The 72,089-nt window shown below is 38.1% G+C and overlaps 1 protein-coding gene across 3 annotated transcripts; it reads right to left on the reverse strand.

Annotated features, from left to right (window-relative positions):
* Positions 1-13,512: 13,512 nt before the first annotated feature.
* LOC145101759 (uncharacterized) lies at positions 13,513-19,507 on the reverse strand. Of its 3 annotated transcripts, XM_079039036.1 has the most exons (4): positions 18,939-19,471; positions 16,789-17,118; positions 15,830-16,137; positions 14,955-15,743 (listed from the first exon to the last, which is right to left on the reverse strand). In XM_079039036.1, the coding sequence occupies exons 3-4, from the start codon at positions 16,133-16,135 to the stop codon at positions 15,096-15,098; spliced, it is 954 nt and encodes a 317-aa protein (XP_078895162.1). In that variant the 5' UTR covers positions 16,136-16,137; positions 16,789-17,118; positions 18,939-19,471; the 3' UTR covers positions 14,955-15,095. The 3 variants fall into 3 exon arrangements, with proteins under 3 accessions (XP_078895164.1, XP_078895163.1, XP_078895162.1); XM_079039038.1 differs by lacking the exons at positions 14,955-15,743; positions 15,830-16,137; positions 16,789-17,118 and adding exons at positions 13,513-14,031; positions 14,112-14,824 and having other exon boundaries at positions 18,939-19,507; XM_079039037.1 differs by lacking the exons at positions 14,955-15,743; positions 15,830-16,137 and adding exons at positions 13,513-14,031; positions 14,112-14,824 and having other exon boundaries at positions 16,789-19,498.
* Between the last annotated feature and the right edge of the window lie 52,582 nt (positions 19,508-72,089).

Genomic DNA, 72,089 nt, shown 5'->3' on the forward strand with positions numbered 1-72,089 from the left:
GCTTATTAGAATCAGCTTATTTTTACCACAATAAACTGATTTTTTAAGCATCATATACAAACACTTCAACTCAGCTTACTGTGGTGAGAATAAGCAATAAGCAGCCACTTTTTTGCCTATCCAAACACCCTCTTAATAAAGATCCTATTTTGTTGCTAGAAATACAATGGAACGTCGTTGACGATATATATGTATATATAATTAAAAGTGGGTATATAAATGGGAAATATTTTGTAATGTTTAGGTAAAACTACGTCGTTTTGATGGTTCCACACCTAAGTTTGGATATATAATAGCCTCATATTCACTATCCCCAAAATATATTACAATATGTACCAAAATATATGCTTTATTGAAGTTTATGTTTATTGAATTTTATGTGTTCATTGTCATACTTAAAACATCATACATTTCGTTTAAAAACATAACATAACAACAAAAATAAATATGGAAAACTAGATACCTTAATTTATATAACAAATTACAATACACATGAAACCATAAACCACAAACCTAGGGCTGTTCAGTATTCGGATAAAACCGAATTATCCAATTGGACAATTTGGATTGGACTATTTGGTTCGGATATTTGGATTTTTGGATTGGTTTTCAACAAAACCGAATTATTATTTTGGATTTCGGATTGGTTTTGGTTTATAAAATGGGAACCGAATAGTCCAAACAAACCGAATAAACATTTATCATTTATCTATTTATAACATATATCTATAGTTACTTATTAACTTTGTAATTTATTTTTTCAAATATGTTCAAAACGTTTCATCCAATAAAAAAACATTAATATGCATTTTCTCTCAAAAGTTTTCTATCTATAAAATATTTAACTATAATATATTTTCTAATTAGTTGTTTATAAATTTCAAATCAGAACTAAATAATTTGTTTTTGCTTCTTGTGTAAAATTAGGTAATATTATAATTATAAGTCGTTTTAAAATGTTTCGGTTTTTGCTTCTTATTGGATCGGATCGGATCGGATTTGAATTTAGTTTGGACTATTTGGATCCATGTTTGGAAAACCAAAATCAGTTTGGATTCACTTGATTGGATCGGATCAAACCGATTCATCCAAAGTAACACCCCTACACAAAGCATAATGCAATACACTACACTCTAAAACATAAACCCTAAATCCTTAACTAGGATTAACAAATAAGCAAAAAAAATGCGTTGTTACTCCCTTTATCGAAAAACATTTTATCCTAAATACCAGTGGCTCCTGTAGAATTTTTTGCTACGCCCACTAGGTGTAAAATACAAGGAATTTTAAGATGCGCCATTAGCATGACGACTTCTAGATTATTTGTTAGTAAACGTCAACTTTTTTAGATTTCTTCTTCGACTGCCACTACAAGAAATTAGAGTATTATCGGCGACGTGCGTCGCCGTTAAAGGTCGAAAATGTCGCCGCTAATACCTTTATCGGCGACACGTCGCCGCTAAAAGGTCGTTGCTATTGGTTCGTCGCTAATGCTTCTTTGGTCGCCGCTATTGCCTCATGTCGCCACTAAAGACGCGTCGCTGCTAATACTATATGTCGTCACTAAAGGTGTCGCCGCTATTTATATGTATTTGTATACATATAAATACACATACATAATACACATACAAAATATACATATACATATAAATGATCATACAAAAACACATATACATACATAAAAATACACTCAAAATACACATATACATACAAATGCAAATGCAAATACAAATACATATCCACATTTACAAACACAAAATACACATACAAATACACATCTAAAATATCAAATTTTCTTGTAGTGTGCTACTTACCTAAATCAACACACAAATATGTGAGCTAAAATGTAGAAATTTCAACTCCAAAATACGAAACCCAAATAACATATTCGAAACACACACACACACATACATATATATATATATATATATATATATATATATATATATATATATATATATATATATATATATATATATATATATGAAATGGTACACCTCGAGAGCATACAACTAACCATGATGCACTACGACAACCATATAGACATATATGGTATTATTTTAGAGTACTGGAAATGTTGACAAGATGCATCCCGCACTCCAACATCTAAAGAAAATATCTGAAAACATTGTCTGAGATGTTACACTTCGGGGGCAATTGCTATACATGGACCTTTAATTTGTTAAACTCGATACAATATAACAAACATATATATAAACGAAAATGATAGTTATTTAATAGTAAAACTTTGAAACAAAACATTTTAGACTACGAAATCTGAAAGATTTCCGACATGCGGAGATGACATTACCAAAACATACTAAATACGCAATACTTTATGATATACAAACATAAAACGTTTTAATTTTGTTGAAAAACCGGTGATAATAAACACTTTTAAGACAATAGTAAGAATGATTTTTTAAAGAGTAATATACAAATAAATAAATAAATAAATAAAACCCATATTATATAGCGTCTGAAATCTAAAATGTCATAAATAATTTCTATAAATAGCAAAAGAGTACCTCTTATATATATAATATTCAAATAGTCATTTTTTATTATTATTCCTGTTATCCAACTAAACAACATTGTGTTTTGAAGACTCAAATTAATGACACCTTTGTTTCAGCCAAATAATATGAATCAATCAACTACTTGGCCTGACTCAAATCTTAATGAAACAAAAACAATCTTAATATAATATATCTAACCAAATCAGATATCTGTGGCATTAGGTGTTATAGTACATGATTTTATGAAGAAAAAGCACAAATGACACCAAATTATTTTCTCCTCACTAATTCTCGTTATGAACATAAGGGTTGACATGTAGACATCCTCTTAGACATTTGTTGTATTTAATATTTATTATTTATTATGTGCATGTTCAACATGTAATTTTTAGGAGTTTGTAGCTTTTAAGTTTTAAGAAAACATCTAAAAAAATCATTCGGAACTAGAAATTTCTATTTTGTAGTTAAAACAGAAAATTTCAAATTTAAAAACTATTTCAAGTAACATTTAACAAAAAAAAAATTATAATTTTTCAAATTTGTTAGTGATTTATATTATTAACTAATTGTGAGACCCATGTATTACCTGGGTTAATTTAAAAGAAAAAAAGTTAGATATAAAAGTCTAAATATTTGAGAACTTAAAATTTATAAGAAAAAAATGAATTATTAAAATTGAAATGTTTTTTTTATATATTTTAAATTTAAACAAATAATTTAAATAAATAAACAAAAAAATTAATAAACTTTAATATAGAAAATATAAAATTAAAGGTAAGTCCATTAATGAAATTGATATTTATTTATTACTATATTTATTGTAATTATCATATTAAAATATTGTATAGAATTTAATAAAATAAAATAAAACTTATAAAATTGCATGTGAAAAAAATTTATTCAAAATAACCAAAAAATGACATTTAACAAATTGAATAAGAATGTGACATGTGATAAAAAAAAATATTCATTTATTAGAGTAGATGTGTATTTAAGTACAATAGATTCTTTTGTTGACCAAATACAATCTTGATAAACATTTAAAAAATAAGAAAGATGAGGAATGCACATTTGTTTGAGCTTAATCAAAATTTAAAATACACTGCATTTAGGGGCAGAGCCCCTAAACGAACGGGGTCCAGTGGCATCTCCCCTAGAACCCATTTTTTGACTTTGTCTTCACTTGTATTGACAACCCGATTTTTGTAATTGTTTGTGACTGTTGGAAACTATCTTGTGACAGTTTGGACAACTCTTAGACAAAGAAAACTACTTCATGATAGTTTTCATACATTGAAGTTTATAACATACATTGACGTTTATAACCAATTTTTGGTCAATTTTAGTACACATGAAAATCATAACAAAAACACTATTTGTTATTGCATCTCATTTCTATGTTTTATCCAATTGTTGATTTCGAAAGTACCAACGAAATATTTAAATTTGAAAGTGTCATCATGATTCTCAAAATTCCAAATACTCTCATACCCAAATTTTTGACAAACTTTACTTAATTATTTTTTTTTAAGATCAATGACATGTTTTAGATAAGTCATTTTATGTAATCTTATATGTTTTAAAAGCTTCAAATTTTTTTTTATCAAAAATTTCTATATAAATAAAAGCTACAACTGTGAGTTAGTTTTTGTCTACATAAATATGTTACATAAATATGATGTATGACATTATCACAAAACATCTAGTATTAGTTTTTGCTCATGACATAACTGATACCTTTTGATAAGATTGATTTAATACATAAGACTTTCTTTTTAGAACGGCTACATAATAAATAAGACTTACAACTTGTGTTTTACACGTCTGATACGAATCATATTAGATGTTATTTCTTTAGGGACAACCCTGCCGATCAAGGTGTGTTGTTCAACTCATACAAAGTGAGTATTCTGTATACCAATAATTATAATAAAAACATGATTAAAAAAGTTCATTGATTATAGGGACCTTAATTATATTAAGACCTCTTGTCCTTTTCAAGGAGATAAAGAAGGAAAAACCCAACCTAACATGCCTAATTTTCGGTGGTGATTAGATATGAATATAACAATACAAATCAAAGCTAAGCCTTATCAAATCCAAGAGATTATTATTCGATCATTTTAAATTATTTATACTATATTTATTATTCAAATCCCAAAAATTCAAATTATATCGATATATAGATATAATCTTTAAAGAATTCGTTTTATCATTCAAAAATATTTAACCGTCCAACTTGTTGTATTTTTGCTTTCTTATTCATTATATTATGATCGCTAAATATTTATAATATAATATTCTTCATTAAAAAAAATACCAACCTGAAATATAGAATAGATAATATATTTCATATACCATATATGTTGTATCATACGAAATCTAACATTATTAATATACAACATAGAAATAAATAAAATACGTAATGAGCACTAGTTTTTGTCCTCTAAAAATGAAAAAAATAAAACATCGAGAAACTAAAAGAAATAGTCTACTTTATCGGTATTTCCATTTCCATTTTTTATTTATGCACAACAAAATTTGTTGATATTTAATCAAGACAAAACTTCAAAAATGGTCCCTGTGTTTTTCGAAAATATCAAGTTTAGTCTCTAAGTTTAAAAAACCTCACAGATGGTTCCTGTGGTTTCAAAACTTTTAACAAATGGTCCTTTTCGCTAACTCCGTTAGCATTTGGCCGTTAAGTAAGAGGTTTTTTTGTCATTTCACTACCAGGGACTATTTTTGAAGATTTGCTCTATTTAAAAAAAAAAGAAACAAAAATATAATTAGTTAATATTAATGGGTCTCTCTCTCTCTCTCTCTCTCTCTCTCTCTCTCTCTCTCTCTCTCTCTCTCTCTCTCTCTCAACCGATGATGGGAAAAGAATCCAGCAGTACCTCATGCAATAGCAGCTTATACCCTTTGTATATGTTGATTTGGTGGTGAAAGCGTCTCTTCATGTCAACCCACCATTGTTGTTCATGAAAGCTCACACAAGCATCTCTTGATTTACGTTTACACATATGCTCATTGTCGCTTTTTTCATCTTCTACATGGATCTGATGGGAATACACACAAGGGGACTACAGAAGATGACACACACAAGCCGTTGCTAGTTTATTCTAGAAGGGGAATAAGGGCAAAAAAGGAAAGTGGCAGGTCGGACCAATGATGGGGTTTGATAGTCAATGGAACAATAAAAATAGGGAAAGAACGATGGAATCAACAATATAGAAGGTAAATGATTAAAAATGGAAGACGATGGAATTGATTAACAATCAAATGATTGTCCAGGGAGTGGTCCCTCTCTCACTGAAATCGAATTTCAGGAGCCCAAACAGAATACCAAAAAGATTACATCATGAAAACATCTTATCACATGCTCCCTCTATTTATTCTCTAATGATAGCATAACTAACTCCTCAGCCACTTTCCTTTTTTGCCCTTATTCCCCTTCTAGAATAAACTAGCAACGGCTTGTGTGTGTCATCTTCTGTAGTCCCCTTGTGTGTATTCCCATCATTACCCGCTCCTTCAAAAGGAGTCTTGTCCTCAAGACTTAATTGCGGAAATTGTGCTTTAATAATAGAGGCGTCTTCCCAGGTGGCATTCTCCTCGTCCTGGTCCTCCCACTGAATCAACCATTGCACGATTTCTTCTTGTTGTTCTGTAATAAGTCGTGTTGCCAAAACGGCCTTAGGACGAAGGATCTCATCTTGTCCCATCTCTAACTCTGGTGGAAAGACGGTTTCGGCGGGGGCTTGAACGGCTTTTTTTAAAGGGATACATGAAACATCGGATGGATTTTGGAGGTGGCCGGTAGAGTGAGCTTGTAAGCAACTGGACCCACCTTGGCCTCTACTTGAAAAGGACCAAAAAACTTTGCAGCTAATTTTTGGTGAATGCGTCTAGCCACGGATGCTTGGCGGTAAGGCTTCAACTTAACATACACCCATTCACCTACCAAGAACTGTACGTCGCGACGTTTCCTGTCAGCTACAGCTTTCATGCCTTCTTGAGCGTGAGCCAGATGTTGACGTAGTTGTCGTAAAGCCTCATCACGATCCTGTAACTCCAAAGCGACTGCTTGAACACGAACTTCACCCGGAACAAATTGGATAACACTTGGAGGTTTGTGTTGGATAAGGTGTCTAAGTTCATAACTATTTCGGGCTTGTACTTGACCCGACCCGGCATGGTCCATTTGGGTTGCATGGCACCATGCAATTGGATAGACTAAATGAGAGAAATAACACTTGGAGATTATTAATATATTATAAGTTCTAATATATTAATAATATTATTTGATTAGTTGATCAAAGAATTAATTTGGAATTAATTAAGTGATCAAAGGATAACTAATTAAATATATGGGTTGATTATGTAAATCATTCATATCTTGTATAGTGGGCTAAGAGGCTCCATGGATTATCAAGTTGGGTTCTACCCATAGGATGCTCCATGGATGCTTCATGGGAGTTACAAACCCATGGGTCATGGAAATGAAGAGTCATGACACATTAGGGTTTACATGGTGTAACCCTAGATGTGTCAACACTATATAAGAGTCCCATTCTCCACAAAATTGGTGACACAAGTTGAACACTAAGAAACTAGAGGGCTTGGCCGATTTTGAGAAGTGTGTGTTATCTCAAGAGTCTTTCCAAGAGCATTTGGTGTTGTGTGAAGCATTTGAGGCATCACACTTGGGGTGCTAGGCTCACAAGGTTTCAAGGAACTCAAGCAACAACAAGGTAAGTTATTCTATCTATGATTCAAGTTAAAATTGTTCCTCATGTATGCTAGATAGGAATATAACCTTGGAATTCAACTTTGCATGATAATTAGACAAACATAGATCCAAGGTTATTAGGGTTGCATGTACACTTAGGAAGTGTTAGAATGCTCAAAACTCATCAGTTTGTGACCATAGACTACCTCAAATGGGGTCGAACCAGTTGAAACATGAAATGTAGAGTTATACCAAAACTCTGCCCAAGGAACCCATATGGCCCAGGAACGAGGCTGATCGACTGCAAAACAACGTAAATAAGCTTCAAGACATCGATTGATCACCTCAGTTTGGCCATCTGTCTCTGGGTGATATGCTGAGCTCATATGCAATTTGGTGCCCTGAAGCTTGAAAATTTCCTTCCAAAAGTTGCTGATAAAAAGACGGTCTCTATCGCTTACTATGGACTTGGGAATACCATGGAGACGAATTACTTCACGAACAAACAATTCAGCAACAGATTTTGCTGTGTATGGATGTTTAAGCAGGAGAAAATGGCTGTATTTTGACAAACGGTCCACCACCACTAAAATAGTATCAAACCCTTTGGATTTCGGTAAGCCTGTTATGAAGTCCATAGATAAATCTTCCCAGATGGCGGTTGGAATATTTAATGGTTGTAAAAGTCCTCCAGGGACCAGGGAACTTGCTTTGCAACGTTGACACACATCACAAGCCCTTACAAATTCTTTCACCCGTCTAATCATCCCCGGCCAATATAGATTGCTAGCAAGACGGCGATATGTACGATAATATCCCGAGTGACCCCCAGAAGCTGAAGTATGAAACTCATGTAATAACTCAGGAATAAAGCAAGAGTTGCGAGCTATGACTAGTCGATTTTTGTAATAAAGAATACCATGGTTAACTGCAAAACCTGGGTGTCGTGATGGATTCTCTTCACAGGCTTGAATGAGTCGTTGAACCTCAGGATCGTTCTTAGCCTCTTGGATCAAATTTTCCCCTTGAGCCCATACCGGAACCGATACTAACTGTCCGAAAGTTCCTTCTTCGTCACGTCGGGATAGAGCATCTGCTGCTCTATTCTCACGCCCTGGTTTGTACTGAATTTCGAAGTTAAAACCCAACAATTTTGCCACCCAATTCTGCTGGTCTGGGGTTGTGATTCGCTGTTGAAGTAAAAATTTAAGGCTCTTTTGGTCGGTATAAACCACAAAGGTAGTACCCAACAAATAAGTACGCCAATGTTGTACCGCAAGAACTAACGCCATGATCTCCCTTTCATAAGCAGACTTTGTGAGATTCCGATCACTCAAAGCTTTACTGAAGTACGCGATGGGACGATTGTGCTGCATAAGGACCGCTCCAATTCCTCTGCCCGACGCATCACATTCCACCACAAATGGTGTAGAGAAATCCGGAAGAGCCAAAACAGGCGCCGTGGCAAGGGCGTGTTTGAGGGAATCAAAGGCGGTTTGCGCGTCGGGATGCCAACGAAAAGCATCCTTTTTCGTCAAGTCGGTTAAAGGGCGCGCAATGCTACCATAATTCTTTACAAACTTTCGATAGTATCCCGTGAGTCCCAGAAACCCACGTAACCCTTTTATGGTCATAGGAACAGGCCAATCGACTACAACTTCCACCTTACTCGGATCCATGGCAACTCCTTGGCCATCAATAATGTGTCCCAAATACTCAACAGAAGATTGCGCAAAAGAGCATTTCTTGCGATTTACCCTTAATGTATTTGTTAACAAGATATCGAGCACAGTAGCTACATCCTGTAAGTGATCCCCCCACGTAGCACTATAAACCAAAATATCGTCAAAAAAAATGACCACTTTCTTTCGTAATAGAGGACGAAAGATCTCGTTCATGACCGACTGAAAAGTAGATGGAGCGTTCATTAACCCAAAGGGCATAACCAAATACTCATAATGGCCATCATGTGTTCGAAAAGCGGTCTTGTCGATACTATCTTCATGCATGCGAATTTGATTGTAACCTGACTTCAAATCCAATTTGGAAAAAAATTTAGCACCATGCAATTCATCCAACAATTCCTCCACCACTGGAATCGGGAACTTGTCAGGGATGGTTGCTTTGTTAAGGGCCCTGTAATCCACACACATACGCCATGAATCATCCTTCTTACGGACCAGAATCACCGGACTTGCATAGACGCTTTTACTAGGACGTATCATTCCTAAAGATAACAATTCAGAGACTTGTTTTTCAATTTCATCTTTTTGGGTATGTGGGTATCGATAGGGTCGAACACAAATTGGGGTGTGATGTTGTGTTAAATGAATGCAATGGTCATGTGGACGCGGCGGTGGGAGACCTGTTGGTTCTTGAAAAACCAGAGCAAATGGTTCCAAAATGCGATTGAACTCTGTTTGTTTATCCGCCTCCATGAATACCGACAGCAGACCTTTGGTATTCGACAACTGGTTTGGCAACTGAGGGTCATGAGAAGCAAGCCAGTTGTGAAGAGAAGTGTGTGATCGTTGTCCATTAGGTAAGCCTTGTAGAGTAATTTCCCTTCCTCCCCAAACGAACTTCATCCAAGCAGCGTTCCAATTATGAATAACTTCTCCTAGGGAATTCAACCAGGGCATTCCCAGAATCAGGTCCGTATTTCCTGTATCAAATACCAGAGCATTGACCAAAAATGCACAAGACCCCATTTGAATTTGGAGGTCCAAGCATTGCTCTGTCACCCGCACCATGAACCCATCACCCAATTTGATATTAATACCTGAAAAACTGACCGTCGTGAGATTGAGAGCGACCACCAGTTGACGGGAGACGAAGTTATGAGTCGCGCCACTATCGACCAAAAGGATTGTTGGAATGCCCCCAATAAAGCCCTCAAACTTAAGAGTTTTACCACCGAGAGTGGTCTTAGAACCCCCCGTAAACTCCAAAGCAGAACATGTGCCTTCAGGAACCAGTTCCCCTGTTTGTTCGTCAGGGAAACCGTAATCCATCATCCGAAGTTGATCATCTGTATCCCCCATCTCTTCATCGTCCCCCAACAATAAGACACGAAGCTTGGCTTCAGCACATTTATGAGATGGCCCATATTGTAACCCACACCGAAAACATAATCCCTTCTTTCGTCGTTCTTCCCATTCCGTGCGTGTCAATGAACGTACCCCGCGATCTCGATTCACTGGCGGCCCTGAATCTGGTGGAGAAGGGAAAAGCGATTTGGAAAACGAGGAGGTCCTATGGACGTCCTTGCGACCACTCAAAAGTTTGTCTCCCAATTTAGGGATTGTGGCCCGATTACAATCCGAACGGCCCAACAACTGACCGGGCTCCGGAAAAGACCCATTAGATACCCCAAAACGGTTCAAATAACGAAACCGGGTCTGAGAAATGTTACCGGTCGTCGGGCGGAGGAGGTCGTCAACATCCTTAGCGGCATACATCACCTCTAAAGTAGTTTGAGGACGCTGTAAACGGACCCATCGTCTAACCTCATCCTGTAAGCCGGCCACAAAATACCCCAAAACTTGTCGATCCGGTAAAGGGCCCACGAGAGATAACAAATACTCAAAATCATCGATGTACTCCAGAGTAGAATCCGTCTGCTGGATCATCGCCAACTGTTCAAAGGGGTTTTGCACTTCTAAACCACTGAAGCGTTGTAACAATTCCGTCTGAAAACCCTCCCATGTCAATTGAGGATGGAGTTGGCTCACAATTGTGAACCAATGTTGGGCAACCCCAACCATACTCAACTGTGCCAAGCGTAATCGAAAGTGAGGAGGTGTACCATTGATTTCGAAGAAGAGGGTGGCCTTTTGAATCCAACCTTGAGGATCGAACCCATTAAACTCCGGTAGTGTAATCTTCTTCACCGTCCAGGGCAGGCCCACAGGGGGAGGCGCAACCACGTCCTGAGGCAGGGGGTTTCCATCCACCGGTGGAGGAGTCGATCCTGACGGACGTGGAGGGGTGTGGGAAGAGAAAATGCCAGAGCCAGATGCACCAGATCCCCCGGTAGCATGTTGTTTCTCTTGATTTTGCATCCACGTTAGCATCGTCTTACGGAAGGTAGCGTTCTCCTGTTGCTCTTTCTGGATATTGATGTTCATAGCATCCATGTGGATCTTGACTTCCCCCATTTCGACTTGCAACTGGGATAACAAGGCATCGTGATCTTCTAAGCGTTGGCTGGTGGAACGAGTAGTCGTCATAGGCACAGTTCCGGCAGGTCGATGGCAGGTCGGACCAATGATGGGGTTTGATAGTCAATGGAACAATAAAAATAGGGAAAGAACGATGGAATCAACAATATAGAAGGTAAATGATTAAAAATGGAAGACGATGGAATTGATTGTTAATCAATTCCATCGTCTTCCATTTTTAATCATTTACCTTCTATATTGTTGATTCCATCGTTCTTTCCCTATTTTTATTGTTCCATTGACTATCAAACCCCATCAGGCTCCTTAAACCCTCTAATCATCCTAGTGGTTGTCTGCTCATATAGAGAATAATTTAAAAACCCACACACACACACACAAACACACAAAATGGTACCTTGATCTTCATATGGTGTTTTTTTAGAATTATTTGCTTATGGGTTTTTGATATTCTTTTGGGTATTTGATATTCTTCTGGGTTTTTACAATGTCTTAGATTAGGCATGATTTTCTTTTAGGTTTCTACAACGATCTCCACGAGATCAAGAACACTTTGACATTAAACGCCATCAATTTGAACCCAGAAATTGAAGTTTCTTCATTCCACGAAGTGTGCGTATGTGTGTATGTGTGTGTATTTTGCTACAATGAGTGTTTGTGTAGGTTTTTATTTTTTGGATCATTCATTCTCAGATCAGGTATAATTGATTACAGTTTACCTTCAATCTATGTGAAATGACCAACCGGTTTAGTTAATAGTTAATATAGGGCAGTGGAACACATGTGAGCTTTGGAATTGATTATTCTTGAATGTTTTTGATGGCATCGAGAGGGAGAAGAAGATGACAATTTGTTTAGCGAATCAGGTAATATAGGAGGATTTAGTTCGTGATCCGAATTTAGGAACTAATCAAATCAATTTCAGCAAACCCATTTCCGATTATGTTGTAAATCAATCTCATTCTTCCGGGAATCCAATGTTTGTAACTGAATGCAGTCCTTTTTCGGGTTTCAACAGATTCTGCCTCCTCGAGCTGAGAATTTGTTCGCTTAATCGCATTTCAATCGGAATGTGTTAAATTTTCGATACCCTGTAGCATACAAAAGAACTTTTATGAAAACAGGGAATGAAGAGTGAATCAGATTCATGTTGTGATTTTAAAAGAAAATAACCATTTAGAATCTGCTTTTGGAAACAAAAACCCTGGATAAACTCAAAGAAAAAACAAATTACTTTGCAAGCAGAGAAGGAAGCAGACTCGTTTCAAGAAGCAAAAAATCTAACCTTCATGTAGGTGTCTTTGAAGGTAGCAGCGATTTAGCAAAACAAAAACCACACCAGGTTGTACTGCAGCAGCAGTTAAGAGAGAGAGAGAGAGAGAGAGAGACCCGTTGCATATTAATTTTTATTATTTATTTAAAAAAAGTAATAAAAACCTCAAAAATAGTCTCTGGGTAGTGAAATGACAAAAATACCCCCTACTTAACGGCTAAATGGTAACAGAGTGAGCCGGAAGGACCAAATGTTAAAAGTTTTGAAACCACAGGGACCATCTGTGAGGTTTTTTGAACTTAAGGATTAAACTTGATATTTTCGAAAATCACAGGGACCATTTTTGAAGTTTTGTCTTCAATCAAATTTATGTTGTATGTATTTGAGTAAATTACATGGACAGTCCTTGTGGTTTGGGGTAATTTACATGTCTGGTCCCTAGCTTTTTATTTTAACTCTCGGACGATCCCTAGAATATTATTTTGTTGTGCATTGGCTCCCTCGTAGACATAAAAAGACTAAATTGCCTTTCTTTTTCAAATGGCTTAGGTGCTGTTTGTTTTTCCGAAGTGAAACTGTCTGAAGTCTGCGGACCACCTCTGCGGTCCTCTGCAGCAGAAGAGGTGGACCAAAGTGCTGCAGACTGTAATGAGAAGCATGTTTGTTTTTTTAACATCTGCAGACTGCTGCAGATATTAAAAAATTTAAAATAAACTAATTTAATAAACCGAAGATAGTTTTTTAATACCAAAAATTTAATAATAGTAGTTTTAAAACATTGAAATAAAATTCAAACAACCAAATTAGTCTTATAATAACATTTTTAAATAAAATTCATAGAACCAAACTTTAATAATTTTCATTCCATATTTTGCATCAATTGCTCGGCAATTTCATCCCGTAACTGGGTCATATATTCACGGTCCGCTGCAGTACCATGTGTTGGAATCTCATCTTCATCATTATCAACGACTGCATTGTTATTCCGAACCGAGACATTTGGTTCATCATATCGTGCAAAAAACTCATCACGTAGTCCCTCTCTTCTTATAAAATTATGAAGCGCAAAACATGCTAGGGTTATGTTTCATTGTGTAACCAACGAGAATGGTGCCATCCTCTTCAATATAGGGAATCGTGCTTTCAAGACACCAAAAGCCCGCTCAATGACATTCCGAAGTTTTGCATGTGCATGGTTAAATTTTTCTTTATTCGTTAATGCACGTCTTCGACGGAAATCTCCAAGCCAATACCTTACATTACGGTACGGTGCCATAAAACCTCGAATGTTTGCATAGGCGGCATCACAAAGATAATATTTATCTGTAAAAAAGCAAAAAAAAAAAAAAAAGTCATTTATTTTTCAAGCTAAGATAAAACTATTTAAATAACCATAAATTTACCTGGTGGTGGGAGCGGGAATGGTGCATGTGGATTTGCTAATGCTTCTGATAAAATTCTAGAATCGTGTGCTATCCCTTCCCAACCGGCCACAACAAACGTAAACATCATGTTGAAGTCACATATTGCCAATACGTTTTGGTAACAATCGCCTTTTCCCCTACTTCTATATAAATCCCGTTTGTTTGCAGGGACAACAGCATGTATCAAAGTGCCATCAAGTGCACCAACTGCTCCCTTGAACACCCGTCGTAGCCTCCTATTATGTCCCGGAATATTTGGATTCGGATTAAAAGAAGTTGGCACTATAATGTCATGTGCGAAAAGCAACATTTTGTCCAACACTTCATGAAAAAACTTATGAATTGTTTGCTTTGAGTGTTGAAATCTCCGCTTGATAATCACATAACGTTGGTTATGACCGATCATCATCAAAAACATAGCCATCTTCTCCTCAACCGACACATGTTTGCTATCCTTTAACGCGTAGTGTACTCTAAAATGAGCACATAGCCGAACAAATGATTCACGGGACATACGTAGCACTTCAAGACATTGTAGAGGATTACGGTGAAGTAACTCTAACGTAAATTCATGTCCCGTCATTTCCGAATCGTTGTCCCGCACTCGTTTGACACCTCTCTTCCAAAAGTAGCGGACGTACAAGTACATAAGAATTATGAGTAATATCTTTTTGTCGTGATCCATTACAAACCTATTAATCAACAAAACATAACATAACATAAGATAAAAACATAACATAAATCTCAAGTACAAAAAAATATAAAATAAATTTCAAGTGCCAAAAAACATAACATAAATTTCAAGTACCAAAAAACATAACATAAATTTCAAGTACCAAAAAACATAACATAAATTTCAAGTACCAAATACTAAAAATAACATTCAAGTAGAAATAACCAAAAAACATAACCATATAGTTCCAAAACATGCAATTAAAACCTAAACAACTCAAACATATAAAGTCAACGAACGATCTTTCCATCCTTTAAAACTCCCAAACTTGTAGCTGTCATCTCGATCCATCCTCTTAATATTCGTGGATCATTAGGCAAATTTACCCACATCTCTCTCATACTAATGGTCCCTCCAAAAATGTGATACGCAGCAAATCGTAGAGGGTCTATTGGGTCTAACTCGAGCAACTCAAGCTTCTCTAAACATTGGGGAATTGTTGGCCCTTGAGTCAAATGACGCAGAGCTTTTTGCATCTCCAATGCTAAATCATCAGCAGTAATAGAAGCTTTAGGCGAGGCAGAAGAAGGTGGATCAGGTGAGGCACTAGGAGCTCTAGGTCTAGGAGTTGAGGGTTTGGCCCTTTTGTTGGTGTTACCAGAAGGTGAAGCAGCAGAAGGTGAAGCAGCAGAAGGTGAATGCTGAGTAAAATGCTCACTAGTATGATTGGAAAAGAAATCATCCTCATCTATGTTAATAGAAGGGGCGTCCATAAGATGTAGTGGTGCGACATGGAAAGAAGATGATCCATGTCCCGATGGTGTTTGGGATGTGGCATAACTGAGATTACCAGATGCACTGTTTCCATCAAAGAGTTCTGCACAAAGCTCTGGAAACAATAATGGGACGGTTTTCAAAGAAGCGGCTTTCGGATGTCCCTAAACGCAATCAATGTAACAAAAGTAATATAAGAATTGGCAACTATATAAACAAAATACATATAAATATGTGTGTGTATATATACCTTTTTAAAGTCCTCCCACTCCTCATTTGTTAAATTAAAAGTATTTGTTTGGGGATTGTAAAGGTTTCCAGTTTTATTTTTTAAGTACAACCATCCTGTGTATTTGGCTTTAAGGTTATCATAGGCGTTTTTTAATTGTCGTTGACTCAAATCCACGCCATATTTTTCCTTAATGGTTGTTCCTAACTTGTACCATGATTGTTTGTGCAAATTCAAACCTTTTCTACCCACGGTTTGCACTTCTTCAATACAAGTGAGCAATAAGCATTTTGTTTGCTCATTGGTCCATGTATGTTTATCTCCCATCGCTAATAACAAAAAAAATATAAAATACATACTTTAGCAAAAAAGATTAATCATATTTCAACATAATCAACAAATACGTTTAGCATATTCAACAATTTAAGCACAAACTTGAAAAGAAGCATAAACTTGATCTCCATTCAAGAAATACAAGTGATAACAATTCAACAAATAAGTTTAAAAAAACCATTTGAGCTAATGATTTCAGCATATAAACTAATATACGAGTTTATGATTTCACAATATAAGTATATGATTTCAGCAAGGATTATGATTGTACCCAACATTCATAACAATTCAACACAAAAATTCATGAACCTAAACATAAATCATGGCTCTAATTAAAGAACAAAACACAAACTCCTAGAATTATAACAAAGCACTAAATCAGAATTTTAACTCAATTTATGCTTGCAATATCTCTAACTGCTAGAATTATAACAAAACAAAAACTTCTCTCTATGGTGGATCTGTAAAAAAAGGTCAATTATGCCCTTATGAAACCATTAAAATCATGAGATTATCATCTTATTTCACAGCTTCAAAGCTTATTTCACAGCTTCTTTCTTCAATCATATTTCACAGCTTCAATTTTATTTCACACTTTCAAAGTCAATTAAGAAATCTGGACAAAAAAAAAAAAAAAAAAAACAAACCTGTGTGATGTGATGTTGAAGACGAAGGCAGATGGAGGATGGGCAGTGAAATCGGCGACCACCAGCAGCAGGGAGCGGCGAGCAGCAGCAGCAGCAACGGCGACCAGCAGCAGCAGCGACGGCGATGGTCTTCAACACGTTCGATGCCAAGAAAGAATGAACGACTTGCGGCTGTGGTTTTGTCCGTTTCTTTTTTTTTTGTTATTAGGTTTAGAAGTGTTGAGAAGAGGTAAGCCCAATGCTGCGTGGGGAAGAGGACGGAAAGAGGTTTTTAAGCCCGAAGCCTTCTAAAAATCAAACTGCTGCGAATTTAAAAGTGCTGCGCGTGTGCTGCGCCGCGCAGCACTAAGAGGTTAGAAGAGGATTTTTTAAAAAAACAAACACAACCTTAGACTTGGAGACGATGAGGTATGTCACTTTGAGCGGGTGGCCTGGATAAGAATAGAGGGACTCCCTCTCAAAATGTGGTGTAAATCAAATTTCATCGCCATCATTGGGAGTTTGGGCAAAATTATGGCTCCCTTTGATGGAATTAGAGATCAAGTAGACTTTTCTTGCATCAAAATTGGTTTACTCACTAGTATCAAGAAGAAATTAAACGAAGAAGTCCAAGTTATCATAGATGGAAAAACCGTCTCGGTGGGGGTGGTAGAATACGAAGATGAACCCTGGTTCTCGTTTAAGTTCGATTCTGATGAACAACCTTTCGAATCTGACATAGAAGTCATGGAGATGAATAACACAGAAGATGGTAAATATGGTGGAGAGGACCATGTCTCCGACACCTGGATAAATGATGTCGAAGATGGAGAAATTATAGAGGTAAATGAGAAAAACATCTCTTCGTCCAAACACAATCAAGCAAACAACCACTTTCCAGCGGAGGACGGAATAACTCCGACAATCGGAACTACAGAACCTCAAGGGACGATGGGGATGCCCAAGGCGGTGGCAGGGGAATCGTCACCATTAATAAAAAAAAAAAATTTAACGGTTTCGGAACTAATGATCTTGACAAAGAGAATATTAACCATGCCGACAAAGAGAGGTTACGTTTCAATAAAAATCCGGAGGATTCAAACAATATGGAGCATCAAAATAGAGCCACTACTAATCTCAAACCCTTACCATCTGAATTGTCCCATTGGGGGTGTTTTGGGCCTTTTCCCTCCACTGTCGTAAATGCACAGAATGAAAACCCAAAATTTATTGATTTAAACCAAACAAATAAGTCTGGATGCTCTTCAGTAAAGCAGCGTCGACTGCTAAATTCCTCACTCGATATTCCTAGGATGACTCCCCTCATAGATGAAACTACATCTACTACAAAAGATGATTGTGAAATTAATCATGACTCGTATTCCTTGCAATTCTCCTTACGTATAGTGGTTGCTCATCCGCCCCGTCCATGGATCTTAATCTCAACACTCTGCCTCGCTCTTCCAATACTCTTGAGGTTTCCGTTTCCGAATCTTCCTCTTCGATAAACGAAATTGATGCAACAGTAGAAGTTGGGTCCATGCTTGGTTTTGAAATGGAAGCTAGCAATCCTTTGCTAGCTGAGATTCTTGGAGAATACGGTGAGAAAAAATATCCTCAATGAATTTCTTAACCCTAAATGTTTGAGGAATTGGAGAGAATCATAAAATAGAGTGGGTAAGACGACCAAAATTAAAGCACAAAATTACATTCCTCGCCGTTCAAGAAACTCCACTATTAGATGCAGACCTAATCGACGTAGCTGAATGTTGGGGATCTAACGATTTTGGGGAAAACAGGGTAAATTCAACTGGAAGGTCTGGCGGCCTGATAAGTGTTTGGGATAACAAGATGTTTAGCTCAACTGAGGTTATTTCCTTCGGACATTATTTGATTAATATTGGCACATGGATTGGCGTTAATTGTCCGTTAATTTTCGTTAATATTTATGCAACACAATCTACAACTGATAAAGCTGCACTATAGGGCGAACTTATGAGCATCAAATTAGCGAAATATGGTATCTGGATCATGTTGGGAGACTTTAATGTCGTTCAAAGGCCAGATGAAAGATTTAACTCCATCTTTTTCACTAGAACAGCTAGAGATTTCAATCACTTCATCCTGGAGACAGGACTTACATATTTGAAAATAGGGGATCACCATTTTACCTGCTTTAGGAATGAAAATCTTAAACTCAGCAAACTAGATCGGTTTCATGTTTGCCCATGCCTCCTTGATATTATTCCCTCGGTGTCAGTTACTACCTTGCCGAGGGAGCTCTCTGATCATTGTCCAGTTCTCCTCTCTTCCTCTGAATGATATTTTGGTCCCTCACCTTTCAGACTTTTCAACTCATGGATGATACGAGATGGTTTTAAAAAGGTTTTCATCACAGCCTGGAACAGCTTTTGCAGGTTATGGTACCCCTGATTGCTACTTGGCAGCCATGCCTGGAATAGCTTTGCAGGTTATGGTACCCCAATAGAAGAAATGGAATCAAAAAATCTCATAGATCTGATGGTTCATTTGGACTCTAAAGGTGAAATCAGATTGTTGAATCAAGATGAAATCGAGACAAGACGAAATGGTTATCAAAGAATTGTTGAACTTGAAAAATGAGTTGTTCTTGATGTGAAACAAAAAGCAATAATTAAATGGGTCATCGATAGGGATGAAAACTCTAGATACTTTTATGGGTTTGTCAATAACAACAACCGAAAGAATAGAACTAATGGTCTTATGGTCAATGGAGAGTGGTGTACCAATCCATCAAGAATTAAAAAAGAGGTGCTCAGATTTTTGAAAATAAAGTCAAAGAGTTCGGGCCATCAAGGCCAAAATTATGTAACCCATATTTTAAAAAAATCAACCAAGATGATGCTCACGCATTAGAGTCTCCCATCTCTCTTGAATAAATAAAAACAAAATTTTAGGTTTGCAGGAATGAAAATGCCCCTTGACCAGATGGGTTCACATTCAAGTTCATAAGAAAATGTTGGGACGTACTATTCGGTGATTTCGCAGCCGTTGTCAAACATTTTGAACATTACGGGTTTAACACCCCGAGTTCAGAAGTGCAAGTTCAGGGTTCTTAGTGTAAATAAGAAAGTCCGACTCGGCAAGTCGATGGATAGACTTGGCGAGTCGAGTCGCGATTCTGGTCACACGTTAAGCGACCAACTCGGCGAGTCGGAGGCTGGACTCAGCGAGTTGGTGCTGAAGAGAGAAGACCCTAATCCCGGGGGTAGTGCCCTATATAAAGAACATAACACCTCTTCCCTAGCCTCTTTACCTTCCCTTTGAGTTCCAGAAACCCTAGATTTGTGTGAGCTTTCCTTTGTGAGAGATTAGAGCCTTGGTTTGAGTGAATTGGAGTAACACTCGTGTGAATCCAGTCTCAAATCAAGGAGAGTTTTCAAAAGAGAATTTAAAATGGTTTTCAAAATGAGTAAAGGAGGACGCGAATGTACGATCAGCTGGAGCCAGTAAGTAACCCCAAAATACCATCCAAGTTATTTGATTATGTGATATGTTAGAACAACATGCTAGTGTTAGGCTAGGGATCTTCAGGAAGTGCATGATAGAGTTGCCTGATTGTGATGCCTGCTAGCCTAGGGTCTCCTTTTACGAGAATTTCAGTGTTCCTCTAGGGGTGAGGGTAGATTGCTCGTTAGATATATTCATCTTTAGGGTGTTATGGTGATACTTGATGTAAATATGGGTAGGTGTGGAAGGTAGTATGGGCCCGTACTACTGAAAGCACAGGACCCATACGCGCATCAAGGAAGTCACAACCCCTAGGGTTGGGTTGGGGGTTGGTTCCCGGGTTAGTGGGAAGTATCTGATGTTTTGCGGTGTTTGTCAGTATGGTGGTTACGAGACATGCTAGGAGTGGATCCGGGTCGGGATCGGGAGTAGGATAGGGCGGTCAGGGTGGATCGGTGCCACCCGAGGTCATCGGTCAGATGAGTACGGATGAGTTGGACGCTAGGATTCGTGAGATCCTGCTTGATGAGGTTGCTGCTACGTTCCGGGCCGAGCTGCCGGAACTGTTTGGGTCGATCAAGACCGCCATGGTCGAGTATTTTGATGAGCGCTATGCAGCTCTTACAGAGGTGGTTGCCGTGGCGGCTACAACGGCTGTAGCAGCGGCAGGGGGAGGATCCGGTAGAGGTTTTCAGTATCGGGACTTTGATAATACGAAGCCCCCTACTTTTGATGGAGTTCAGGATCCGATTGTTGCTATGCGATGGTTGTCAGACGTGGAGGAATGTTTCTTCACATGTTCATGCCCTGCTGATCAGAGAGTGAGGTGTGCTCTGAACCTGTTAAGGCTCGGGGTGAAGGATTGGTAGAGATTGACCACGGGATCATATTCGGATGCACAGCGGGCTGCGGTTACTTGGGATTAGTTCCGAGACATGTTCAGTACTCGTTATGTCCCGCGGGTGGAGCGGGAAAGGTTGGCTCAGGAGTTTTTGGAGCTGAAGCAGGATACAGAGTCGGTGACGGAGATCACCAGGATGTTTACTGAGAGGGCGATGTTTTGCCCAGAGTTTGCTTCAGAGTAGGCTCAGCTGTCCCGATATCTGACTATGCTCAAGAGGGATATCAGGCAGTTTGTGTCTACGTAGAGGTGCAAGACCTTGTTGGAGTTGCAGGAGGCCGCTCGACGGCGTGAGTTGGAGATTGAGTTGCAGTTGTGAGAGCAGAGGCAGACCCTGGTGTAGTCGCAGCCGGCTCCGAAACGGTCCAAGACCGTTGATTCTAGGTTGGGAGATCAGAGCAGCCGCACTTGTGGGAAGTGCGGGAAGGGTCACACCGGAGTTTGTAGGTCCGGTGGTGCGTGCCGCAAGTGCGGGAGAAAGGGGCATTATGTGAGGGATTGCCATCAGTCAGCCCTAGTTCAGGATATGAGGATTTGTTATCAGTGCCATCAGGTTGGTCACATGAGGGATGGCCAGCTGTCCACAACTTACTGCAGGACCGGTGCAGGCTTCAGCACCAGCCACATTGAGGATTACAGGTGGAGGTCAGAGTGGAGCAGAGCCCTCGAGGGCTCAGGGGCGTGCTTTTCAGATTATGGCAGAGGAGGTCAGGGCAGAGCCGGATGCGGTTGCGGGTATGTTTTCGTTTTGTTGTTGTCTGATTATCTTGTTATTTTGTGGTGTTGTATTTTTATTCGCCGTGCTGCGTGTTTCATGGGTTGGTTGAAAGGGATACTAGTAAGGAGCTGTAATGGTTAGCATCCAAGGGATTGATGGTCAGAATTTGGTTGTATGGTTTTGTTGCCGGCTATTAGGTGCATTTTGTGCACCTTTTTTGCACGCCTTTTAGTCCCATTTCATGCATCTATTTAGCATAATTGTCCTTCATTTGTCTTGCATTTCATCATATTTCATGTTAGTCTCTAGAACAACCTTATTTGCACATTTTCATGTCTTTTTCAGGTAAACCGGAGGTTGGAACGCACTTTGGGAAGTGTCGGGAAGCATTGGTGAAGATTTTGGGATGATCGGGCGAAGAACGTAAAAGTGGGAAAAATCAAGTTTGGATTCGGAGTCAGAGGGTACACAGGCCGTGTTGGATTTACACTATAAAACCAACACGGGCCGTGTTGACCAAAAAGAGGAGCTGTTGACCATGCTGAACACGGGCCGTGTCAGATTTACTCTATGTTCAACACGGGCCGTGTTCGACTTAGAAACCAACTTTTGGCAGTTTTTCCTATCTTTCATATTACGGGTTAAGGGCCATTTTTTGACACACACAACATATCAGAGCACATTGGGAGGAGGATTTTCAAAGGTTTTTGCAAGGGTTTGATTAGCAATCATTTGGAAACATTATTTATAGTATTTGTAAGTTGTAATTGCACTTTAATTCCATCTTTTATTCCTGTGATCTTGTTCTAGCCATGTGTGGCTAGAACCCTAACTTCTCCAATTTCATGTTTTGACTTTTTGGTTGTGAATCAAATCATATGACCTGATGTTTGTGTTTAATTTCTATCTAGTGAAATTGATTTTACTTCAATCGAATGTTTGATTCTAATAATGATTCTTATTGGCCATTTGAATTAGCGTTAGATCATTCAAGTTATTCATTTTGCAAAATCCGTAATTGTTTTGTGAATTGAACCAAGTAACAAGCATTAAATTGATTTCTTATGAATGAATTTAGTGTAAATCTTTTCACACATTCTTACGCTCCCGAGCTTGTGGGGAGTATTGGGTGTTGTTGGGAACATTCACAATAAGCTTAATGCAATCTTTTAATCTACTTCTAAGAGCTTGTTTAGATTAGGTTAGTAAGGTTAGGATTAATCAAAGAACTTGTTTTGATTGATTAATGTGGTGAATGGAAAGTGTTAGAGCTTGTTAACACTTTTATGTACCAACTTAGATAGAATGAAACAAATGTCTTGTCATCTTTGATTCACCCTGCTGGATTGTCATACATGGAGTTGGAGTCCTTACAAAATCTGAACTTAATTCATTAGTTTAGTTGTTTACTCGTGTTTTATATTGGTTTGCTACATCATTACACTCTACTCCCCTCCCCCTATTTATTCTTTTGTGAACAAATACCTTATGCAAAGAGGTATATACTAATTATCCCGTGTCTCTGTGGATCGACCTTACTTGCCCTGTACTACCTTTCTAGTGCAATAGAGTAGTGTACTTGGAGTCATTTGTACCCCTTTATTTGTTGGGTTTGACATGCCTAACAAATTGGCGCCATTGTCGGGGACACGGTGTTACTAATTGTTTTATGCCAAGATCTTTTCGTACAGGTACACCATTACCACTTGATTCGGAGATAGAGAAGACGGCAAGGAGAATACAAAGGCAAGCCAAGCTTCGTAAGAGGAAAACGGCTTCCTGTACTTCTTCGCCATCTACTCCCCCGGTCATCAGCATTTGGGAGGACATACCCCTCTCAAGTGTATACGCATCAGAAACAGAAAGCCCATCACCCTCACTACAACCATCATCACCCATAAATACCACTCCACCCTCTTCACCTAATCATCATATCCCAAACACTACACCCACAGAAACATCAACTACTACTCATACCATGGGAGATAACCACAGAGGGAATCCACCTCCAAACCCACCACCCGAACAAACCCTCCGCCAATGGTCAAGACAAGAGGTTACTCAACAACCTCTTTGTATCACGTATCCAGCTGCCACAAACCTTGAACTAAAATTCGGGCTTATCCACTTACTCCCAACTTTTAGAGGTTTGGAGAATGAACATCCTCACAAGTTCCTCACTGAGTTCCATGTAGTATGTGTAGGTATGAAACCACATAATGTCACAGAGGACCACATCAAGCTTAGGGCATTCCGCTTTGTGGTGCAAGATGCAGCCAAAGACTGACTTTATGACCTCCCACCGGGGACGGTTACTACTTGGGTAGATCTTGCAAGGTTGTTTTTGGATAAGTACTTTCCCGAGATGAAAGCTTCATCCCTACAGAGGGAAATCATTGGAATCAAGCAGCACAAGAGAGAAGCTTTTCACACATATTGGGAGTGATTCAAGAAACTTTGTGCTCGATGCCCAAAGCATGGAAGTACCGAATATCAGCTTCTCCAATATTTCATTGAAGGAATGACTCCAATGGAAAGAAGGCTTCTTAATTCCTCCAGTGGCGGATCTTTACCCGACAAGACTCCTACTGAAATCTGCAATCTAATCAAGAACATGGCTGAAGATTCCAAACATTCAAGCCATGATGAAGAATGGTACACGGATGCACCTCGAGGTGTAAAGGAGGTCCAAACTCCTCAAATTGAAGCTCAATTGTCCGAGCTTACGAAAGTGGTTATGATGCTAGCCAAAGACAAAGGTGTGCAACCCACACCCCGCCCATGCTGTATTTGTACTCAAGTGGGGCATCCAACCGACATGTGCCCTCAACTTCAAGAGGAAGATTATGAAGAAGCAAAAGCCATGGGATGTTTTCTTGGGTCTAATCAAAGGGGATATGAGCAGCCACAGGGTGATCAAAGATGGAGTAACAATCAAGGTTGGGGAGGAAATCAACCAGGAAATTATCAACCAAGTAAACCACATCAATACCAACAAAGACCACCTTTTCCATCACAAAACTTACAGCCAAGGCAACCACAACACCCTCCTCAACAATCAGGTTCATCAAGTATGTCCTTAGAGGACATAGTGAAGAGTTTGGCTACTAGTACACAAGCTTTCCAACAAGAGACAAATGCAAGCATAAAGAACTTAGAGAAACAAGTTTCACAGCTTGCTAATTCCGTAAGCAAATTATAATCTCAAGGAAAGTTACCTGCACAAACTGAAACAAACCCAAGGCACAATGTGTGTGCCATCACATTGAGAGGCGGAAAGAGCTATGATGGTCCAAAAGTGTCAGTTGATCAAAAGGAAGAAGAAATAGTGGTCGAAGAGGCAACCGAAGAAGAGAAGAAGGAAAAGAAAACAATTGAAAAGAAGCCCTTCGTCACTGAGTCTAAAGCCACACCTGCTCCATTTCCCGAAAGATGAAAGAGCATGAAGAAAGAACGGGAGGAGAATAAGATCATGGAAATGTTCAAGAGAGTTCAAATCAACATTCCACTCCTCGAGGCGATCAAGCAGGTACCTAGATATGCAAGGTTCCTTAAGGATTTTTGTGTATCTAAAAAGAAATTAAAAGGAAATCAAGTCGTAACAGTTGGGGAACATGTATCCGCAGTTTTGCAAAAGAGGATGCCCTCGAAGTGCAAGGATCCCGGTGTCTTTACCGTACCTTGCAAATTGGGGAATCTTCATGTACCCCGAGCCATGCTCGATCTAGGTGCATCCGTAAATGTCCTACCATATTCTCTTTTCAAATCAATTGGTGTAGGAACATTGAGCAAAACCAGTGTGATCATCCAACTTGCCGACCGGTCTTTGGTACACCCAAGGGTGTACTAGAGGACGTGTTAGTGCAAGTCGATGAATTTATCTTCCCAACTGATTTTTATGTCTTAGATATGGGAGATGATGACTCTCCAAGTTCAAGTTCCATACTTTTAGGTAGACCTTTTTCTTAAAACTTCCAAAACAAAAATTGATGTCTACAATGGAACTTTAAGTATGGAATTTGATGGTCAAGTTATCAACTTCAATGTTCATGAAGCAAAAAAGGTTCCTTCCGAGGTTCAATCCGTCAATTTTGTGAATTTGATCGAGCCCTCAACTAAAAAGGGTTTAAGTTTGTCTAACAATGAATTTCTAGAGTTAGTTTTGCAAGGAAAACTAGACAGGGACAAAGCCAAAGAGCTTGCAAAGGAGGTCGATATGGACAATGAGGTGTTGGAGAGTTTGGAGTTTATTGATGACAAGGAGCATGTGAGGAGTGATGATATAAAACCTAAACCATCCACCAAAGTCAAAATCCTTCCACCGGTGGAACAAGCACTAGATCCGGGAGCAAAAATTCCATCGGACCCTTTAAAGCTAATACATGTCAAGAAGGAGAGTACTCAACCGGTCATCAACTCAAATAAACTATCGAAGAAGGAAGAGAGTGAGTTGACAACCATGCTGAACAAATACCAAAAAAAGGATTGAGTGGACAATCTCTGATAATAAAGGGTTAAGTCCTTTTTGGTTTGTTGGCAAAAAGAAATCCAAAGGAAGGTTGAAGGTTCAGTTGAAGGAGGTGGCAAGAAGATTGATGTGTTGGAGAGGCCCACATACTTAGAACGAAGCATATATGGGGGCGAAGTCAAGCCAACGACTTAAAACAAGGGCAGCTTACCGGGAGGCAACCTGGGGGTATTTTTGTTATTTCTTAAAAAAAAACAATTTCCATTTCTTTGAAGTTTTTGGTTTTTAATGTTCTAAATGCAGTTAAGCATGTTTTTAAATCACCAAACGGACCTCGGGATGCAAAACCATTTCATTTGAATGAGAGGGATTTTTTGGGTTCAAAAAGTGGGAAGTGGCAAACAGATTCGTACATGGCCCGTGTTCATTTTTGCCTTATATTGAACACGGGTCGTGTTCAAACGAGGCAAACATTTTCGCAGTCAGAGGGGTACACGACCCGTGTCATTTTTCCCTTATGCCCAACACGGGCCGTGTTAAGCCATTTTCAAAATTTTAAACCCCCTACACGGGCCATGTGTTTTTACACTAAAAGAACACGGGTCGTGTTCGTGTTGCAGACCAAATGTGTTTTAAGTATAAAAGTCGGTTTTTATCACCCCCATTCACCCATAACTCACCCCCAAAACAATTTCTCTCTTCCAAGAACCCCTAGGTCCGAAATTTTCACAATTTGTTTTGTGCTTTTGGGTTTGATACTTTATGTAGGCAAGCTTAGGGAGGTTGAAGAGGAGGTTCTCACCACCAACTGCAAGGCTCCAAGAACGATTCGGTAAATTCTTTCCATATCTTTAATCGTTCATATTTTGCTTTAAAATTCAATATGTGTGCACTTATAACTGTTTTGGACCTTACCCGACCCGACTACCATCCCGCACCACCTTCCGATGATTAGGTTGTTCCACCCTCTTCGAGCATCGGGGACGATGCTTATCTTTAAGCTTGGGGAGGGGTAGAGTTGTACATTATGTTTATCCATGCATTTCATGTTCATATTCATGCAAAAAAAAAAAGAAAAAAAAACTTTTTCATTCATTGTTTCCAAAAAAACAAAAAAAAAATACGAGATGAATACTATCTTTACATACAAGTGCTCTATGAAGTGGGAAAACGAAAAATCAAAATGAAAAAAAAATAATACCGAAGCAACCAGATTGTTACCGGAAGTGTAAAATCAGCTGTCATAACTAGGGGACCCAAACACCGTAATTCGAGACCCTAGCCTTAGATAATAAAAAGAAATTATATTGAAATGTTTTTGGGCGGTAATAACAGCTTTAGGATGATTTGCTTCTGAATGTTTAAAAAGAATCTTTATCGGCAACTATGGACCCACAGAACACGGACCTATTTGTTGACACGCGTCACCCCCGCGGTGACAGAGAGCTTAAGTTTCAGATCCACACAGTCAAGAAAGAAGGAAGGGTACAACTGTCATATCTAGTACCCAAATCAGAATTTCAAGTGCCAAAACGAAGAAATCTCAAGAAATTCCAAAAATGAAGATTGAAGAATCCAAAATCAAAACGAAGTACAAATCAAAGTTCAATCAAATCAAAAGCCAATTCAAAGTGAAATCTGGCGATCAAAGAACTGTGTGATATGATACTTGTGGCTCTCGAAAAAGTGAAAACATAGGAGTTGGGCCCCTTCGGGTGGGCTCACTGTTTCAGCGAAAGCTGATTCGCCGTGACGGGTTCTTAAGGATGCATCGATTCTGATTCTTGGCCATCTAGTCTTAAGGACATGAGATCCGGACTATGTTATTTTCACCCATAAATCTTAGCAAGGTATAAAGTTTTAATAAAACTAGGGTTGGATTATTGGGTTACACCGTTTCGGGTCTTCCTCACTTTGGGAGTCTGTGATATATGGAAGGAAGCAAGATGGTTGCCTAGGTACTAATGATTGGAGCAATATTGATGTAAAGTCTGATCGTACTTGTATAGATTATTTAATTGCGCCTTAAATTTCTTTTTGATACATTTTGTTTCTTTAGTGCTTTTGTACATAATTTTTCTTTTCCTTTTTCATTGTTTGCATTGCATGCATTCATCCCTAGTCCTTAGAACCTTCCCGTCCCCTTTTGTTCTAAGTTTCTTTCTGTCATCTAGAAATCGTCCTGTTTTGTCTGTTTCTTGTTCTTTCTTGAGGACAATAAAGGTCTAAGCTTGGGGAGATTTGTTAGGTGCATTTTGTGCACCTTTTTTGCACACCTTTTAGTCCCATTTCATGCATCTATTTAGCATAATTGTCCTTCATTTGTCGTGCATTTCATCATATTTTATGTTAGTCTCTAGAACAACCTTATTTGCACATTTTCATGTCTTTTCAGGTAAACCGGAGGTTGGAACGCACTTTGGGGAGTGTCGGGAAGCATTGGTGAAGATTTCGAGATGATCGGGCGAAGAACGAAAAAGTTGGAAAAATCAAGTTTGGATTCGGAGTCAGAGGGGTACACGGGCCATGTTGGATTTACACTGCAAAACCAACACGGGCCGTGTTGACCAAAAAGAGGAGTTGTTGACCATGCTGAACACGGGCCGTGATCGACCCAGAAACCAACTTTTGGCAGTTTTTCCTATCTTTCATATTACAGGTTAAGGGCCATTTTTTGATACACACAACATATCAGAGCACATTGGGTGGAGGATTTTCAAAGGTTTTTGCAAGGGTTTGATTAGCAATCATTTGGAAACATTATTTATAGTATTTGTAAGTTGTAATTGCACTTTAATTCCATCTTTTATTCTTGTGATCTTGTTCTAGCCATGTGTGGCTAGAACCCTAACTTCTCCAATTTCATGTTTTGACTTTTTGGTTGTGAATCAAATCATATGATCTGATGTTTGTGTTTAATTTCTATCTAGTGAAATTGATTTTACTTCAATCGAATGTTTGATTCTAATAATGATTCTTATTGGCCATTTGAATTAGGGTTAGATCATTCAAGTTATTCATTTTGCAAAATCCGTAATTGTTTTGTGAATTGAACCAAGTAACAAGCATTAAATTGATTTCTTATGAATGAATTTAGTGTAAATATTTTCACACATTCTTACGCTCCCGAGCTTGTGAGGAATATTGGGTGTTGTTGGGAACTTTCACAATAAGCTTAATGCAGTCTTTTAATCTACTTCTAAGAGCTTGTTTAGATTAGGTTAGTAAGGTTAGGATTAATCAAAGAGCTTGTTTTGATTGATTAATGTGGTGAATGGAAAGTGTTAGAGCTTGTTAACACTTTCAAGTACCAACTTAGATAGAATGAAACAAATGTCTTGACATCTTTGATTCACCCTGCTGGATTGCCATACATGGAGTTGGAGTCCTTACAAAATCTGAACTTAATTCATTAGTTTAGTTGTTTACTCGTGTTTTATATTGGTTTGCTACATCATTACACTCTACCCCCTATTTAATCTTTTGTGAACAAATACCTTACGCAAAGAGGTATATACTAATTATCCCGTGTCTCTGTGGATCGACCCTACTTGCCTTGTACTACCTTTCGAGTGCAATAGAGTAGTGTACTTGGAGTCATTTGTACCCATTTATTTGTTGGGTTTGACATGTCTAACACCGGCTATAGCAATTAAGAATTCAGAAGTGTTCAACGGGGTGTCGAACTCCCTTAGAGTTCGAGATGCACGATGTCGGAGCGTGGTTTTGTGGAGGTTGCTCGTTTAGAATCAGTTCAAGTATAAGAGAATTTGTTGAGTAAGAATGTTTAAGTGATGCCGGTTGGGTCACCGGTGGTTAGTAGTCAGTGCTCAAAGCGGGGAGAGTTGGAAAATTCTCAAGAGGATCGACAAGTATTTGAGGTTGATTAGCATTTTGGGAGTCAACAGTGTTTCAGTCAGCCAAGAGTGTGGGCTGGTATGAGTAAGTGGTAGACTAGTGGGGGCAGGGAGCAGACCATGGATTCATGAAAGATAGTGTTTGATGTTAGGCCTGGGTTTAGGCCATGGAAAGGATTCTGGGATCGGAACGAGAGTTCGGAACCCCAAAGGGGCTAGAACAGTATGAATGGGAAGGATTCCCTAGAAGGGTAGTCGGAATGATGTATGATAGTTGAGCAGACCGGGAAGACTGAAGGTTGGAGGGCGTACCAGTCAGGTCGAAGGCTCGGTAGAATGGTCCAGACAGGCTGAAGGCCCAGAGAGGCGGTCCAGACATGCTGAAAGTTCTGAGAATGGTCCAGACAGGCTGAAGGCCCAAGAGGGCGATCCAGACATGCTGAAGGTTCCGAGAGTGGTCCAGATAGGCTGAAGGCCTGGAAGGGCGGTCCAGTCATGCTGAAGACTCTGTATGTGTTAGTGGATCGGTATGAGGAGAATGAGGAAACGCGTCGCCAGGGAATGATGATTGATATGGTCTGGCCCCAGGTATTGATCATGTTAGTGGAAAGCAGTGCATGGACCTGGGAGTCCTTGCGAGCAGATTCAGAGTATATGGAAGTGCAAGGATAGCAGTTACTCTACATGGATAATGTAGAGTGAAGTATAGCTCAGTGGCACGTGTAGGTGCAGTAAGGGTTGTTGAGTGGATTTCCTGAAAAGGAAAGGCATGTAGCTCCGGAAGGAGCGTGGGTACTCCAGCAGAGGAGGAAGTGGAGTAAGTGGATTATCGGCAGTACTTTAGCTATCTGTAGTAAGTACTGGGATGGTAATAGTGGTAGGGGGAATGCATCCGGGTTGGGTATCTGTTGGGGTTGCGGAAGGATTTCCGGTAGTGAAGAACCATAAGAGTTCAGAGGGGATACAAGGATGGAGCCTTGGATTTTCTGTATGTATGTGATCAGGAGGTGATGTATGTTTGGTAATTTATCCTGGGGATGCTTGGAGGTATCGTCAGTGTGTCGGGTTTTCCAGCCCGAGGATGTTAGATCAGGTTCAACATGTGTATGTGATTGCAGAGGAGAGCTCATGAGAGTTGCTCAGGAGTTGAAGGATGTATCATCCTGTCAGCGCGGAAAGAAAAGATTTGGATTCGGAATGGAAGCGGGATGAGTCCCAGAAGTGAATTCGATAAAGGTTATGCTAGTCAAGGAAAGGGATAGCAGTTTGGTACCGAGTCAGGACCCGGTGGTCCAGGGTGATGTCTAGTTGTGTAAGGGTCAAGCGATTGTTGTGATTTGGGGCGATGGAAGTATCATCGAGCGATCATTGGTTAATGAGGGTTGTATCAGAGAAAGAAGCCGATGGACGGCTTGAATCAGTTGTCGAAACTCTGGGAGAGAAGAGTTGGACTTTATAGAGGTCCGATAGCAATGTTCGGAGGAACCTGGGTCGGTTGAGACTAGGAGCTGTATTGAGGGAGTGTCATCTGGGATGTGTTGCTGTAACCTTCGAGGACGAAGCCTAATTTAAGTGGGGGAGAATTGTAACACCCCGAGTTCAGAAGTGCAAGTTCAGGGTTCTTACTATAAATAAGAAAGGTCGACTCGGCGAGTCGAGTCGCGATTCTGGTCACACGTTAAGTGACCAACTCGGCGAGTCGGAGGCTGGACTCGGCGAGTTGGTGCTGAAGAGAGAAGACCCTAATCCCGGGGGTTGTGCTCTATATAAAGAACATAACACCTCTTCCCCAGCCTCTTTACCTTCCCTTTGAGTTCCAGAAAACCTAGATTCGTGTGAGCTTTCCTTTGTGAGAGATTAGAGCCTTTGAGGATGGAATCTTGGAGTGGAATTGAAGAGCAAGAAGATTGGAGCAAGGGGCTTTGCAGAGATTTAGCTTACTCTTCAGTTGGAGCTTTCATTGAGGTAATAATCTGTTGTTTGAGCTTTTATGCATCTAGATTTATCATTTGTGGGTTCTTGGGGCATAGTTAAGGTCTATCTTGAGTTAGAGTTAGATTTGAGGATGCTACCTCAGATCTAAGATTGTAATGATCCAGGAAGCCATAAAGTTCATGCCCAAGAGTGATTGGTGAAGCCCCTTTGTCTCAAAGCCTAATCCTAGAGTGTTTTAGGCTTGGATCTCCATGGATTCACGTAAAGTTTGCCACTTTACGTAAGGGAAAGATTGTAGAGGAGTGGATCTATGGTTTGGAGCCCCTGCATGGCTTGGAAAGCCTCTGTATGGAATGAGAACTTAAGAGACTCGGCAAGTTCCATGGGTGAACTCGGCGAATTGGATGAATATAGGCAGAAACTCGACGAGTGGGAAGAACAACTTGGCGAGTTCGTTGAAGATTGCCTTGGACTCGGCGAGTCTGTTCTTGGACTCGGCGAGTATGGTTATGGAACCCCAACCTCTTTTGGTTAAGTCGCGAATCGGTGAGTCAAGGGACGACTCGGTGTGTTGAACAGGAAAGGACTCGAAGATCCTTGAACTTGGCGAGTCTTGGGGCGACTTGGCGAGTTGGGTCGTGATATGGGAGTTTTCAGAGCATGGGGACTCGACGAGTTAGCGGGCTGACTCGGCGAGTAGAATCAGTCATGAAGTTTGACTTTGACTGAGGACTTTGACTTTGACCAAGAGTTGACCAGTTGACTTCCAGGGGTATTTTGGTAATTATTGGTATTTATTGAGTTCAGTCTTTTGGTATTGATCAGCGGTGGAGTTCGTATCGGAGTTAGGAGCAGCGTGACCTTATCTTTTCAGTCAGCAGTTGCGAGGTGAGTTATCCTCACTATATCGACAGGGTCTAAGGTACCAAGGCCGGCCTTTTATCGGATGGAAATCCGGGTGGTTGTTATGTTATTTCTTTGCTATATGTTTGCATCCTGGTAGTTAGGATGGTATATGTTAGAGACCTGGTTAAGGTCGGAATCCTGGAATATAGGATGATGCTATGTTAGTGACCGGTTAGGTCGGTATCCTGGTTAGAGTATGCTATGTATGTGATCTGCTAGATCGGTTGATTGGTGATTAATTGTTATATGATTATATGTTTATGTGCACATGGTTGGTTGACTGGGGTTGGGTTTGAGGCGGGTCCTGCTTTGTGCTATAGGCCAACATACCCAGGGCGGACCGGATATTCCGAAGGCCCAACGAGTGGTCCGGATAGGTTGTAGGCCCCACGAGGGCGGACCAGACGTGCCGAGGCTCGGAGAGTGGACCAGGCCGACTGAAGGCCCAGTGCGGGCGGACCAGTTATACTGTAGACTCAGAGAGTGGACCTAGTGGGTTGAAGGCCCGGTATGGGCGGACCAACCACACTGCAGACTCGATGTATATGGCTAGACTCGAAGGGTGGACTAGGTGGACTGAAGGCCCGGTGCGGCGGACCAATCACATAGTAGACCCGAAGTGCATGGTTGTTCTGTTATGATATGACATGTTATGTGTATGGTATATGTGGTTAGAATTTTGGGGGTATCTCACTAAGCTTTCAGGCTTACAGTTGTGGTTTAATGTTTCAGGTACTTCAGGAGACCGTGGAAAGGCAAAGGCATGATCGTACCGCTCCTCATGTTTTATGTGTTTATGATGTGGTTCTGAGAAATACTCTGATAATAGACGTATTGAAAACCTTTTTGTAATAACTTAATGAAATTAAGTTGTTTTTGAAAAGTTTAAATTGGTTGAAATTTTTGGATGTTACAACGGGAGGTTGGATAAATCTTTCAGTTCATCCTTTATTTCTTTAATTCCAAAAATAAGTTAGTCGATTATCTCCCAATTAGTCTGATTGGGTGCATCTATAAGATCATCGCCAAGATCCTTGCCCTGAGAATCAAAAAAAGTTATGGGTCACTGCATTGATGAAGCGCAATCTGCGTATGTGGAGGGGAGGAACATTTTGGGCGGCCCCTTAATGATAAATGAAATATGTTCATGGGCAAAAAATTCAAAAAAGAAAGTTTTGTTGTTTAAAGCTGACTTTGACAAAGCCTTCGACTCCGTAAACTGGGAATTTTTTGACTCAAACCTTATGCAGATGGGTTTTGGTGAAAAATGGTGTACGTGGATCAAATGTTGTCTCGAGTCCTCAAAAGCTTCAGTCCTTGTTAACGGGAATCCCATGAAAGAGTTTCCAATATCCAAAGGTGTACGACAAGGTGACCCGCTTTTACTGTTTTTATTCATCATCGCTATGGAAGGTTTAAGTGTAGTTATGCGATCCGCTTGTGAAATAGGATTATTCCATGGTCTTCAATTACCACATGGAGGCCCTTTGATCTCGCATCTACTATATGCAGATGATGCTTTATTCGTTGGAGAATGGTCAAAATGGAATATTAAAAATTTGGCAAGAACTCTTCAATGTTTTTACGTCTCATCGGGCCTTAAAGTTGCTTTTAATAAATCTAAAGTATTCGATGTGGGAGTAACTCACCAAGAGATTTCCAGATGGGCCGAACCTCTAGAGTTTGAACCTTCTTCCCTTCCGTTTAACTATCTTGGCATCCCCATTGGTGCTAACATGAAACTAGTGAAGAACTGGAAGCCTATTATAAATAAATTCATATCCAAACTCACAGTATGGAAGTCCAAGTCTCTCTCGTTTGGCGGGAGGCTAACATTGTTGAAATCAGTTTTATGGAATCTCTCCACTTACTATCTCTCTTTATTTGTGGCACCTGTGAGCGTCATAGAAGCAATGGAAAAAATCAGAAGACACTTTTTGTGGGGAGGAGGGGAGGAATCGAACATAAAAATCCATTGGACTTCATGGGAGAAAGTTACAACACCTAAAAAATTAGGTGGGCTAAGAGTGATCACTCTCAAATCGTTCAACATCTCTCTAATAGTGAAATGGTGGTGGAGTCTCAGGCAAAGCCCTACCTCACTTTAGGCTAATGTGATTACTGAAATTCACAGGTTAAGTGTTAGAGCTGAAAATTGTCTTTCTAATAAAGCATTACCCGGGGTGTGAAACAACATTGCAAACGTGAGTAAAGAGTTAATAAAGCATGACATTTCAGTAAATCAAGTCCTCACCAGAAAATAGACACCTTACGGGTCTTCATGGATCTTTGAACTAACTTCAGACGGGCGTTATGCAACCTGTGTTCACAGGAACAGATTGGAGAACCATCAACCTTTTGACTCAGGCAAGTTTACTTAGGTTAAAGATATCCCCATTAAAATTGCATGTTTCATCTGGTGAGCGAAAATGGGTCGCATCCCTTCGGCGGAGGCGCTATCCAATCTTGGAATGACCATAGACTCAAAATGTTGTAAGTATTGTGGACTGGCGGACGAAAGTGTGGATCACATGCTAGTAAGTTGCTCATTCGCCAAATCAGTTCTAGATTGTATCTTAAGGTGGTGTAACATTCCAATGATGCATTTTCAAACGGTCCATTTCATGCTTGACTTTGCTTCGAGCAGGGGAAACTATCCCAAGAAAAAGAACCGGATGTTAGGAATCTAATGGAACCCTCTGATGCATTTGGAGATCAAGGAACGATCGACTATTCATCAATAAAAAGGTGACCCCAGCGGAGGTAGCTGACACAATCAAGTCCTTGACATTCATTTGGGTTAAGCACAGGAGTGGTATTGGAGATCTAAAATGGATTGAGTGGCGTGTTCACCCGTTTATTCAATTGTAATTTGTTCAAATTTTGTTGTTTGTTGTCTTGTACTTTACATTCATCTAGCTTTTTGTTAGACGGGGTGCATTTTTTTTCTTTTGTTTCAATATATTTTATTTTCCGCGCTCCAAAAATAAATTATTTATTTATCATATATTTATTAAAAATCTAGTTAATAAATAAGGCGGGTCCCCCCACCTTAACCTACACCCTCCCATCATCTTCATTCCTCTTAACACACCCGCCATCATCACACAAAACAACACCGGTCAGCCGAACTATAATCTCCTTTAACCATCTTAGCTTCCTTGTTCCACATATTCACCATCCAACCACCATGGCACCATAACCACAAAATCACCACCACGAACCCACCATCTTACCCCATACCCAACTGTAATCATAAACGCAGACAAGCAAGAGGTGAGAGTTGGATCAATCGGGGGGGGGGGGGTTGTTGAAGCCATTTCCCGCCGCCCCTTTCTGTCTGGCCATCTTCTTCTTCACTAACCCCTTCTGTACTTGAAAGCTCATTGACGACTTCCCAACCCTATCTCGTATCCCTACATTGGACCCGCTAGATCTTGTCACCGTTCCATAGAGTGTAACCACCAGCGATCCTCCTTCTGTTAAATCATGGGTGGCAGTCTAAATCCATGACAGTCCTGAAAGCTAAAGTCGAATTTTGAGGATTAAATCCTTTATGGCGCCAGTCCAAATCCAAGGATTCCAATATCGATTCTAATCTTGGCTTTACCATACTCGCTCTCTCTGTTCTTTTTGCCCTAGAATGTAATGATGTTGATGAAAAAAATCACAGATCCATCTACATAATGGCTTTCATAAACATAAATGAATGTGGCATAGAGCTTCTATAGAAAGGGGTGAGAGACCTATAACTTATTTATCTAAAATCCATATCCATTCTTAATAAGGGTTTCAATTTGAGATTTTTAGGGTGAAAATTTCTAGAAGATGAACTAGCTGTTTAACTATGTTGGCAATGTAACACAATGGTTTGGATGCAATTTTGAAGCAATAAATAGATTTACAAAGATATTTTTGTAATATTTTTGGAGAAGATTAAGTGATTCTTTAACTTTTTTGAATTTCTAGAGATTTGGAGACTAAATTTGCTCAATTGCTTTGATTACATGTCTAAAAAAATTTATTTTGTTTCCTTATATTAAACAAAGACATTTTGTGGTTCAATTGTACTTAGTCGGAGCAGATGAAAGAGCAGCTGGAGTCAGAGCGGCTGAAACGAGAAAGAAAGAAGAGGGCAAGGGAGGGTGGGTCTGGTGGCATAGAAATATGGTGGTGGGACCATATGTTTATTAATAATTCCTTGAGTAAATTACACGAATGGTCCCTATGGTTTAGGTTAATTTGCACGTTTGGTCCCTAACTTATTTTTTAAGTCGAAAGGTCCATACTGTTTGTTTTTGTTACGTGCTTGGTCTCTGTCTTATCTAAAAAGACTATTTTTGCACTTGATTTTTTAATTTGTTTAAATAAACACACCCCCAACCCCACCCCTTCATCTTACCTTACCTGCCCCATCATTTTTCCGTATTTAAATAATAGTATTTTTAAGTAAGACAGGGACCAAACGCGTAACAAAAATAAACATTGGGGATCAAGCGCGTAACAAAAACAAACAATATGGACCTTCCGAATTAAAAAAAATAAGTTAGAGACCAAATGCGCAAATTACCCCAAACCATACGAACTATTCATGTAATTTACTCTAATTCCTTTATCTTTAATAAATAAATAATGAATAAACTTTATATTAATTAAAAAATAAATAAATAATGGTAGTTTACTCTTTTTATCTCTATGAGGGACCAAACAAGCAACAAAAATATATTATAGGGACCGTCCGAGTTAAAATAAAAAGTTTGGGACCAGACGTTCAAATTATCCCAAACCATAGGGATCATCCGTATAACTCACTCTATGTATTTTGACCTAATTATAGCTCTTTTTTGCTTTAATTGTTTTAGGATTGTATTTTGTGGCTCTTTATGACCACTTTTATTGCTAATTTATAGGTTTATTTAAAGTATTAGCTTAATACATTTTATTGGTATGAGTTTTTTTTAAACGCAAGCAATAGATGATGTGAGTGAGTGATTAGATCTAACATAACAAATAAAATGTAGGAAAGAGATATAAGGCCATGTGTGAATTTGTCATTTTATTCTTTTTGTCGAAAAAGTAAATAATAATTGAATAATCACTATTTGTGGGGTACATGCAAGTCCATTAACTATAAATGTTAATTTTTTTTATAGAAAAAGTGAAAATGAACATATGCTTGTGAGATTAGTGGTTTTGATCGATAAAAAAATTTAGTGGTATATTAGGAGTTTAATTTTGGATATTTTGTATGGTTTTACTTTTTATAGTTGAGTTTTTATGGATTTGTTCCACATTCAACCTAAAATACTTAAAATGACTAATATGCATTAAAAAAAATTCCCTTTTAATTTCTTATATTTAATTTCTAATTATTTTATTTAAAAGAAAAAGAAATTACCATCCACCCTACTCTCTCTCTCTCTCTCTCTCTCTCTCTCTCTCTCTCTCTCTCTCTCCATTACCATAACCAGTCTACCTTGTCCCTCTGTTCTACTAGTGCTCGAAAACCACTACCTACACCACCACTGTTGCCCCCGCTTGTGCAATACCGCCTACCCCTTACAAACTTCAATGACAGTGGCTTGCAAACCAGATACAAACTCGAGCGACGTGACCAACATACCAGGCTACCACCGCCCCTCCGTCTTCTCCATTTGCGTCATCGTAACATCATATGTTCGTTTCCAGATCTACAAACGAGACCGAAATACCCGATCTGGTCGTAGATTTGTAGACGAGGAAGAAGAGAGATGTTAAACCTTCAAACTGAAGTCGTTTTCTTTAAATTCGTCGATTTTCCGGTGTTTCAGGTATACCTGGATGGTGGAGCTCGACAGAGCTTTTGGGTTGATTTTTTTGGCGAGATCTAGGAAGGAGAGGCATCTGGTAGTATTTTTGGAAAAATTACGATCAATGGTGGTTTGGTGGTTGGTGGTGAAGGTTCATCGTGTTAAGGAATCAGAGGTGAGGGTGGTGGACATGGAGGTCGTTGGCGACGAATGTCGATGGCAATTGACGATAGTGGTAAGCGGAAAGAGAAAGAGAGAGTGTATGTGTGTTCTTAAGAGGGTGGTGACGAACGATGATGGTGGTAGAAAGATGGTGGGGGTGAACAGAAATGGTGGCAAGCAGATGTTGGTGGTGAACGAAGATAGTGACAGGCGGATGGTGGTGGTGAACGGTGATGGTGGTTGTAACGTCCTAAATTCTAGAGTAAATTTTCATTTTTAAAACAAAATAAATGTCCTTCATTATAAAATAAAGTCAAACTAATTGTTCATAAACCGTTATTCAAAAATCGAAGTTATAAGGAAGACAATGTGTAATCTTAAATCATAAAACTATTGATGTGTGGGTATAGTCCCACTTACGCAGCCGATAAGTACCTAAAAACATTTAATCCACAACTGTAAACACAAAGCTTAGTGGGTTCCCCAAAATATCACATACAACACAACATAAATAAATTGTTATGAGTTATCAGCAACTCTGGGGATTATCAGCAATCCCAATGGGCTAACAGTACGCTCGATAGACTACCAACACGTCCAATGGGCTAACAGAACACTCTACGAGTTATCAGCAACCATGGGGAGTATCATAAGTCATAGTGGGCTAACAGCATGCTTGTGGGTTATCAGCAACCTTGGGGACTATTAGCAGTCCCAATGGGCTAACAACACTCTCGGGAGTTATCAGCAATTTCGTAACATATATAATAGTAAACAACATATAAGACGTAGCTAGTCAACATGTATATACTACCAAACCGGAAAGGATAGTGAGGCGACTCACCTGAATGAAGAGCTGAAATCCCCTATATATAGTCCTACAAAATCAACTACATGAATGTCCTAAACCAATCACAAGATAAAATTCAGACTATTGCTCAACACGTCCCCATATTTGGCCAAAAGTCAAAACTAGTCAAAAGTCAAAGTTTACTTCAGCAGGTCGTCACATCATGGCCTCCCATTTTCCACGTTGTGGGAGAAAACGGAAAAATAGTCGGGCATTCCCCAGTTGCCACGTTGTGGCGGCTAAAAGGCTACGTCGTGGGGACTGGGTTTCAACAACTTAATGGATTAAGTTGTTTTCCTTCAACCTTAAGAGTTCAATATCTCAGATCTAGACTTTCCCAAACTCTTGATGGATAAAGTTTCCAACTTTACCCATTAAGACGTCCCAATAAAACTAGATCTCTAATCCTAGATCCTTAATGATGACTTAAGGCATGAACTCCACCATTCCATTAAGCTCTTAATCACCAAATCACGAATCCAAAACTTACAGTAGAGTTTCTTACTTTTATTCCAACATAATAAACGTAGCTTTATGGACATGCATGTCCAATGCAAGTCTATGACTTAAACTAGGTCAAAATGGTGAAATGAGACCAAATCCAATGAATGAAACTCAATACACATTCAAAATTAAGATCCAAAAGATATAGTGACCAAGGGACCAAGGTAAGTTATAATTTTGCACATTTTATCTCATCAAACCAACCCAAACTTGAATATGAGCCGATAAATGCAATAAATCTTGCATCTATAAAAGGAGAACCAAAAAGGTGGAAGCTGTATACCTTCCCAAACTTCACAAGATGCATGAGGTGCAAGATTTGAAGTTATACACTCTTCAAAAAGCAAGCACACCTCTCCTTCTATGAAGATGCAAACCAAAGTTTCAAACTTCAACAATCACCAATGATACAACAAGAATCACTCCAACGAGGCTAGGGTTTCGTTGAAGGGGTTGGAGGCTGAAAAGGATGCCCTAATCCTTGAGATTAGGTTTTCAAATATGGTGAAAACCCTAAAAATCATGGGCTTGGGCTGGAACAGCTACTCCGTCGTGACCTACCTCTTTCCACGTCGTGGTGACCATCCAAACACACATTCTTTTATAATATATTCCATGTCGTGGTGCTCCATTCACTACATCATGGCACATAGATTTTTTTTCCAAAATCTGATATCTAATTCCAGCAAGTGATCACCTGATCCATTCTAGGAAATGGGTGTTACAATTCTCGCCCATTTAAATTAGATTTCGTCCTCAAAATCTGTCCTTACGAATTTCCCTTAAAAACATCCCCAAATTCTTTGTGGGTTTGCCAAGCCCACTCCCTTCTATGCGAGCCGACTCAAACCAACATACCAGAATCTACAACAATACCAGAATCTACAACAATCATTACAAGGATTTTAGAACCAGACACATACACCATTCCCAAGTGGAACTTTCGAAATATTGATGTCTCGACCAATATAACACTAAAACCATACCCCAAACATACATCTCCTCATTGTCATGCAAGTTGAATTAATCCTTAGCAAGAAGCACGCGACTCGAATAAGAAACAAATACCATCACACTACAACTAATCAACCTCAGGAGGAACTCACTTTTAATCAAAATTTTGAAGACATCAAGATCATACCTGATTTCCAAGATAATAGGGCCACTCCACACATCAACTATGCTAACCCAATGTTCACAAAAATCAATGCATTTAAGGTTTTCCTCGGCCTCGTGCCGTATCACTTAAATTTGGGTAAAAAATCCATAATCAACTGTCGATGTCGACACCCTCACATATAGACTTAGAGCTGAAATATAAATTACCAAAGGCTAAATTATCCTACACATCCCCCTTGGCTCTAAAACTATTTCTTCTAAACAAAACAACAACGAGGATGATTACCTATCCCAATTTCATATATCATGACTAAGGTCCTCAAATACACACCCGACTTCCTGACAAGTCGTAATTAACCAACCACTCTCACTAGCACAACCATGAGCATCACCAAAACTCATGTGACACTCAAGCTCCCAAAACAGCATAGGTGTAAAATCATCTGTCAGAACACCCAAGAGATTTATAACTACCCTCATCACCGGCCTCCTAGTATTCTAACCAGCACACCACTACCCCTATGTCAATCTAAATAGCTATGGGTCATCAACGAGCCTGGGACTATCAAAAGTCTTGGAGTTATCAAAAATTCAAAAAAAAAACTCATAACATCCATAAACTACTAAGACTTAGCTAGACTAGTACACACACCATTATGACATAAGTAATATGGGGAAAGAACTCTCACCAAACCTCATCATAAAAGGAACACGGGTACACTAAAAATAATCCCAATAATAACTGCTATTATACAACCATGACTTTTTCCAGAAAGTCAATATCCTATCACTTCCCATCTCAACCTGCCAGTCACTACGCCCGTAGTAACAATACTATATTGCTCAAACACCCATCTGTGACATACGTATATGTAACGCCCAGTTTCCAGGTAAATTTCTTAAAATTTAAAGTGTTTATTTATTTTTTATGGTGGCCTATTATACTGGGCATAATTGAGGTATGTTCGGCGTACCTGATGAATCTTGGAAAAATGGTTTTCCCCCTGGGACGTTGAGCATACTCGAGTTAGGGGAAAACCCTAAAATTTAGGGTTTGGACCCTATTTAAGCCCTTTATAACCTCAAGGTCTCTTCTATCATCAACCTCCTTCATCCATAAGCAATTTGCATGAAACCCTAATCCCTTTTTAGATACTTTTGATCATTTTTTTGTGTCTTGGTGTGTTTCTGGTGCATCTTGAAGAAAGAAGAACCTTTTCGAGAAGTATTTGTTGGCTTGAAGCTTTTGGATCCAGAATGTATTCACCTTCATCATCTTCCAGAAGGTATAAAGTCTTGATCTTGTTGATTCCTTATTTAAATCTAGGCTAGTTAGGGTTTTTGACATATTTTGGTCCCTTGAGTTGATTCATGTGAGTGTAAGCTACTCTAAAAGCTTAGGATAGTAAATCTTGATCTTTTTGAGGTCCTTAATGCATAAAAATAGCATCGTGAGGGATTTAGTGTACCACCCGGATTCTTGAGATATATTTTATTTTCTGATTTGTGAGCTTTAGGGGTTGCCAAGACGTGGTGGAGGAACCACCACGACATGGCGGTGGAAAATCGGTCGCATACTTCATTTAAGCCACCACAGTGTGACATTATTTTGGCTACGGCGTGGCAGCCATACGGATTTCACCCTATTTAAAGGAAGTAGTAGCTAGGGTTTCACCTCTTAACAACCTCCAACACCCAGAAACCTAAGCCCTAGCCCTCTTTGAAGCTCTTGACTCATTTGGTGTGTTTTTGTGGCCTTAGAAGGAACAAGGAGTTTTTTTTTGCATATATCAAGCAAGCTACTCATCTCTACTCCTTGTGTGCATCTTCTGGATCATTTGTGAGTTCTCAATTTTTCATCTTGGTGATGTTTACCTTATAGATCTAGGTTATTTGGTATATTTTTTCTATAATTAAGTTTTCGATGATTGAAAGAGATAAAGGTTATAACTTTATAGCTCATGTTGGTCCCTTGGTCTTCATATATTTTGGATCTATGAATTGGTAAGGTCTTGTTTCCATGCTTGAGGTTTTGACCTCTTTTTAACCTTCTTAAACTAAATTAAGCCCCAAGACTTGCATAGGTCATGCACGTTTGAAAAGGAACAATTTCTAGGATGTTTTAGGAGAATGAATGGCTTCTAGAAGGTTTGGATGAGTGGGTCAAATGATTAAGGACTTATTGGTTAAGTTGTCCTAAAGGAAGGGGCCACGACATGGCCAGTGGTGATTCTAGCATTTTATTTTGTTGGGGGCATTTTTTGAATTTTTTTCAAAAACATAAAGGGTTTTAATGTAAAATTTAAAATAATTGGAGTACATATATATATATATATATATATATATATATATATATATATATATATATATATATATATATAAAATATTTTTTAGCCATTGGGGGCATGTGCCCCCACTACTTAACCTTTGCATCCGCCACCGGGCGTGGCTATTGTGTTATCCACAATCTGTTTGTCTGGTGCACACCACAATGTGGCAGATTGCGCACCACGACGTGGTAAAGTTTTGGATCACGAATTTGTCAGATAGCCACGACGTGGTGATGGTATGGCCACAACATGGAGGATGTCTGATGATGGATTTAACTGATGACCTTGACGAGTGACTTTTGACTTGGTTGACTTTTAGCCAATTGTTAGTTTTAGAAGGTAGACTAAGGGTTTACCTTATATCATTTATAGGAGGTGTTAGAACCATTCTTTGGCTATAGGTGTTGTTAGGTGTGGTTTCGTATGCAAGGTAAGTCTCTTCACTATACTTGTGGGTCGAAGGCACCAATGCCGACCCACTAGATTATGTTGTAGCATGATAGGTTTTTTTGTGACGCTTACTATAATGCATGTATATGCTTGTTGTTTTTGTGAATTTTGCTAATATGATTGTATGCTTAGCTGTAGGGGTGAAATAGACCCGGTACCGGTTGAAAGAGACCGAAGAGGGTGAAATAGACCTCGTACTGGTTGGAAGACCGAAGGGGGTGAAATAGACCCAATTCCAGTTGAAAGAGACCGAAGGGGGGGGGGGGGTGAAATAGACCTAGTTTTGTTTTTTTACTCTTTTGTATGTATGGATGGAGTATTTTGCGTAAATCACTAAGCTTTGTGCTTACGGTTTATGTTTAAATTTTTTTTAGGTACTTCTTGTTTCAAAAGGAAGGGCCCGAATTGATCGTGCTGCATCCCCTAGATATTTTTTATGCATTGTCTATTTTTTTATTTTACTTTGATATTTTGAGAATAGTTTTATTATGATTGTCTTTTGGGATAATGAATGAAGGGTTTTGACTTAATTAAAAATGAAAATTTTGTTCAGAAATTTTGGGACGTTACATGTTGGTATCAGAGCCTTGGTTTGAGGGATTTGGGTACACTCTTGGGTGAGTTTGAACTCAAACTAAGGATTTCTAAAATACTTTAAAAGAAAATGACTTTCTAAAAAGGTTTTCTAAGAAAAATGGGTGTGATGCGTGTAATCAGCTAAGCTCAAGTAAGTTTTCCTAAAATACGCATACATGTGATATGTTTTTTTGGTAAGAGTATGTGAAAATTTCATGCTAGATTAGGGCTATGGACTTGCTCAAGTTTTGCATGATAGAATGCTAGGAGATAAGCATTTATGTAGCTGTTGATTGAGCTTTTGGAACTACATGCTAGTATGGATTTCAAATTCTTTGATAAAACGGCATGATTTAAGTGAGACATTGGTTTAGATTACTCGATAATCGAATGATGCTTTCTTTCTGCTTTTAGGGACCTCCAATAATATCGGCTAACTATTAAGCAAATACGTTAGGTTATATGTTGCGGCGATTAGATTATTTTAGAAGGTTAGGTTTAACTCTATTATGCTACACTTGTTTGAGTCCAACTGTTGTAGTGTGAGACCTTGCATTTGAAGAATTGTCTAGTGTCTGTGGCATGTAATCATATTTGTGAGGTAGTTAGAAGGTATTAAAGGGAGTCTCTTCTGAAGCCGATGGTGGAGAGTGGTGTGAAGGGAACCCTAGGAAAGCCTAGGAAGAATGTTAAACTGTGCTTTTGTGAGGATTTTCGAAAAAGGGATTGTAAAGAGAGAATCTAGGAAGATTAGCAATGTTGGTAGAAGTTCCTAGCATCGCAGAAACAAGGTAGTAGGAGGATTCATTTTTATGTTTTGTGGACTATAGAATGTTATTTCCTGAATGTAGCCTTCTTTGTGCTTTGTGGGACCTGTATTGATGTAGGCTAACCATTAAATGAATATGTTAAGTTAACAGATTATTGCGCAACTCTCGCTTGAGTCTAAACGTTGTAACATTGGGTCTTTTGCTCAAAAGATTATTTAAGTTTTGTTGCATGTAACTGTATTAATGAAGTAGTTAGCTGATATTAGTAAGGGTTCTTCATCAGCTGATGACAGGGTGAGGTGGGAATCCTAGGAGAGTCTATGAAGCGGCTTAGAGGAATTGGTGCGATCTTTAGAGGTATATATTCATTTGAGATCGAGTATATGTGATTGGATCGAGTGATAGTAGACGTGAGTAGTTACTTAAAGGATCCGTAACGATTCTATAGGAAAGTACGGATAAGTGTGGAAGGTAGTATTGGCTCCGTGCTACTGAAAACCTAGGATCCATACTCGAATCAAGGATATCGTTTGTGGATTCTAAGGAGCTGATTGGGGGTAGATTGTATGGTTCGGCACCATGATTCAATGCAATGTGTTTCCATCTTATTCGATTTATCGATAATGGTTGTTCAAGATAAGGAAGGTCATGGTGAATTTCTTGGGCCTTAGTGGCCACGTTAGTTTTGTTTTGAATGATGCAAAACGAGATGATTTAGTTGATTTTAAGGTCTTGAGAGCCTTGCTCGGGGTAGTGCCAACAGATTCACGGGAATCAAGAAGGAAGAAATTGTGATCATCGGCTTGAGGATTGTAGCCGAAGGCTGAGTGATTGAAAGATGGATTGGGATGTTAGTATCCAGGATGGAGATTACGTTCTTCCGGCTTTTTGTTTTTGGAAGAAAGAGAGCAGACATGGGATTTTTAGATTTGGGATGTAGAACCAACATGGGGCTAGTGAGTTGTGGTTTTTGGCGGAAAGTAAGGCAATGTGGGAATGCATAAGGGGATTCTTGTGGTATGGTTGCCTTGATATTATATCAAGAATTTCTTTGGATTTAGTTATGTTAGGCACTAGTTTATTTGTAACATCCTGTTTTGGATCGTCTGTGGTTAGGGTTCGTAGGCTGCAACCCCAGCATGAGGAAGTCTCGGGGTTGCGAAGAGTTGCTAGACGTGTAGGGCATCTCGTCACCTTTTCGTGGATATGAGGTTCATTGGAATCGGAGTTATATCTAGGAACCAATGGAAGTTTGAAGTTTTGGCAGGATAAGTCCCTTACTTGAGAAAGGTGGCAACTGAATACGCTGGGCGTACGTGTGTGTACGCTTAGCATACTCATGTGCATGGTTTTTAAGCGCAGCCACCTAGTACACTAGGCGTACCAGAGGGTATGCTGGGTGTACTAGGCACAGAGTGAAAACCCTAATTTTGGGTGTGTCCCTATATAAAGGATATGATGGCCTCATTCCTGGCCACCATTCTCATTCATCAAACCCTCTTAAACCCTAAACCTTCGTTCATAGAGCTTGAGAGTGCATTTAAGAGCCTTTGGGTGATTTTGTATGTTTTTGGAATGAAAAATAAGCTTTGGAGAAGAAGGAGTGAGAGTCTAGGCCCTTGGATCTGAGCATATCTGTGTTGGGAGCTTCATATACAGGTATAAAGCTTCAAGCCTTCTCACTCTTTTGATTTGTGCATCATAGTGAAGTATTTTACGGTTTTTGTCCCAAAAGTTGGAGAGCTTATGAGTTATTGAGCTCCAGAGACTATGATCAACCCCTTTGAGTGTATTTTGTGGTGTTGTGTCATAAAAATTAGGACTTGGACGTTGGGATCAAGCCATGCATGAGATATGAGCATTTTGAGCTAAGAAAGTGAGAGTTTTGTGTGTTTGTGACCTTATCAGCCATGCAAAGGCATAAAGTCACTGACATTATGGAGTAAGAGCTATTAGGGAGTCAAGATCTGTGATATGAGCTAAGGTCTTAACTGATTAAGACCAAATGAGTAGAAAGAGTGAATCTGGGTTGTACATTGAGCGTAATTCCAATATGCCCCGTGTACTGACCAAGGGTCCCCGATGGCTAATCTGGATTCGTGAGTACGCTGAGCCTACCAATGGAGGTACGCCCCGCGTAACCTCACTGTGGACTTTTGGGCTAAGACTCATATTGGGCCTTGAGTGTTGGGCCTGGAGTTTAGGCTTTTTGCAATAGAGTTTTGGACCAGAGGAATATATATATATATATATATATATATATATATATATATATATATATATATATGTGTGTGTGTGTGTGTGTGTGCTTTGGGCCCTTGAGTTGGGATTGCCTTTTTAATGTGAGAGTTGGGCCTCGATAGGGCCCATTCATTATTAGGCCTTGGTGGGCCCAATGGGTTTTAGTTTATTGATGGGCTGGTTAGTGGACTACCTTTAGACCTAATGAGTGGAGTTTGGACTTAGTTCATAATTGGGTTAATTGTGGGTGTGGCTCGGAGATAGAGGCCGGTGCGCAACAGCAACGTCTATAGGAGTTGTTCGTCATCCGAGGTGAGTCTTCTCTCTATACTTACCATGAGTGGTATCTTTGTGTAACCGAGATGTCTTATGTGCTTACTTATGTATTGTGATATTCTACATTATGTCTTTGTGATTTATGGTGAGTATTATTATTATGAGCTTATTGAGTTAGGATAGGAGGGTCCACCCGAGTTTTGGGACCGGAGGGTCCACCCGATGTTAAAATGAAAATTTTGTTTGAAAATTTACGGTGTTACATTATTGTTTCGTTTGATGAAGGAGTTGAATTGGGAATGAAAACTTTTGTTGTCTCTGATGTATCCTGACTACGAGAATGATGCTTCTTATATTTATGAGAAATGCTCATGATGAATTGTGTGTTGGGGATTTATAGTAAGGTCTACGGTAGTCCATTTGTTTCTAGGTAAAGAATCGGAGCTATGAATAGAACGTCATAATTATTGTTTGTACATTTGCAAGGGATTCTTGATGTTAGATGCAGTTATGATTGGGACATTTATGAGGTCTCCATCTGAGATTTGGAATATCTTTGAGTTTGCTTGGTTTTCATCTGGAAGATCATCTTGCGTTCTGTTATACATTCCGAGAGTTAGTGATGGTATGTATCTAGTTGTGCCTGTTTGAGTATTGGTCTTTTGCAATGTTGGTTTGTGGTAATTCGAACCTCAAGTGGGGGACAACTGGGTATTCTGATTGGAAGATCATCGATCGGTTAGATTACAAAGTTTCATAAGGATGGGTCATATGGATCTACGGTTTGGATATGCGAGACTTTGGCTTATGATTTGGTCAAGTCGGGGAAGTAAAGCAAGTTGCCGTCAGATGTATGTGCTTAGGAATACATGAGTTGTCTTTGCGGCAGGAAGCTATTAGGAAAGGAGCTCGTTGTAGCCAGTAGTTCCTTTTGGAATGCTCGTGAATAGATCAAGAGATGTTTAGGGGGCTAGGTTTGGGTATCGTTTGTTAAGGGATTCGTCAGCTCATTGTATAGGTTCCTATCTATAGTATGGGTTGGGCAGTTATTGACTTGTAAATCAACTTCAGAGTTTGGTGTGTTTGGTTTTGAATTGGTTTTGGTTTAGTAGTGTATTAGATCATTGGATCCGTTCTCAATGCGTTCTCGATCGTTGGTCATTTCGTTTAACATCAATGGTCGGGGTTCTTCAAAGGTTTCGAGTTGTATCAGTTGGAGTTGAATGGATATGTCAACGTATCGTCAAATCATGTACGTTGTATATTTTGTTTCTAGGAATAGGTACCTTCAATTATTGGTTATGGTAATATTATTCATAGTGGGCTAGGGCTCAACAGCTGTCTTTAATTATTGGGAGTTCGGATGTCGTGGCGGTGTCGTTTGTTTTTAGGTGTTACTCTAGATCAACATAGAATCCAATTTTTAGGGCATGTCAGGGTTGATATATGGATTGATCCAACTTGTGTTTTGATGTAGCATCCATAAGATCACAATAAATTTAAACTTTTAAAATCATCCAAATTCATAAAATGTTTATAGATCATAGTTTTCAAAACATTTTCCAACATCAGAGTCTCCTAAAATCATATGCCATAAACAAGAGGATGTTTACGGTCATGCCTTCTCCTTCCCGCAGTCATCCAAGGTACCTGAAACATAACTCAAAACTGTAAGCCAACGCTCAGTGAGTTCCCCAAAAGTACCACCACATAATATAAGCATAATAACAAACAACATGCATACAGATCCTTCAGCCTGACTGGAACGCCGCACCAGCCTACAGACTATCTGGAACGCTCACAGAACCTTCAGCATGACTGGAATGCCTCACCCGACCTTCATACCATCTAGACGATTCTCTGGGCCTTTGGCCTGACTGGTACGCCCCTTAGGCCTGCAGTCTATCCGGGCCACCCTGGGTCTATCGGCTTTCAGACTACACTGGTCTACCTCAACCCAAACACGCACAACATGTCGACATATACATAATAAATGAACATACATATAACTAGTCAACAGACAATCAGACAGATCTTGGAGATCAATAAGCATAGCAGCATCCTATATACCATGATACCGATCTAACAAATCACTACAACACAATAACATACTATCACATGACTTAATATCTAATCTGATGGGCCGACCTTGGTGTCTTCAACCCGCAAGTACGGTGAGGAAAACTCACCTCACAAACTGGACAAAAGCTGATGAGGTCTCGACTCCGAATCTCATATCTAATCAACACCTATTCCAACCAATGAACAATCTCAATCAAAATCCCAAAATACCCTTAAGGTAAAACTTGGTCAAAGTCAATGTCAAACTGGTCAAACCAACTAAGTCAACCCAGTCGAGTCAACCCATTCGACTCAACTCAGAGTGAGTACACGGGGCACACTCTGAAGGAACGTTGGGCGTACTCGCATGTTGACCACCATCGAGGTGGTTGACCTCGTACTCAGGGTGTACTCCAGGTACGCAGGGCATACTCCAAGAAACCTCAAAACTCAATAAGTGCTTAATAGCTTAAGTACTCACATCCATTTTTCAAATCCATGGCTATAATACCCTCAAGATTCATAAAGATTCCAACTTTATGGCTTTGTATTTCCATTAAGTACTTAACTCAACTTCTTTAATCCATTAAGACCTTCTAAATGATGCATGGAGCAAAACCAACCACTTGGAATTCATTATTATGACCCAAGACCCTTCCAAGGGTTTGAAAGGATAGCTTAATGGGTCAAGAACATGCTATGTTCATGAATCATCGTTTTGGGACCAAAAAGGTGACTTAAAGAGCAAAAACATAGATCTACAAGATGGAGTGGTAAAGATGCAAGCTTTATACCTTCAAGATGTTGCAAACCAAGTAGAAATCGCAAATCCAAAGTGCACTAAACTCCAAGATTTCCTCACCACTTTCTTCTGTCTCCAAAACTCTCTTAAAAGCTCAAAGTTTGCTCTCTTTTTCTCCAGGGTTGCTTGGGGGTCGAAATCACAGAAGGAGGCTGGGTAAGACGAAGATATGAGTTAATAAGGTTGCTTAAATATGAGCCAAAGCCCTAAAATTAGGGTTTTCATGCATTCCACATATGCCCTACGCACAAAGTGTACATTCATCATACTAAGGCGTGCCTTAGTATGCTTAGTGTACACACGTATGCACAGTGTACTCATCCAAACCCAATTTTTCCAAAATACCACTATGGGCCCCTTTTCACAATTTCTTACACTTAGGGACCAAAATGAAATATAATTAAATTATAGGGCCAAAATTTAGAAGCACCTCATCATCGGGATGTTACAATTCTCCCCCCATTTGAACTAGACTTCGTCCTCGAAGATGGCTGCAACAAATAACACAAGCTAATACTCTCGCATCTCAACCTCCATCTCCCAGGTCCACTCGGAGCCTCTCCGATGCTGCCACTGTACATTTACCAAAGGTATCTACTTGTTGTGGATGACCTTCATCTTCCTTTCCAGGATAGTCGTTGGTCTCTCAACATAGTTCAGGCGCTCATCAACCTGAATATCATCCATTAGAACCACTACCTCGCTGTCCATCATACACTTTGGCAACTGAGAGACATGTGGATCTGACTGACCTCGCTCGACAAATCCAACATGTAAGCCACTTTTCCAACCCTGTAAATCACCCGAAAAGGCCCAATAAACTGGGGACCCAATTCCCCTTCTTCCTGAAGCGTATCACACCCTTCCAGGGTGAGACCTTTAGGAGCACCATATTGCCGACCTGAAACTCCAACTCAGATCGGTGTCAGTCGGCATAGCTTTTCTGCCGACTCTGAGAGATCTGAAGTCTCTGCCTGATCTGTTGAATAAGCTCCATGGTCTGAAGGACTACTTCGATCCTTCACATCACCCTGTGACCAACCTATCTCCAACAAACCGGGGTGTGGCATAGTACCAATGCTGGAGTGATAATTTTTGTTGTAGGAGAACTCCGCAAGAGGCAGTTAGGAATCCTAACTCCCACCAAAATTAGTAACACCGGCCCACAAAATATCCTCAAGGGTCTATATAGTCTGTGCACTCTAGCCGTCAGTCTGCGGATGATATGCAGTGCTGAAAAGTAACCTCGTGCCAAGATCCTTGTGCAACTTGTGCCAGAAACGAGAAGTGAACCGAACATCTCAGTTGGAAACAATAGATACCGGAACCCCATGATGAGCAACAATCTCCTGGACATACACATCGGCCAACATTTCGGCCGAAGAGCTCTCTCGGATGGCCAAAAAGTGGGCACTCTTGGTCCATCGATCCACGATGACCCATATAACATTAAAACCCTTTTCCATCTTCGGAAACTTGGTGATATGTTCCCATTTCCACATGGGAACCTCCAGAGGCTGCAACTTTCCATGCAACCTCTGATGCTCGTCCTTGACTATCCTTCATATCAAGCACCTCTCGACATGTCAGGCTACCTCCCTCTTCATACACGACCACCTGTAATTCAATATTAAATCCCGATACATCTTGGTGGCCCTCAGGTGTATCAAAAAGCAAGACTTATGAGCCTCCTCTAGCACAATCTGCCTAACCCCACCAGAAACTGGAACCTAAACACGACCACATTGGGTCAATAAAACTCGACTATCCGTGACAAACCTGTCAATCTCACCCTTGATACTTTCCTGTTTCTAATTCTCTTTCCGAACTCCCTCTACCTGAGCCTCTATGATTAATCCCAAAAGCAGAGAATAAACGGATATCCTCATACACAATTCCCAAACCGAATACCAATCTAACATGCGGTTCAAAGCATCCGCTACCACATTCTCTTTACCCGGATAGTAATGGATCTCGCAGTCATAGTCCTTGACCACGTCCAGCCATCTACGTTGCGTTATGTTCAGGTTCGGTTGATCCATAAGTTGTCTCAAACTCTTGTGATCCGTGTAAACCCTACAGCAGACACCATATAGATAATGTCTCCAAATCTTGAGCGCAGGTACCATAGCCCCCAACTCCAGATCACGAGTGGGATATCGTGTCTCATGCAACTTCAACTTACGCGAAGCATAAGCAATCATCCGTCCTCTCTACATAAGGACTGCCCTGAAACCGGTGAATGGTGCATCACAGAATACCACAAAATCCTCCACTCCCACTGGAAGGTTCAATATCATGGCCTCACATAACGTATGACGAAGAGTCTCAAATGTCGACTGCTGCTCAGGGCCCCACCGAAAATCTACTCCCTTCCTATTCAGATGAGTGAGGGGTACCGCAATATTGGATAAGTCTTGAATAAATATCAGATAATACCTTGGCAGACCCAAGAAACTCATGATCTCTGAGAGAGATTTCGGAACCTCTCACTGCATCAAAGCCTCGATCTTGGCCGGATCGACTAAAATTCCATCTTGGTTAACGAGGTGTCCTAGGAACTGGATCTCTCATGACTAAAACTCACACTTCGAGAACATGGCATAAAGTCGTTATCATCTCAAAACCCCCAGAATCTCTCGAAGGTGGTCCTCATGTTGCTCTATGGTCTTGGAATACACCAATATATTATCAATAAACACAATGACAGATTGGTCGAGCATTGCCTGCATACCCGATTCATCAAATCCATGAAGACATCAAGGGTATTGGTGAGATCAAATGGCATCACCAAAAACTAGTGATGCCCATAACGAGTCCAAAACGCGGTCTTCTCCATGTCCTCCTCTCTCACTCTCACCTGATGATACACAGACCTCAGATCTATCTTGGAGAACCAAGATCCATCCTACAACTGATCAAAGAGTTCATCAATCCATGGAAGGGGATAACGGTTCTTCACCGTTAAATTGTTCAACTCTTGGTAATCAATGCACATCCAGTGTGAACCATCCTACTTCTTGACGAACAATATTGACGCTCTCCACAAAGAACTGCTTAGTCTAATGAAATTCTTGCCTAGTAGCTCCTGAAGTTGAGATGACAACTCTTGCATCTTAGGCAGTGCCAAGCGGTATTGCGCCTTGTCAATTAGATCCACACCTGGAACAAGATCAATCTTGTACTCAACCTACCTATCAGGAGGCACACCGGGTAACTCCTCTGGGAAAACTTCACCAAACTCCTTGACAATTGGTACCTCTGAAACTGAATTCTGCTCCGTAACCTGAGTATCAACCACATAAGCCAGATAACCTGCACACCCGTGCTGAATATACTGTTGAGCCCTGGCTGCCGAACAAAACCCTAAACCAAACCTGGTGCCCTCTCCCATAGATAACCAATTCTCCCCCACTTGGGGTTCAAACTACCACTTATTAGCCCTCAAAATCAATCATGACACCAAAAGTGCTCATTCGGTCCATACCCACTATCACGTATACATCCCCCATGGGGTTATGGATCAGCTTAATCGGATAACACATCTCAAAGATCTCCAATACATAACCCTAATATATCGCGGATGCAGAAATATAATGTTCGTTGGCGATAGAAACCCGCAACGAACACTCTAACTCCCTAATAGGAATATCAAACTCCTTATTGAAAGATCGAGAAACAAAGGACCGACTCGCGCCTGAGTCAAATAACACAAGAGTGGGCAAAGAGTTCACTAAGAACGTACATATTAAGAGCATGTACATGAGCATAACATAAAACATAATCAACAGAACAATAAATACAAACATACATGTCATGACATCTGGAGCTGCTCTGACCTTCTCGACAGTTTCCTGAAAATCATGGCCCCGAGCCCTTGGGGGCTCTGTTCCTCCCATGGTGCCCATCGTTGATCCTCCAAGTAGATGGTGTCGAGTCCTGCACCGACTTAGCGACGAGCAATGGATAGTTGACCTTCATATGGACAACTTGATCACAATGATAACAAATCCTGGTACTCGGAACTGGGGCCGGCTACCGACAATACCTCGCATAGTGCCCATCTTTGCCACATTTGTGGCATACACTAGCAGATCGACTTCCCACAAGTTTGGCCACTCTGACTCCCAGATCTAGTATCAACGGCCTTAAACTGCTTCGACATTGGCTACCACTGTGTCGGAGCCTATCTCTGCTCCCTCTTCTAGAGCTCCGTCTCAATATCCCGCCGCCTAGCGGCCTCCTGCAACTCCAACAATGAACCATAATGTTGCATGCATACAAACTGCCTGATATCCGTCTTGATCATGCTCAAGTAACGAGTAATTTGAGCTTTCTTAGAAGTAGTAAACTCAGAACAAAACATGGCCCTCTCCGTGAACATCTTGGTGATCTCCGTCACCAACTTAGTCCCCTGTCTCAAATCCAAGTACTCAAGGGTCAACCTCTCGTGCTCCACCAGTAAATCATATCTAGAACGGAAAATCTTTGAGAACTGCTCCTAAGTCACAGCAGACCTCTGCTCAGAAGAATACGAGCTAGTAACAAGTCTCCACCAATCATTTTCTCCGGACCGCAGAAGGTTCAGAGCGCACTTGACCCTCTGATCACCTGGGCAAGAGCAAGTAAAAAAGTACCCCTCGATTTCAAACAGCCACCTCATGGGTATGATTGGATCCTGAACTCTAGCAAATGTCAGGGGCTTCATATTATCGAAGTCCTGATATTGGAAGGCTCTCCCAACACCAATCTCGACAGCAACAACGACTGCAGTGGGTGCAGCCGCAACAGCCTCATAAAGTGCAGCATAACGCTCATCAAAGTACTCCACCATGGCTATCTTGATAGACCCAAACATCTCCGGTAACTGTGCCTGGAAGAGGGAAACAACCTCCTCCTACATGATCTCCCTAACCTGCTCCTCACTCAAGGTTGGCCTATCTTGGCCACCAGCTCCCAATCCCGATTCGGATCCTGCTTCAGATTGTCTCATCATCACCATACTGAAAATAAACAAGGGAAATATCAGATAAAACACATATCATACCAGGGGAAGCAACTCCTAACAAAGGCCTAGGGGTTGTGACTTCTTTGCTACGCATACGGGTCTTGTGCTTCCAGTAGTACATGCCCATACTACCTTTCACACCTACTCATATTTGTTTCAGAGGAACATCACAACAACCCTAAAGATTCACACTAACATACACATGCACTCTATCCTCACTTCCTAGAGGAAGTCCAAACATTACGCGACCGGTCAGCAGACCCTACATAACTCATCCATGAAACTTCCACCAACCCTGCAGCACTCGTATATGCTAATCATACATAACACCGGATCCTATAGACAGTCAAATACATGATTCTAACCTAATACCTTCATCAAAAAATAATAGGAAATAAGGCTAAATCAAACATTCTCAAGCTATAAAATGTTAGTTATGTACAATTTTGATGCATACACCAAGCAACTACATTAATGATGTCAATTCCATATAAGGAAGAATCCTAGGCTATCAGACATAATATAATAAGAGAATGCTATCATGCAAGCTCTGAAGATCCCTAGCCTATAACTAGCATCTTTTTCTAACATATCACAATATCAAATAACAGTATGGTAATTTGGGGTCTACTTAATGGCTGCGGCTGATCGTACACATCACACCCTCTTTGATTATTTTCAAAACAATTTGAAAATCATTTTAAAAAACTGTTTTCCTTGGTTTGAGACTGGATTCACACGAGTGTTCCTCCAATTCACTCAAACCAAGGTTATGATACCGACTTGTAACATCCATAAAATCACAATAAATATAAACTTTTCCAGCGTTGGCTTACAGTTTTGGGTTTTGTTTCAAGTACTTCGAATGACCGCGGAAATGAGAAGGTGTGACCGTACACATCCTCTTGTTTATGAATTATGATTTTGGAAGACTCTGAGGTTGGAAAATTTTGAACTGGATAGGTGGTACCATGGAAAACATGATCCAACATTTTCAAATTGCGCAGCCACCTAACTTGGGAAATCAATACCCGATTTGCCATTCATGGAGCGAGTATTGGTCGGGACAGGGAGACGCAATAGAGACTAGCGGAGCACAAGATGACGAAGATGAAGAATGATGTTTATCCTTTTCATTTTTAGTCATTTTTATTTTCTTTGTTATTTTTGTTGTGTTTTATTTTTTTTTGGTATGTTTAAAAACTTGTAATTGAATTATGTGATGGTTTTTTTCTACTTTCCACCAAATGATTATTTTGTTGCAGATCTGTTAGAATATCAAGAGAGAAAAATGAGAGAATAGAGATAAGAGCGTATGAGAAGAGTCATGTGATTTAGAGATACGAGTCAAACCCATAATCCTAATAAGTGTGGGGTCAATTTAGTACAAGGAAAACGATTAGAGAAAGAGAGGGTACAGAAACATAATTGTTTTTAGAAGAGTCTTAATTCATTAAGAAGTTCACTTAAATAGAACAGTTTTTGCAAAACTACAATCTGTGAAGACCGAGTTCTCACAACGTGAGCCTTTAATCCTCGCGCCGTGAGCTCGATGCCATCCAGATTTAGACTTCGATTTTATTTTGACAACACCTTATGCCCACTCTTACCACATCATGAGCGGTAAAAATGACATTTTTATTCTACTCATTCAACTTTACAATGTGGCGTATGCTTTCCTACATTGAGATGCTATGCTTTGAAGATCTTATGCACCACACATTTTGAAGATGCGAGTTTCTGATTCACTTTTTTCCGGCACAATTACATGTCTCAGAAGATCCAAGTTTAAATCATATACTCAAGGTGTTCAAGTTTTCCACACGCGTGCATCATTCGATCTCACCACTACTGCCGTAGGGGAGTCTGTTCCTTTTTCTCCCTTTTATTGATTTTAATTTATTTTATGCATACAATGAGGGCATTGTATGAAATAAGTGTAGGGTAAGGGGTCGAAAAAGGAAATTAAGTACAAATTGGAAAGTTAAAAATTGCTAGAAAATTTTAGAAAATTAAAAAAAAAATCTAATAGATTTGATATAATAATCTAAAAATTAAATCTAGTGATAATATAAAAACTTAAGTTGCTAATGTTTACGGGGGATGATCCAAAGCGACCTCAAATGTTTAATTGAGCCAACATATGTTATAGTATATTTGTGGCTTCACAAGTTTTAGTGAAAAGCAATCAGATATGAAAAATAAGCTGGTAGTTTATATAGCATAATAAGCTTTGCAGCCTGTACTTGAAATCTATCCAGGAGAGCTTATGTAGTCATTGCACTTAGACTAATGTCTCTAACCAATAAAGGTTGAAGTTAAGCTCCCTTGGTTAAGCATGTAGGATTTTAGCGAAAAAAGTGATATATATATATATATATATATATATATATATATATATATATATATATATATATATATATATATAAAAGAGAGAAAATTACAAAAAGTTGTAAGAATTTTGGAGCGATAAAAGTATGAAGATCAAAAGATCAAAATTCTGAAGAATCAAACAATTGAAGATACCAAAAATCAAACAAGAAGGTGTTGAATTCGAAGAAATCAAAGATTAAATATCATAGAAGTAAAGAATTCTAAGAGCTCCATCGTGGTATCAAAGTTGTAATTTTTCTAGATAATATATGCTTGGGTAGCTTGACCAAAAATACCTTGAGGTTAAGAAAGTTTTCTAAGGATAGATTCAAAGTGTTGTAGAAATGAGTGTCGTATAAGCTAAGGGGTGAAGGTTCATAAGGATTGTGAGTATTTAGAATTGAGAAGTTTTTAGGAACCTTAAACACAAATATGCGCATTGACGTCATGGTATAACGGCTAAGTTCAAAATGGATTATCTTATGTGATACTGGTGATGAAAGTTTGACTTAAAATAAGTTAGTTTTGCTTTTGGGCAAGCAAAAGATAAGTGTGGGTTGCCTTATTTATACATATTTTAGGCAATATTTTAATACAGTTTAATTAATATTTTGGTTAATTGCAAAGATATATGATACTTACTGAATTAAATTGTATTTTGCAGCCAAATGGAACACTCTTGAAAAATATGGACCATAATTGACAAGCATTGGAACTTTGGAGGATTGAAGATTAACAGAAGGATATTTCAGCAAAAAACCCAACTCACGACGTGGCAATCAACCTCATGACCTTAGGAGGGTATTCTAAAAGATTAGCATATGAGAAGTCAGAATCCTTGCCCAATACGTTAATTATTGAGCTCACAACGTGAGACACCAATTCTCATGACGTGAGCCACGTCTTTTCCAAAAATTATAAATATTCCTTCACTCTTACGATTTGAGGAGGCTTTTGGAGAGCTTTTTGGAAGAGAGGTATTCGGAGATAACCGATTTTTGAGGCCAGAGAAGTGCACAAAACATTCCGTTGAAGGATAATTTGCTTGAAGATTAAGAGAATGAATAACACATTATCACATCGATTTGAATTACTTTAATCATGTTGATCTGCGTTGAACTTATGTTTTCATTTTCAGTCATGAGTAGCTGAACTTAGTTGCTTTCGTTTAGATAGATGATACTTTGACTCTATGGTTTAGTTATTTAATTTATGGATTTTAATAGTTGGACTTGTGCTTGTGTTTGATTATCATTACCTAACATGTTAGAGTTGTGATTTTGTTGCTTAAATTCAAGTTAAGTGTAGCTTAGTGACCACTAAATTACATGAACTTGATTACCTAGTGATTTAGTGACCATTAAATTACTAGAGCTAGGATCGACCAAATCTTAGAAAATTAATAAAAGTAACAAATTTAGTTTTGTTAGATAACACAAATTGTGACCATAATTGTATTTTTTAGATAAATCTTACATAGTCCATCTACAATTAATAAGTAATTTTGTGTTTTGCTTATATATGACCATACAAGGTAGTTCATGATTGGTGAAAAGATTAGTAAATTTGGACTTGCATTGCTATTTACATAATAATTGGTAACCAACTATAATAATCCATAATTAGTAATTAACCATAGGGAAAAGGTGGGTTCAAAATAAACGAAAGTGCTTTTAGAATATTGATTAAAATCGTTAGTTAAGTGTTAAAGTTTGTCTGAACTTGAAAAATCAGATGGTTGGTTAAAACTAGTGTAGGAAATTACGCATCATGTGTCGTGTAGGGACCAGGTGTACACCACGGAAAACCTTGGCCGACAAGGGTTCCTCTCAGAGCATGACATGTGTTGGGCATTGGCTAGTGTAACATGGACGATTCTAGAAGAGGCGTGTTGTGCTCTTTTTGTGCGGGGTACATCTCGTGAAACTTCCAAAATTCGTAACTTCTTCATACGAACTCCGTTTTTTGACTTTCTTTATATCCACATGTATCTATCGATGGGATCTACAACTTTTGTTTGGAGTCCGTTGGCTAATTAATAATTTATTTATAAAATGTTATATTTTTAACAAACTTAGACTGTTAAAGTCCATTAAAAATTCATAAGTTTTCATACAATATCCGTTCTCAACTGTCTTTATATTGACGGATAGGTATTGACGAGATCTTTAACTCCCATTTAAATTTTTTTCCTAACAATCAACCGATTTTAGTTTAGTTGTTGAGTCATATATTGCTACACTGAAAAGTTTGAAAAATCATAACTTCCTCTTACATAGTCAGATTTAGATGTTCTCTATATGTACGAATCTATTTCATATATATATATATATATATATATATATATATATATATATATATATATATATATATATATATATATATATATATATACTATAACTTTGGTTAAGGTCATTTATCCTAAATAACCTTTTATAAAAAACTCATTTTTATCGCTTTATATATTTTGATTGACTAGCTTAAATACATGGGTGTTACAAAACGAAAATCACATTTAGGTCTCCTTCATGGACTGAACTTCGATATTCTTCATTTCTTGCTTTCTAGTTGCTTAAGGTCCTACCAGTGCTTCCATGTTTTTAGAAACTCACCCATATTCATCAATGTACTTTCACTGACCAACGTGCTTTGCTTTTTGTAGTTAAATTAAAACATAGAAATCATAAGCATTTCCAACTCAACTGGAAGTGAACAGAAATAAGAATGTGTCAATAAAAACAACATGTTTTTCAACCTCAAGTCAGGTGCTGGTGATAACTAAAAGGATCATTGACGAGTGACTCTTGAAAGTCTCAAGATCAATACAACTCCCACTGACTTCTTGACATATATGTTTTCTCTTAATAAACATTCCTTAACGAGCTAAAACAAATATGCAAAATTTTGTGCGGATTCCTGACAAGAAAACACCTCACATAATCGGTCTTAGTCTATCTTTTGTTTCTCGATTAATGAAAACATCACAACTCTAATTATAAATTTCCTTAGCGGCGCAACTTGTTGCCCATTTGCCTTCTCATTCGTTGTATAATGATAACTAAAATGTTAGGGCATCTCCAACCCACCCCTAAACTCCATTTCTTCCCATATTTTTCCCACATTCTTCTCCAACCCTACCCCATTTTCACCTCCATTTTTGGAGATATGAATAGTATTCCCCCATATATGGGAGAGTCATAGGAGGAAGGGGAGGAGGAAGATTTGAAGAAGCATGATGTCCAATTCCACCATTACTCGAAGAAGGGAAGACATTTTCACCTTGATCAGAATATGGAAGAACATCTTTAAAATATTGAGGAAAACCATTTCCATAAGAATGAGGAAGACCATTTCTATCTTCATAAGACATCTAAAATGGGAAAAGAGAGAATTCAAGTTACTTGATTTTAATCCTTAATTATTAACCCAATTTTAAATCAAGGGTAGGATCCATATTTTCGATTCGAACTTTAAAGAGGGATCTCGTAATCAATTTCGAATCTATTTTAGGCAGGTAAGGCTTTTGCCAATTTCAATCATATGAAACTCCTGGATCTTTTAAGATTCATTGAATCTTTTCAATAACATGTTTAATCTTGGTTTATGCTCTCACTTTGGTGACTGGGATGCCGAGGATCACAAATAAGATGTGAATAACCATGCAAACCCGCTTGACAACCTTGAGGTCATTTATCATCTCACATTGATGTGCCGGTTAACCACACACGCTCCATCAACAACAATAATTTTCGAGTTATGCCATCATTTCAACTTTATATTCCCATATTAGTGTGTCAGTTAACTACACACACTCCACTAATGACTCATAAAGAAACGATGTGCGTTTTCAAGGATTAGCATACTTTTCACATTTTTCCTAAAGTAACTAGAGTGAGATTTTAAAGAAGATTCTAGTACTTTATATCATCATACTTTTAATTAGGTTATTTCCTATCGAACACGTTCGGCTAACGACCCTCCACCACACAGGAGAACGACGAGTGAAAAAGGCACCCATTAAATGCTCATTTTATAGGTCGTTTCCTTATACCCTCTTCATAACATGGTTTCGTGAATTAGGCCTACTATTGATTTGACTTACTTTTTTATACATATAGTAATTAAACTTTTAATTACATATATATATATATATATATATATATGTTCAGGTTCATTTGAGACCATTCTAATTTTATGAGACCATGAGACCAAATCTAAAAATAATTTTAAAATGCAAAATAAAAGGAAAAATCCAAAAATTCTTTTTTTTAATTATTATTTTCAGAACTTTATTTAACTAAAAAAATAAAAAATAAATAAAATAAAAATTAAAAAAAAAAATTACCGTTTTTTTTTTGAAAAATACGTGAAATATTCTAATAGAATATTATACTGTACATTTCTAATATTATTTCCAGAATGTTTAGAATATTCTACTAGATTTGCCAGATATGTAGAATATTCTAAATATTCTACTAAAATATGTAAAAAATGTTCTTTTTTGGTATTTTATTTTGGCAAATATATATTCCGAAAATAATATTGGAAAACAATTAGAAAATTTTCAATTATTTTGCATTTTAAAAATGTTTTTGTTTTATCTTCTAAATAAGTGGCTAGAATTGCGTCTCACGGTCTCACAAAATTAGGCCGGCTCACATGAACCTAACCTTATATATATATATATATATATATATATATATATATATATATATATATATATATATATATATATATATATATAGTGTATTTTAAAACTTTTCAAAATACATTGTTTAAATATTAATTACCTGAATTAAACTTTTAATTAATTAATATTAAACTAATTATTATTTATCTTTATCCTTTAATTAAACAATTAATTAAATTAATTAAACCATTTCGGGATTAAATAATAATTTAAATTAAACAATTAATAAAATAATTCAAATTTAATCCTAATCAAAAACCCTTCTAATTTTCAAAAATATAAAAAATAAATAAAATAGGGTTTATGTTTTTCAAGTTTTAAATATTCAAATTTTAAGACATTTAAAATAATTATTAAGGAAACAAGATAAACCCTATGGAAATCCTAGAGCCATATTTTTGTAAATAAGGGTGGAAGCTAGGGTTTCAAGAAGCCTACCCCAAATCGAAATTTTAGGGTTAGGGATTAATTTTGATAAACCGTTTTTTATCTATTCATTTTATGCACAATTAATCGAAAACAATGTCTCTGATAACACTAATGGGTTTTATAGGTTATAAATCTATGCATGAGGATGAAAAATACTTAACTCTTAAGTTCACATGCAACCTATTTGGATCTATGTTTTCTCTATTGATTGCAATAAACTTTGAACATCAAGAACCCTAGCAAACCCTAGGAAATTTAAAAATTACAAGAAAGTTAGGGTTCACATGCCTTTTGATTATTATAGAAAATAATCAAATCAAATCCTTCTTCAAAAACATTGGAAAGAAAGCACCAAAAATCTAATGGCTCTAATGGTTTGTACCCAAACCCTAGTAACAAGATGACTTTAGAGAAAGGAGAGGGGAGGAGAATTTTGGTTATTCTCTTGGTAGAAGGTATGGACGAAAATGAGGACTCCCAAGGTTCCTATTTAGAGCTGATAGGTAAACCCTAGAAACCCTAATCTTAAAAAAAATGTTTCAAAATTCAAGATTTTATCGAGTTATCCTTATCATCATGAGGATTCTAGAAACCTTAATGTGCTCCTCCAAAACCATCTACCTCTGGAAGGTTCTGGAAGCCTTTTTTTGTTCAACTTTTAAACATTTGTAACTTAAGTCTTTGAATATTTAATTAATCCAACTAATCTCAAAATTAATTCCCATTAACTTTTGATTAATTAATAATTAAACAATATTATTTCTGATTAATATAGTAATCTCATAATATATTAACAAATCATTTATTGCTATTTATTAATCATATAATAAACCAATAAATCAACCTCTCTCTCTCCAAAAGTCATTCTACACAATTACTAGTTCTTAGGGCAACCCAAAAGGACTTTATTTCCATTTGCAACTTTATAAGAATTTAGTTATGATCTTAGACACCTTAATCCAACATAAATACCTTGGAAACCCTAAAAATTCGTGGGTTTGGGCTGCCTGACAGTCACCTCGTGACAATCTTCTTGTCACCTCGTGATGACTCATCAGGTCATAAGGATCTGCTCCTCACCCTGTGGTGATGGGTATTCACCCAAATCCAATCCAACTCCAAACAATCATAACTTCTTCGTTTCAACTCTTTTTTCCGCGATCTTTCTATCCACGAAACAGTATTAATAAGCCTCACAATTCTATCTAATTACGTTTAACTTAAATCATACCGAACTTAATTCCTCATTTCAAGCAAGATGTCCAAAATATCACTTTTCCCATTTTACCCTTTGGTTCCAACACACAAATCAAGGGCTTAGATCTCATAAAAAAATATTATCAACATTCATTAAGGTATAAAAGTTATTTCCTTGAAACCTAAAGCCTATACATGATCGAATTACAGTCCACGATCCTGAATTAAGAAACATCCTGAAACTAAGTGTTACATGGCTCAAATTGAAGGTTTTAAACATGCCAACTTCCCTAATAAGGTGTGAAATCTTGACAGGTCCATCTACGGATTGAAATAAGCATCTCGTAACTAGAATATTTGCATCCATGAAAAGGTCAAAGAGTTTGGATTTTTCTAGAAGTGAAGATGAGTCTTGCGTGTATGTCAAATCTAGTGGGAGTGTAATGACCTTCTTAGTCTTGTATGTGGATGACATACCCCTAACAGGAAACGACGTTCCATATTTCAAGAAGTTAAGTCTTGGCTTGGGAAATGTATGTATATTCTTGGAATAAGTATTTATAGAAACAATTAGAAACGTTTGCTAGGACTTAGCCAGAGTACATACTTGGATAAAATATTGAAATGGTTTAGTATAGAGAATTCCAATAAAGGGGACTTACCCATGCATCATACTGTTAAACAGATAAAGGCTCAAAGTCCCAATAGTGATAAGGAAATAGATACAAGGATTCGAGGCCCATATGCTTCTACTATAGGATCGATCATGTATGTTATAACATGTGCTCGACCTGATGTGGATTATGCTTTGAGCATGGTTAGCAGATATCAAGGAAATCGTGGTTTAGCTCATTAGACTACACTGAAAACATTCTTAAGTATTTTCAGAAAAAAAAATATATGATCTTAGTTTTGTGGCAAATATGAAGTTAAGGTGAGTGGCTATAGTGACACCAATTTTTAAACAGACCGAGATACTAGTTATTCACAATCTGGCTGGGTATTTGTATTAAATAGTGGAGCGGTGACATGGAAAATTTCCAAGCAACAAATGGTGGTTAACTCTACTTGTGAATCAAAGTACATCGCAGCAAACGAGGTAGAAAAGGAGGCCATGTAGTTGAAGTTTATATACCGTGTCGTGATAACCAATTAACCTCAGTCAATGGCCGCCACTTAAGCCACCACACCATGGCGATCTACTTGCCACGCCGTGGTGCTCTTCCTCCACTAGCATCCTAATTTTACCACTATGCCATGGCACCCAAATATTGTGCCGTGGGGCAAAGTATATTGCCTTTCTTTCTTACGGCGGGGTCTCACCATGCCGTGGTGATCTACCCACCGCGTCCCAGTATCTACTTGACAGTAGTCCCTTGGTTAATTCCATTCGAACCTTGGGACATTTTTCTTCAATTTTCAATCCTTCATAACTTCTTCATTACTAACACGCTTTCAATGTTCTTTATACCCACACGAAGGTCGGAACATAGTCTACAACTATTTTAATTAATATATCATTGACTTAATACGGGTCTTAATCTAGTAAGTCACAAAGTTGGCCAAAAAAGCATAAAATTCCTATTTTATCATTTTGATAAAAAAAATGCATTTTCTCCTGCATTCTTTCTCTTGAACTTACTCCTTTAATCTCTTCTAAGTGACGTAAACTTTTATTGTCCATTTTCGTGAAGTCACAACTTCATATTCTCTTTTTCTCATAATTGACCATTTTGCCATTTGGATCAATATTTGACTAAAAGTCGACTTTTTCTAAATTTCAAGTTCTTACATATTGCTTTACACACAAAGAACAATCCAAGCTCTAAAAAGTAAGAACAATTAACTGAGGGACTAATTAATTAATTCGTTGACAATAAGATGGCTTCGTTAGAAACTAAAGTTTGAGGGACTTAATATGTAATTAATCATATAGTTGGATAATTATAATATATTAATTAATATTAATTTATTTTCTCCTATTATTCGAATTTCAAATAATTGATTGGGTGGCAAGTTAGGGAAAAATATAAGTAAACTTTATTTTTTGTTGCATTGTTTTTTCTTTTTCCAAAACATCTATAGTCCGTTCGCCTAAAATTTTGGACAGGGACATAAAAGCATATAGGAAAACATTTTGTATGGTTGGATTAAATACATCAATGCCAAATGCTTGGAAATCGTTGTTTGAAAACAACCTTGGTTTAGGTTTGAAGTTTTGATGTTCTTGGCTTATGACTGTAAGACTACAATCTACAAGACAACGAATTGTTATTTTGATTTGCACACATAATAGGGAACTTTATTTTTAGTTCTAGGAGATTATTATCCATTCAATAGAGGTAATTTTTCTTTCATTATCGTGATTTGCACACATAATAGGGTCATTTTTCTAGAAGATTATTATCCACTCGGAGGATTGGGAATTGGGAGTTTAAGAGCTCTCAACCCTGCTCTCTTATCGAAATGGTGGTGGCGGTTTCGGGATAAGACGAATTTGATTTGGAAAAGAGTAATTAAATGTATTATGGTGATCAAGGAGGGTTGGGAGTGTCGATTTCTAGCCGTAACAGGACCACCTTTTGGGGCAGAATCAACAAAATTAATATCAACATGGAGCATCTAAATATAGATTTAATCAACCTCTTTTATAGGTATGGTAACACCGGAGTGAACTCGAATATGAGTAAGTAGGGCGGGAGACTAAATGGGGGAGGAGAGTTCACTATCTTATCTTTAAGGAAGGAAATTGACAATAAGTTATTAGAGAGCGCTAACATACCCACCATCTGGTCCAAGCTGGTTCTCAGGAAGATCAATGTTTTCACTTGGTAAGTGGGTCTTGGGAGATTGTCCACCATAGTCAACCTTGCTCGGAGGGTGGTTAACATTCCTACCATATGTTGTCTGCTTTGCAATGCTTTGAGGAAAACAGTTCTTATTTTCAAGAATTGCTCCATTGCAAAAGAGATATGTGGTCACCTTCTTAATTGGTGGAAAGATCTTCTTGTTGTGAATGATTCCTTCAACGATCTTTTGGGGCTAAATTCTTCCTTTACTATGGCCTCCAGGCCCCTAGAGATCCTTGAAGTGATGTCAAGGGCATTCTTATGGAATATCCGGACGTATAGGAATGATCTAGTTCTTAAAGGCATGGTGGAGAGACCAAATACTTTAGCTTATGAGGTAAATGTTTTGGCGTTTTTATGGATTAAGAGTAAAGCCAAATGGGGTAGAGATTTGTTATGGGAGGCATGGACTAACAACCCCCTGTATTGTACCTTGTAACTCCAACATTTTGTTGTTCAGTTTTATTAAAGTGCAGCTGTTAAAAAAAAATTTGGGGATGCATTATGATGAATGATTTTATTACAATTTCTTTATTTTTTTCTAATTTTCACCATGATCAAACTTTGAATCACTTATTTAATAATAATTCATTTTCATAGTTTATACACAAAAAAAAAATAATCCAAACTATGTAATCACATTCTTTTGTTGATCTGAAATATATACTATTTTACATCAAACTCATTAAAGTAAAACGGGATGGATATAATTTGCGTTTAGTTGTATAAAGTATAAACCAATAAAAAATTAAAAATAAATAAAAATGAAACATTGTGACCTAAATTGGTAAGAGTGTTTGAGATTGCGTATTTGAAATATTTATTTACTTATTTCGGTTTGACACCGGATAAGTTAATAAACACTTACTAAAAAAACTTAAGTTGTTTTAAATAAGCAATCACAAACACCCGCGATAAACATTGTTGCATAAATGGATAAAAAACTAAATATTTTTATATTTAATCGACCATACTCATTTCCAGTTTCTGGTTAGAATGTGTAAATGTTGATTATAGACTAGACTGTGATTGCATATTTTGCCTAAAATGCCATTGTTGTATAAACCACAAAAAAAAAAAAAGGTAATTCATCATTATATAAAAAATCATTTCAACATATGTTAAGCACATGAGTTTCTTGGCATATAAGTTCATTTGAACCTTTAAATTGACCAAAATATTCACAAAACAAAAGGAATGTCTATAGATAACCCCTCTTCTTCTTCCTACGATTCTACGTTATCTATGCACTTGTGTTCATTACTCTTAATTCTCTTCATGTTCATCTCCTTCTCATGCTACTCCAATTACGACTCCATTCTCATTGTGTTTCAGGGCTTCATTGATCAAATGAAGTTCCTCTTCATAGCATTGATCTTTCTCCTTATTCCTTTCCTCTTCTTCTTCTTCTTCAATGCTCAAAGAACCCCAACCATAATGGTGGATAAAGAGGAGTTGGTTGCTGCAGGATACGATGGGAGTGTTTGGGGAGTTCTTTTGGTTTTAATCATTCTCTTGTTTTTGACTTTCTTGCCACTCTGATATGAACCGGAAATGGTTGATTTTGTGTTATTATTAGGCGGCATAATGGCGGATGGTGGTGATTACGGTGACGTGTTCTGTTAATATATGCAGCTTCCGGTGGATTTGTTGGTTGCCTTGATTACGTCAGCAAGCAATGTGGAGTTATTATATTTTATTATTATTTTTTTAAAATTTTCCCTCCTAAACACTAGTGATTGTTTCAAAATAAAAGCATATAGTCAAGAGTCAAGTTATGACTTTTTAAGTTCTTTTTTGTTGTCGACGTGTGTGAATTTATTTGTACAATGGATTGATGGAATATAAATATCTTTTTGTTTATATTTTGATGAGAAATAAATAAAAAGAATCGAATTTCTTGAAATTTTATACTTAATTGTCCACTCTATATGCAACTTTTTTTTTTATTAATCTTGTGATAAGACAAATTAAGAAAACTTATGAAACAATATCAATTTGATGTATCTAGCAACAAACTAAATAAGCAAATTAAAATAAATGCATCGTTAGAAAATGCTCTTTTTAAAAAAAAAATCGATAAACCTAAACCATTGTCGATACTTATACTAAATGTTTTATTTATTATCATTTGCATGTTCTTTTATCATAGAACTCATATATCGACATACTGTGTGATTTTTGACCGTTGACCAAAATACTAAATACCATTTCTATTTAAGAAAATAAAAATCACCTTTACACAACTATTTACAAAAGTTAAGTAGAAATAGAATGCATCGTAATTGGGCTTTAAAACAGATTTTACAAGCCCAATCACAAGCTTGACTATATTTGGATTATGTAAAACAAAATTTTGTGAAGTTTGAAAATATTTTAATCATTATCATTGTAAAATTTTGTAGCTGATTTTATTACATTAAAAACTATTTGTGAACATAACCTCTTTTGTTTTTTTAAACGGCATGTTAATATATGTCTAGGATTGAATCCAATATCTTCTTGTTATAAATATATTGTTAGACGAATTGTTAACCAAATGGGCTAGGTCTAATTTATCACATAATCTCTTTTGTTTACCTTTCACTTTTCTGAAAAATCAAACACAAAAGCAAAAGGACAAAAACATGTTTCTTAATTAATGAACATGGATACTTTGTGAGAATGCAAACATGTGTATAAGTGTTGTATGTCGTTCTAATGGAATAATGTGGAATTTATCATTTGGCTATTTGATTACTTACATTGTGAAGGGAAATTTCGAGACGAGGTTGTGTTGTAGATCAAAACGAAACTATTTTGACAGTGATCAAATCATGCATTAACCTTTTTTGAAAACTATATGTATCTTATGTATGGTTTTACAAATATGTTTATAATGAAAAACTATAACTGCTATTTGATTTGTTGGAGATTGATTTATCTAACAAAAGAAGTATATCTTCTATATATTACTCACGAAATCCTTGAAATGGATAAGGATGACAAGAAATTCGGTTTTCAAAAGTTATTTCTGTTACATAGAAGTTATAACCATTTTTTAGAATTTTTATATAGCATGTAATAGTCCTTGCAATATAAAACTAACAGTTCTTGGAATATAATAGTTCTTGGCAATTGACATATAATAAATAGTTCTTTGCACATGACAATTCTTAGACATCAGTTATTCGCTTACAACAGTTCCATATAACATACAAGAGGTGATATATAACTTGCACCAGTGCCTATGCCAAGCAATAGTCACGTTATACAGTAATTTTGCCTTAACCAACTAACATTTTCACCAAATTAGCAGTTTTCACTAACTAACAGCTTTGCCTTAACTAAATAGCAGCCTTCCCTCAGCCAAGTAGTAGTTTTGTCCTAAGCAAGCAATAATTTTCACCATATACAACTTTGTCGTATTGTACAACACCTTTGACTCAAGTTATTATAAGATTTGATAAATTTAGCCAAGTCAAAATGTATCTTTTGATACTAATTCGCTAATTCTGAATGTATTTTTCCACAACCAAAATTTTGTATGGACCACCATCGGGGGATCTGTCCCTTGGACCCTGCTAGGGGATCGACTTCGTAGTGTTCGATTTTACAGCTTCCTCATACAAATGTATATTCCGCACCACTAAAACTTGCATTAGATCATAGTATTGATCCGATATGAAACTAATATAAGATCGAATTATACTTAAATAACTGTTGACGCCAAAATCACCAGAAATCCTCATCTATTTTAGTGTAACCTGTGAATATATACAAAAAGATAAACAACTCAAATGTGTGCATAAATGAAAATGTCAAATCGATTAACTTTTTTACTTTTAATATTTTATACATTCCAAATAGTTGACAATTAAGGCGACTTAAAGATTCAACTCATTAACCCGTTTGAATATATGAAGATACAATACACACAAGTTTCAATACTAATCTAGTTATTTACTATTAACATAATCATGAATCCGAATGTACCTATCCATTAATGGTCACATAAAATCCAAATTGTAGATTTATGAAGTACGACTACACTTCATAACCATATATGTAATTCCTTAATTAATGCACCCATATATACATTGTCTGTCGAAATTATTAATAAAATTTAATTTTAACATGATATGTTTGTAGATCCAAACACGAAGTTGGGGATGTTTCTTATTATATATTCTGATCAGTAATTATGATCGTTCCTCAATGAATTTAACTCATTATGTTAGATTAGAAGGGAATTGAGTGTCTCATAATTAGAGATCTAGATGGACCTTAATACATTCAGTTGTTGACTTAAAAACTAAGTCCTTAGTTAGACTCTTATGATTTACCAAATTATGTTGCATTCTAACAAATTTAAGATGTTATGTCAAACAACAAAGTGTCTAGACTTCTCAATGTACACTTGGATATATACCTTATTCAATGTAGGTGCATGATCACAATGTACATAAATATATGAAAAACCGGCTTCGACCATTGTGAAATCTTGAAGAGTAACTTCTTTACCAGCATCAACAAATGCAACAAACTCAGATTACATATACGAGTTCATGATGCAAGTTTGCTTCTTGGAAT

Source organism: Lactuca serriola, chromosome 4, assembly GCF_051521515.1.
Source record: "Lactuca serriola cultivar US96UC23 chromosome 4, Lser_US96UC23_V15, whole genome shotgun sequence".
NCBI lineage: Eukaryota > Viridiplantae > Streptophyta > Magnoliopsida > Asterales > Asteraceae > Lactuca > Lactuca serriola.

Bases quoted from the DNA above. Each gene is read 5' to 3' on its own strand.
- LOC145101759 (XM_079039036.1), bottom strand. From the start codon at position 16,135: ATGGGAGATAAACATACATGGACCAATGAGCAAACAAAATGCTTATTG. The intron at 15,744-15,829 runs GTATATATACAC...GATTGCGTTTAG, and splicing joins AGTGGGAGGACTTTAAAAAG to GGACATCCGAAAGCCGCTTC.